The sequence below is a fragment of the Nelumbo nucifera genome, chromosome 7 (assembly GCF_055504915.1).
Source record: "Nelumbo nucifera cultivar China Antique chromosome 7, China Antique-T2T, whole genome shotgun sequence".
In the NCBI taxonomy this organism is placed as follows: domain Eukaryota; kingdom Viridiplantae; phylum Streptophyta; class Magnoliopsida; order Proteales; family Nelumbonaceae; genus Nelumbo; species Nelumbo nucifera.
This window is the reverse complement of record NC_142655.1, coordinates 26151390-26223478: the sequence shown is the minus strand read 5'-3', so window position 1 is coordinate 26223478 and position 72089 is coordinate 26151390. Positions and strand designations below refer to the sequence as shown.

Genomic DNA, 72089 nt, shown 5'->3' with positions numbered 1-72089 from the left:
TTTATTCTCTAACAGGTTGAAAATGGTGAAGATGCTGAGAAGTTGCAATGAGAGGCACACTGAGAACTTGGGCTTTTCCTGTAATATATACACGGTGATAATTAAAGATGTTTGGTTACAAGGGAGACGTGATAGCACTGCCAACGAGAAATTGCCACAGATCTGCATAATAAAATGGCTTCATTACATACTTAAAGAGACTATGACCAGTATGGAAATTCATTATATATACAGGGAAAATTGCACCACATATGGGCAAATTTTGGGCATTAATATCAATTGCAGATATAGAGATACGGGAATATTGTGAGATCAAGAAAATAGTAAAAATATTGCTCATTCCCCATATACTGTATTGAATGAAATCCTATAATGCCTTTCTATACCAAAAATGCCCGTCTCATGTGTTTCCAATTCTAATTCTGAGGTTTATTTAACCTGGTTTTGCTCTCTTTCCATTTTAAGATTGCTTGACCACGATGGAAATCCACCTAGAGAGAGAGAGTTTGGCTCTACGGAAAACAACCTGCTGGTGTATTTGGGAGATTACTGCAGTAACACGTTAGCATGGGCCAAAACAAACAAAAAGATGTAGAAAATATTTAACAACTTTGTGTATTTCCATCAAATATATTCTGATTTCTTGCAATCTCTTCACATGAAAATTCACAAGTAATTTAAATAATAGTTAAATTTTAGGGAAAATCCGTACCCTATACTTTGGGGTTGTGTCAAGTCAGTCCTCGAACTTCAAAACATGTTTCTGCAGTATTTTGAACTTTCAAATTATGTTTAATCCATCGTTAGTTGACCATCAGTCAATACTGTCACGTGACACTGTGTACCTATTATATATAATTTCAAAATGGAAAAAATACCCTTTATGATATTTTTTTGACCATTTTACCCATTTCGTCTTAGCATTAAGGTTTGTTAAGGGACCGAGTACGTTGCGATTGCACACGAGCTGATGGTGTTGATATGTAAATTTTTTGGCCCAAGAACTGAAATGAATAGGGCCCAATATGAGATTGAATAAAAAGTATCTATTGGATCCACTAAGAAAAATAACAAAATTGGGCCCTATGAAGATGTTGGATGGAACCAACGTATGGGCCCTCTAACGTCTTGGCCCAAGGTGTTGGAGCCCAATATGAATTGAAGAAAATAAATAATAAACAAAAGAGGGGGGGAAGAAATGCTAGTTGGATCTTGATTGACTACATTACTCATGAGGTGTTATTACACCTAGCTGCCAAATGGCCTCTTCACAAACGATTTTCCAATGTTCAGCATGACCCCTTAATTAAGGGTGGATTGATTCACTTGCCATTTCAATTTGGAACACCATTTAAATTGAATATTGCCAGATCTCAATGGCATCCAAATTAATGTAATCTAAGAAGAAATGTTACAACCAGTCAATTGAATTTCCTTTTTATATGTAGACCCAATTATGTACTAAGTGGCACTTGGTTTCAAGTATAACTAGGGATTGAAATTAACTTCAATTAAAGGACCTATTTACCTTAACGAGATTAACAATTTGTGGGTCCCATGTCAATCAGCATTAGATGGTGATTAATTGAATTGCAACTATAATTGATGGATTCAAATCAATTCAAATCTTTTGGACCAGTTCATTAACTAATGGTGGAGTTCAAATCAGCCCCCCACAAGATTTCCACCCACAACACATTCCCGCCCTGTATTGAGAACATCTCTTGATGATGATATCATCACTTCTGGTATTATCATTATTAAGAGATATTCCTAATACATGGCGGAGATGTGTTGTGGGACGTTGTGGAGGGCAATCCTGTTGGGAGGGAGGGGGGTTGATTTGATCTCGTAATGGTGAACCTCTATCCGATGGCCCTCTTCTTTGGCTTTTCAACATTTTGTTTTCTTTTTTTTTTCTTTGTTACAAGAAGAAAGAACAAGAAGCTTTGAAGTTGCAACACGCCTGTCACATCAATTAAAATATTTGGTGTTCCCACAATAAAAGAAAAATGGGCCTTTATCAAATTACTGCAATTGGAAAAATCTCTTGCAAGAATTGGTGCAACCAAGAAAGACTTCTACCAAGTTGTTACATAAAAAAAAAAGAAAAGCTTCTACAATCAAGGATATTCCTTTCAATCGTTTTATGTTCGAATCATTGATTGATCGTGATTGGAATATTTTGTTCACACAAGGTTAGTTGTTGCTTGCTTCACCGACTTTGGATTTTGTCCAAGATAAGAGAATTGGAGGGTTTTCTTTGCCAAAGAAAGAAAAAGAGTTGGTACTCCATTTACACTTCTACAAAGAAAAAAAAAACTAAATTTCTTTGAATTTGTCTTCATTATTTTTTGTTCTCCAAATAACACAAAATTTGTATCAATAAATTTCTAGCACGCCTAGTGGGACATCTCTTTCCTCTCATCTCTCAGTTTGGCACATCAATTTTTTGCAAGCGTCTTGGACACATGGCTCCTAAGAAAGTCATTTCTAGTGTCGCTAGCAACAAGAAAAATACAACTTATACTACAAGTTCATCTAGTTCAAGTTCTATGCCAACTTCTAAGTATGAGAGACCAACCACTCATCTCATGACGAGGTCCAAAAATTCACAATTGGTTGCATCTCTTGCTCCCTGTACAACTCTAGGGGTCCCTTCAAAAGGCCGAAACACCAAAATGAAACCTTTAATGCTACCAATGGTGAAGGATGCTACTAAAGAAGGGATAGCTCCGAGAAAAGAGTTGATTTCAACAATTCCACTTGAGCATCCAAGTGGACAAATACCTATGTCAAATGCAGAATTTTGTTCCGGCTCAAGGTCTGACACTTATCCTAACTTCCCTAAGACTAGAGAGTCCGATTATATATAGACACACTCCTACACTTCAGTAGCACCTGTTATGATAGTGAGAACTACTACAATGGAAGAGCAACTTGCTGAAATGGCTGCAACTATCGCTAAGTTAATAAAGATGGTAGAAGAGAAAGACCTCTGAATTGCTTTTCTCATGAATAGAATGGAACGAATGCAAACAATGACATCCATTCAAGGGCCTTCACACCTATCAGGGTTCACCCTACAAGTAAACCCTTCCCGAGAGGAATTGTTAGAACGTACTAACGTACGAGATACCCAATATGCGCCGGTTGCATCCCTCTTAGTACAACAACTCCAAGACATGATAGCTGACACGATATGTGCTTAGTATGGGGATGTTCCACAGTCATCCTCAATGTATACTAAGTCATACACTGAGCACATTGATCATATGCTTATGCCATTAGGGTACCAACCCCCGAAGTTTCAACAATTTGATGGGAAAGGTAACCCTAGGCAACACATTGTGCACTTCGCGGAGACATGCAATAATGCTAGAACTTTCGATGGTTTGATGGTAAAGCAATTTGTATGATCTTTACGAGGAAATTCTTTTGACTGGTACATTGACCTCCCTTCTGGATCAATCGATAGTTGTGATCAATTAGAAAGAGAGTTCTTGGATCGTTTCTATAGTACTTGACGTATTGCAAAAATGCACGAACTCACTACCACAAAAAAGAGAGAAGATGAACTAGTCGTTGACTATATCGACATGTGGAGAAATCTCTACCTTAATTGTTGAGACAAACTCTCAGAACCTTTAGCTATTGATACTTGTATTCAAGGCATGCGTTGGGGTTTGCATTACATCCTCAAGGGAATTCAATCGAGAAATCGGGAGTGAAGGTTCCCACATTTTCGTTATCCACATAACAACTCGACGAGTTCTTTGCCACAGTCATCGCATCTAAAGCGCTACCATTTCAAGCTGCTCAGCTCTTGAATTGGTTTATGTGGAAAAGGCAGATAAAGAAAATTAGATGACACCTAATGGGTATTTCTGTCATTTCACTTGTCTATTAACCAAGGTTCAAAATTTCACAACGTATCGACCCAATGAATCATTCCGTTAAATGTCCAATACATGGAACATATAGAAACCAATTATCTCGTTCCGTTAAATGTCCTAACTTAAATTAATCGATTTTATGTCTTTAAAACGTGTTTAAAACATGTAGTTGAAATGTTATGGGTCTGATTGGGTAGAGTCGGGTTGGGACACCGGAGGATCAGGTTGAATCCGATATATTGACATCCCTAAATGCAAATTAATTACTTTCCCTAACGCCTAATGCACATAATCACATTTGTAAAAGCTAAAGTAGGTCAGAAGAAGCTTCGAACCTTGGTCACACTTTTACAATGCCCATGAGTCTACCTCCACACCGAAATCCATTTTGGTGTTCAAATGTTATCCATTTTCATCCTAAAATAAACTTTTTCTTTTTAGTGGATGTATATTGGGGTGATTATAGGTCAGGTCACGCCTACGTCTTTTACATATAATATTTTATATTAAATAATGTATAATATGCATATGATTTTTTTATGTGTTATATATTTATATAATATAAAATGTTATGGGCCAAGTCTGAACATGAAACCCAACTTCAAACTTGGAATTTCTGAGTTGGGCCGGGCCAAGATAATCACTCCTAGATGTTTGTTAATAAATGCTAAAATTGATTATTAAAATTTATATATTAACAAATAGTAAGACAAATTATTTTGATTTTCTAAAAATCAAGGTATATATGCACACATTTTAGTTTTTCCATCATTTTCAATAGTTACCAATTATGTCTTGATCTTTCATGCTTCCTGTGAACCATTAAAGTAAGGTTTTAATGTCTAAATAACTTATTTATTGTCATATATACCTTGTACTTTATTGTTATTACTATATTTTTTAAGATTTATTTGAGTTTCATAGCGTATCTTAGTTTTTCATTTGTATCTATGTGCATCCAAAGCATATCCTAGTATGTTTCTTAAAATTGCCTTTCCGATACACTTTGCATTTTCAATACTTTAAACCTTGATGTTAACTTAACGGATAGGGACCTATTAAACACAATTTGAAAGGTCAGAGTACTATATTGACACGTTTTGAAGTTTAGGGATTGACTTGACACAACCCCAAAAGTATAGGGTACTGATAAGGAATTTTCCTTAGATTTTATGCCCAAAAAAATTTAAAAAATGCACCACTAAAGAGTAGGGGTTTAAACGGTATTCGAAAATCCAATTTCAAATTTGATATTTGACATAATTGAATCGAATTCAGATAATTTTAATATCTAAATGGTTGAATTCGAATATTCTATTCATAGCGAATAGTTAATCAAATTCGAATTCAGATATGACCTGATTCGTTTCGATAAATATCCAAATTCGACCGATTATTTAATTCTTATATATAATATATAAAAGATTTATATAATTTATATATAATAATTAAGTTATATAAATAATTTATATATTTATATACTTTATATCAATAAAATATTTATTTTGTATTTTTATTAATTATCTAAAATAATTAATTAATCGAATTCGAATCAAATCGAGTATTTGAATATTTAATCGGATTTGAATTCGAATATTAATTTTCAATATCCGTCAGATATCAAATTGAATTCGGATATCAAATTTTCTAATCAAATTAGAATTCAGATATTGCTTTATCCAATTCGAATTCGATCTATTTACACCCATACTAAAGAGTTGATGACATAGTTTAATAGTCCGCTTGATTCACAGTTGGAATCGGAATCTGAATTGGAATGGTATATTCCTCAACCTGTTCGGTTCAGGCAGGAACTAAAAATGGAACTAGAATCAGCTGGAGGGAGAGGGAGTGGCCATTCTATCCAATAAAGAATGCCATTTCACCAAGGATAGGATTGGGATTCCATTCCACCCAGCCAAACAGTTCCAATTTCAGACTCCTATTCCCAGGAACCAAATGGATGATGTTATCAACCCTTCAGCCAACTCCATAAAAGAAAGTCAAAAAAATAATTTTAGTAATATAAAGCATTAATATACCTCGTTCTCCTGTGATATTCTTGTTGAAAACTAAGAATGCTGGATTGATCAATCATTTAATAAGGAGAAACAAGAAGGTAAAACAATAAGATAAAAGAGAAGATGGAACTAGAAGCTGAGAATAGGAAAAAAAAATGAAAGGATTCGAATTCTACAAAAAGGAGAGAAAATAAGAACGGACTAAGGAACTTTTATATTCTGAATAATAGTAGGCGACATTGAGCGTTAAAATACTTTTTTCTTTTAATTTTAAATTGGGAAAATCTATTGATGACCAAATCCTCTTCAATTGCTTTTGGTTTTCTGTTATCTTGGTGCATTTTGAAATACCAAAACAGTGAAGACATTGGGACCGAAGAAAAGAAACCCCAATTAACCCCATATAAAGCTCATTAATCCTCCCTCATATAATCAGAACGTGTCACAGGGATAATCGTTGGGGCCCCGTGCGGCACTCGAAAGGGGCGAGTAAGCCTACGCAACAAAGCAAATACACACAAAAAGGCAACAAGAAGGAACACGGATTAGCGAAAGGCTATTTGTATTGTAATAATCAGTGGCAAGCACAAGCACACAGTACAGTGTCGAGGGGATCTTGTGCTTAACCTTTACACGCTTATGAGCTCACTCGACTACCTACCTCCTCTCAAAGAGTACGTTAAGCTTTTGGGGGAGTGACAATAAGAAACGTCAAAAAGATGAAAAAGCATACTACAATATTACAATATTACCATTGGCAGTCCCCCATACAAAAGTACATGCTTAGCCCACCCATGGCACACACTTGGACGCTGGAGTTGCGGCTGTAGGCACATTGGATGGCACTTGATGGCGCGTCGAAGAGAACACTTGTTACAGTCTCCCCCACTCAATTCAGTCTTCGTCACCGAAAACTAGCTTCTGCTTGAGGCTTCAACTTGTTGTTGGTGAAAGAAGGTCCTTCAACTGCTCCACGAACCGGGTTTCTTCCAAGGCCCAGATAGTAGGTTGGGTAGATTGCGAGTGGATGTTCTCGATGGTGGGAAAACCTATGGCTAGTCCCTAAGTTAAGTCCCTGCTTGGCTGCTTCAAGGTAGGATTTTGACTTGTTCCTGATGGTGGTAGGAAAGTTGGTGGCCAAGGCTAGGTCAAAATGGTATTTTGGATAGTTTGGGTGTGGGTTCCCATGCATTTTTCCCCAAGGGTGACTCACAAGGCTACTATGGGATTTATCTTGAGGGATAATGTGAATGTGGCCCCTAAATGGCTCGGGTGGCACTCGCTCTCCCCGGTGGTTGTGGTAGTAGGTGTGGGCAAAGTTTGACACGGCCTTGGGTCTTCTGTTGGGCCCACCAGTTGTGGGTGTGTGCGGCTTCTGCTGCGAAGGTGGCTTCTGCTGCTGTTGTTGTGGTGGCACTAGCACTGGTGCTGACTTCTTCCCGGAGTTGCTGTGATCACTTCTGGTTGCAATGGTGGTTGTTGTAAGTCTCTTTGCCAACCATGGTGGAGGGTGGTGTTGGAATTGTAAGGCGGAGACGTACTTCTTCTTGGTGCTGGTGGTGGCGATCATGTTAACCATGTAAGGTGACTGCTCGTCCAAGATCATCATGGTGTCGAGGTGAGGCGCCGATGCTGCTTTTGCCTGTATCATGAAGTCCATTCCAAGGACAATATCAAAATCATCTATGTGGACGACAGAGAGGTCAATCTCTCCATCCCAGGTGCCGAGTTGTAGTCTTACTCGGCGGGCCATGCCTTCAGTAGGTTTGGCACCAGTGTTAACTGCTTTGAGCCAGCCAGGCTCTTTGGAAACGGCCAAGTTAAGTCTCTTGGCCTCTGCAATGGATATGAAGTTGTGAGTGGCCCCTGTGTCAACTAGGGCCCTGGTTGGCCTCCCGCCAATGGTTACATCAACATACCTCAGTCCTCTTTTGATTGAGGAGGGCTGTTTGGAGGTAGCCCCTTTCTTCCTCATGGCATTGAAAAGTTGGAGGGCGCCCACTCTTGTCACCGGGGCACTCCGTTCCCCATCACTCTGCTCATCATCACTTAGCTTTGCAATGAGGGCATTCAGCTTTGCTCGCTTTGGGCAATTCCTGATGAAGTGCTCCTCCCCACAAATGTAGCAAATGGGAGGACGACTTGGTCTCCCTTGATATCTATTGTTGTAGTAGCTTTGACTTCCTTGTGGCTGCTTCCCCTTGTGGTGCTCGACTGGTTTGTGGCTGGAGGGTGGCTTCTCTTTCGGAGGACTGAGTTGTCTATCTCCCCCACTCAATTGTGTGGTACGCGGGCTGGCTGGTCTGCTTCCTTCATCATCCGACAATCTCTGTTCACTAAGTTGTTCGGCCACGGCCATGGCAGAGGCAAGGTCCTGAACATTGCGTCGTTGGAGCTCGAGCTCGGCCCAAGGCTTTAGGCCATCCATGAAGTTGAACAATAAGTCATTGTCTGACATATCGATGACTTCTAATGTGAGGGCTGAAAACTCTTTGACATAGTCATGGAGGGAGTCGCCGTGCTTGAGAGTCTTCATCTTGCGACGAGCGAGGTATTCCACATTCTCTGGGTAGAACTGTCTTTTCAGCTCTCTTTTAAAGTCAGCCCAAGTACGGATAACGCACGTACCACGTTCTATATCAACACACCTTCTGCGCCACCACAACATAGCAACATCAGTCAAGTACATAGTAGCAGTACGTACCTGAGTCATTTCATCAGTTACATTGGCGGCGGCAAGGTACTGTTCCATCTACCACAGGAAGTTGTCAAGCTCTCGTGCATTGCGGGTACCCGAATAGGGGGTTGGCTCCCTAATCTTAATGTGAGAGGGAGTATGTGTAAAGGAAGTACTGGTTGGATTAGCGACAACCCTCTTCAGGATTGCACATTCTGGTTTGAGCTCCTCTAATTGAGCTTGGGTGTCGGAGGAGGAATGGGCGGCTGACTTCATTGAGGCCCACTCCGCTCTCATTTCATCTAGTTGGGCCTGGACGGTCATTGATGTGGAGGTGCTTCTTCTCCACGCTACCCACTCGTTCTTCATCTCATCGAGCTGGGCTTGAAAACTATCAAGCCTGTCTTGGACCTGCGAGTTGGAGGAGCTTGCTTCTTGTTGGCGTGCAGTGTTGCAAATTTGCTTGAGCGTGCCATTGATTATGTCTCGGACCTCGTCAACGACTCCACTCAAGCGACCTTCAATCTCGACCAGTGTGTTGTCCATGGCTTCCATGTTTTGATGCAACTCGTCTATCGAGTCTCGCATCTCACCTACAGTGGCTTCACAACGTAGCATGCGCAACTCAACGGAAGCTTGCTTGTTGGAAGATTTCTCACGTTTGCTGGCCATCGGTTCCTTGTCCTTGCCGATGTCATCGGCGGGCGCATCATTGGCCTCATGGACTGTGGAGAGTTCATGCTCGATCTCCTCCACGATGTCCCTTTTGTGCTTCATGCTGTCACTCACGTCGCGGGTCGAATGGCTTAAAAAGAGCTCCTGCTCTGATACCAACTGTCACGGGGATAATCGTTGGGGCCCCGTGTGGCACTCGAAAGGGGCGAGTAAGCCTACGCAACAAAGCAAACACACACAAAAAGGCAACAAGAAGGAACACGGATTAGCGAAAGGCTATTTGTATTGTAATAATCAGTGGCAAGCACAAGCACACAGTACAGTGTCGAGGGGATCTTGTGCTTAACCTTTACACGCTTATGAGCTCACTTGACTACCTACCTCCCCTCAAAGAGTACGTTAAGCTTTTGGGGGAGTGACAATAAGAAACGTCAAAAAGATGAAAAAGCATACTACAATATTACAGTATTGCCATTGGCAGTCCCCCATACAAAAGTACATGCTTAGCCCACCCATGGCACACACTTGGACACTGGAGTTGCGGCTGTAGGCACATTGGATGGCACTTGATGGTGCGTCGAAGAGAACACTTGTTACAGTTTGTTTGCTCATCGAAAAGCATGATCAATCTCTCTCTCTCTCTTTGTAAATAAAATTCAATTGAGTGATGATGGAGGTGCAAGGAATCGAATCCTGTGCCTCTTGCATGCGAAGCAAGCGCTCTACCATATGAGCTACACCCCCTATCTACTTAAGTGTAAGCCTAATTTCCCTTTTATTAATTATTCCTCAGGCTTTTTTACGAGTGACTTGCCTATCACAATTCACAAATAGCCCATTTCTTTGCCATGATACAAGTAGGGGTGTTCAGGGTCTGATTTGGTTCAGTTTAAATCTCAGACAAATTCAGTAAATTATGGTTTAAAAAATTCTCAAACCAAATCAAACCATTTTAGTATATAACCTAAATTAGTTTGGCCTGGTTTCTAATATGGTTTGGGCCATTCTATTGGGCTTAACCCAATTAGAAATCTTAATTAATGTGCAAACTTACATAAATAACAAATCTATATTATATATAAAAGTGTGGATGTAGGGTGAAAGTTTTTTGGACTAAAATTACCCTCTATTTTCTTGTCTAAGAGAGGGTATAAAAGTCATTTTGTTATACTTTTAATGCTAGCTTTAATGGCTACTAAAATGCCATATTTGTGTATTTAGTCCATCTCTAATTGAAGGGTTAAAATGTAACTTCAATTATTACTTTCCACCTCATTTAATCCCCCTCTCATTAACTCCATGGTTTAAAGTATCGATACGATACACCCCGTATCGGGCATATCGTATCATATCATTTGAAAAAGATACACTCCTAAACACCTTCGGAACCCCACCTTTTTTTAATAAAAAAATTATTTTTAGCTTTCCAAAAAACCAAAATTTGAAAAAAAACTAAAAAAAAAGAGTTTCATGTGTTTCTAAGTACCGATACGCATATCGTATCGATACTTTGAACCTTGATTAACTCTTATACTTAAGGAATTAGTTCCCATTTTCTCTTTTTAGATCCTATATTTAAGTTATTTTTTACTAATAATTGCTACTACTTAGATCTATGTCAATATTTTTAACAATATAAACCTATATATTTTAAAACTGACTTAAAAACAAAAACCATTCTTTATCCAAGTGCTCGCTAAGAAATTCAACCATCTAAACTGAATTAATCAACCTATGAAGTCATAGTTAGGTAATACAATTTTTAAAATAGAAATAAATATAGAAACTTACAAAAATGTAGAAAAAATTAGACACATTTATGATATTTTAATTAATCAAATTAAAAAATATGTGTAATAAATAAGAATTATTTTTATTGATGATGAAAATGATATACATAATTTAGAACTGACCAAAAATAAAACTATTTTACTGGTTGGCAAAGATCAATAATTCAACTTTTGGGTCAAATGTGTTAATATTTAATGTCATAAATAAATAAATAATAAAATATAAAAATACAAAAATGAAAATTTTCAAAATAAAATCAAGCACATGTATAATATCATATACTTATCATACTAAATAAAAAGTAAGTGTAGCATATTAGAATTATTTTTACACACAGAAATACAAAAAAAAAATATAAAAAAATCAAACACATCTATAATTCTATATTTACACTACTATTAAAAATATGAATATGATTATAGAACTTTCTTTGAATTAAAATACTCATTTTTGAATTTAGTCCCTATTTGGTTGTGAGGTTTAAATTGTGAATTGAAGTACTACTTTTCACTTCATTCAATTCTCTCTACTTAAATCTTACAATTTTTTTGATAAATAAACAAAAAAAAAGATACACAAAAAAGATAAAAACATTACAAAAAGAAGAGTTTAGCCAAGAAGTAGACTTGTCAATGATACTTGAAACTTCACAATTTGATCCGATTATCACATATTTGGATGAGGTGTTTATGTGATCAGATTTGGACTTGGTAATCTGCATTATCTAGAATTGTCACATGCAAAGCACATGCATACTTACTAGTATAAATTAAATATCAAATTGAAATGTTAACAAGCTTCACTTATTCCTATAATATAAATTGCATTCACTGATTCACACATTCTCAAACATAAACAACTTATTGGCCATCAAATTACAAGTTGAAGATTGAAACAAACGCCAATTATGTGTGCAATGTTAAATGAATATATACATACATATGTATTATATATTAGATACTTTAATAAATATATTATTAATAATTTGATATAATACGGTTTATGATTTGGTCTGACTTCTAAAATTAAAAAAACCAAACCAAATAAAAAAGATTACGGTTTGAGGAATTCTCAAACCAAACCATTTTAATGCCAAACCATACCAAACCGCTAATCATGATTTGGTTCGATGCGGTCTTGACCATATAATGAACACCCCTAGGTACATGGATTTCCATGCACAGGATCAAGGAAAACATTTGTTACCCTTTTATTGAATGTTTTTGTTTTCATTTGTTCATGAAACTATCACATCAACAAAAAAAAAAAAAAACAAATTACATTTTTGAAATTATGTTTTAATTTTGAAAAGAAAAAGTATCTCATGATCAGTTATCAAAATAATAAATTTTTAAAATAGAAAAGGAATTTTATAGACATGATTAATTGAATGTGATACCAAATAACTAGATGAACAAGTATTTAAAACTAGAAATTCAAGAATGCATTTTGGTTTCAAAGTTTCAATTTTGAAAACAAAAAGAAATGTAGTTAAGAACATGTCTTACTATATTTTTGTTTAGAAAACCAATTTGTTTTCAAATCAGATGCTTTGATTTGTTTTTGTGACTCTCAACAAGAAAAACAATTCACATTGGATGACCCTCTTAGTAAATTGAACAACAATATCATCTTCATCCAATGGCTCAAGACCCAATGAAGGCTTACATATATATATGGATGACCTAAAATCACTCCAACCTGACCCAGCTAAATGAAATGGGATATAAACTTGATATGACTTTCCTCGCAAATGGTACTCAACCAACTCTATATGTACAAATGATTCAATACTACAACATTAGTGGATTGGGTCGTGGGCTTGACTTAACCCAAACCCAACCGAAACACACGTGGGTTTACCACTTGATCTGACTCACTGATATCCCTAGCTTCAACTACATATTCTAAGCAGGCCCACCAGGGTATGCCTATAAAGAGGACCTGCATTCTTTTTTTTTTTTATAACAGGGGACCTACATTTAGGTTATGTTTGGTTTGAAGGAAAAGGTAGGGAAAGGAAGGGAAAGACAGGAAAACCTATACAAGGTTTGTAAAGGTTTCCCTACCTTTCCCTGCATTTTCCTTCAAACCAAACATAGACTTAGTGGATTTTCATTATACTTTAAATAAATAATCATAAAACTGTATAATTTATTAATATTGATCATTGAACCTATCAGTTACATTGGGATTGCTGAGAATAACTCAACAAAAATTTACCCATATCAAATGGCAGTGTCACCTTTCTTAGAAAAGTATAGGGACAAAATCATCCAAAGCTGATTAGAACAATTCTGAATAGGTTTATCTAGACCAAATCTACTATCCAACTTACTAGTTTCAAACTTCACTTGGGTTGGTGAGAAAAATTCAGCAAAGGTTAACCAGATCGAATGGCAGTGCTAAGTTAATCACCCATAGAACGTACAAGCTTTTTCATACCTTGAAAGAATTTTAATATGGTCCAATAAAAGCTCTCATATAGTGTTGCATGGACACAGGAACAAGAGCCAGAATCCGATGCCCCTCTAAAGAATACACTACTAAAATAGTTCATATTTTTTGAATTCTCTTGCAAAAGAAAAAAATGTTGCCTTTGTTATCAAACGTTTGGTATGAAAAATGACATTCATTTTATACATTATCTGTTCATTTGTCAAATAATAAAAATGAAATGTCACATAGAAGTGTCCGCAAGTATCCATGGAACTATCCCAGATGGACACGAATCCATTTAGGAGAGTCTGCAATGTCTCATCCCAATGGTACCAAAGAGGCATTCCCTACTTTTCACTTTTCAAAATCCCACTTCTGATATATCAAACAGGTTCATAGAGGCCCAACATGTGCCCATCAATGCACCTCATGGCTGCCACCTGCAAGTCCAAGGGGCCATAAGATTCTGTTACATATCAAACTTGAAATGATGCTTATAAGACGGGGATTATACCTTGCCATGGATCTCATATTTGATTGGACCATCCAGCTCAGCTCCTAATGCAATTAACTTTGTCACTGTGCTGTTAATGTCTGAGACCGTAAAGGATAGAAGTGAAGAGTATCCCTTTTGCACAACATGGTCACTGTGATGCTAGAGTTAGCTACTAAATCAATCACAGCAAAACCACAACTGCAGATAATGAAATCATCACTCTATGAAGTCCGTGTCATACATGTAACATGTTACTGATAAATTCCCAAGAAATCTTCTGCAAAAACTGGGCAGATAAGAGTCCTTATCCATCTCTTAGTGAATTCCCAAGAAAGACGACCCAACTCATGCATATTATAATCAACAAAATAGAAAGATGATTGGTGGTGAGAAGTCCATCAGTCCATCTACCTCTTCCCTTCTCTCTAGTTATGAACTATTTTTAAGAGTCATGTTGAAAACCCTATCTTATCAAATCATGAAGGTAAGATTACCTGCTCAATAGGCTTGCAATGGCTAACAAAAAAAGGTCCAAATTGTTAACAACATATGCAATATTCTAACAATACAACACGTGGTCAGTGCTCTGCAAAAGTATAGAAAATAGAATGCTAAGGTAGTTAAGAGGAATTCATAATTCCTAGTTCTCAAACAGCTTCCTGAGTCCTGTTTCAGGCTGTTTTACCACATATGGCACTGAACCATACATCAGAAAGTATACACTAAAAAACTAGAGTTCCTTAATGAAAATGGTCTAGATATGACAGTTATAGCCATATGAGAATTTTAACCATCACATATTTTTCTTCGAAAAAAACCAGGTAGGTAATGTGGCCAATACCACTATAACATATATAATTCATAGACATTGCAGAGAGCCATTCACCATTGTTTTCCTTATTATATGGATGATCACGATGAACTAATTGAGTTAATAATAAAATAGGGCCAGAAGATAACCTACCATCAAGATGGATATGTTGCACCTTGGCTTCTCTATGGAATATGGGAGGCTACAAATGCAGGGATATTTGAATCAAGGCCCCATTCAGTCCCTTGTAGCACATGAAATCATTAGCAAAGGCCAATGTCAGCATTAAAATAGTTCTGCTTAACATTTTTTTTTAAGGTAAATAAAATTTTTTTATTAAAAACAAAACAGAAAGTACAAGAAAGGTGATCAGCAGTTACCCAAGTCCTCCCCAACCTGACTCCGAACTTTAACACTCCATTGACAACAAACCTAGAAAACAAATTCCCCTCTTCTACCATCAAACCTAATTGAGAAACAAAGACAACCCCAACCCCGATTCCTACCGATCATTAAACCACTGCCACCCCTTGACAAACTATAAAAACCAAGCTTAAAATAGAAAAGATACCATCATAACAAAAGAAACTCAACTCCACCACTTGGTCCTATCAACAACTTGAATGGAAGTCTATCTACTTCTCTTGGAGCATTTCTTCGATTTCTTCACCTTCTTGATAGGAGTCACACCAAATAAGCTCCCTTTCAGCCTGGCGAAAGCTTTCGAAAACTGCACTGATCGAGTATTTTTCTGCTTTCTGAAATGCCCTTTTCTCAATATCTCTAAACTTCTTAGGACTTGCATTGATTCTCTCCAGCTCCAGAACCACATTCTTCTTAAAGATCAGCTCTGCCCTCTTTGATTTTGAGCTCTGACAACCCTTGAACTTTGCCAAGAAAGCACTTTAGACCTTAAAGAATTAAAAGGGCCATTTTCACTGTTGTGGACGCGTTCGTTGGGAAGAAGCACCGCCGGCAGAAGCAGTGATGAGGTGTCCTCATCAGATTATCTAGCTAGTCACAGTTCATCTTATCTATCTTATCTTATCTTATTTGTTCCTTACCTTATCTATTCCAATAAGGATTAGTAGAAGATTAGTAGGAGTCTGATTTATCTTAGGGAGTCTTATCCTTCTTAAGTTAGGAGTCTTATCTGTAAGCAGTCGAATTCAACAAGGAGTCTTCCTACAAGGAGGACTCTACCTCTTGTAATCTCCTATTTAAGGAGCTGCGATTATGGAATAAAGCATTCAATTCAGTCGAGAAAGAAAGTAAGGGAGAGTTAGGGTGATCTCTTGAACAAATCACCCCCTTTAGGTCGCCACGATAGGGTCTGCACGAAAAGGGAGGGGCAAAGGGAAACTAGAGGTTCTCCCCGTGGACCGACCCGTGACGAGATCCTATTCCCGGGCCCATAACTTTTTGGTATCAGAGCCAAACGTCATGGGCGATCTAGAGCAGCTGACGTCCAGGGTCCACGAATTGGAGCACTGGCTCGTGGAGAACAACGCAGAGGTATGTGAAGTCAAGGACGATGTCCAAGAGCTACGATGCTTGCTGGAGTCGTATTTCTCTAACAAGGAGAAGAGCCCCAAAGGAACTGCAACCACCAACAGCCGCCGACCAGATTTGGCGGAATCATCCGGCAAACAACAGATCGTCGCCCCGGCAGCCACTGTTGTCCCCAAGTACAGTAGGCTGGAGTTCCCTTCGTACAACAGCAGCGGAGATCCACTGGGATGGCTATACCGTTGTGAACAATTCTTTTGCAATCAGCATACGAAAGACAAGAGATAAGGTCAGTCTGGCTGCATTCCATCTAACGGAAGAAGCACAACTCTGGTTCTACCGAGTGGAGCAGGAGGAACCCGGGCTTAGCTGGGGCCAATTTAAGTCCTACTGCCTCCTCAGGTTCGGGCCCCCATTGACGAGCAACCCGCTAGGTGAATTGATCAACCTCAAGCAGACAGGCACCGTGGCGGAATACCAGCGCCAATTTTAGACCCTCCTTGCCAGAGCAGCCTCGGTACGACCGGATCAGCAAGTAGACATGTTCACTGTCGGATTAGCTGAACCCCTGAGGGTGGATGTGGAGATGTAACATCCTCCCAACCTGGTCACTGCCATGAACCTAGCTCGCGCCTTCGAACGTAAGCTACAGCTCAGCCGCGAGACCTTCAGTATGGGTCGACCGACGACATCATGGACACCCCCGAAGTCAACTGGGGTGGCCCCTTCTTCGGCAACCAGCAGGGAACAAAAACTTCACCCAAGTATCATTCCCAGGTCGGCATCAAGCACAGGAAGCAGCATGACGACACCCCCCATCAAACGTTTATCCAGAGCCGAGATGGCAGATCGCTGGGCAAGGGGGCAATGCTTCAACTGCGATGAGCTATATTCGGCGAGGCACAGATGCAAGAGGCTATTCTACCTTCTGGTAGATGAACAGGAGGAAGACGAGGATGGATCTGCAGCATTAGAACCCGAGATCTCCCTCCACGCAATCACCGGAATAAAGACCTCCCAAACTATGCAATTGTGGGCGCAGGTGGCAGGGAAACCAGTACGTATCCTCATAGATTCGGGAAGCACGAACAATTTTGTAAGTGAGCAAGTTGCCCTTTAGCTGAAACTACCCATGGGAATCAGACCGCAACTGCAGGTAGCCGTTGCAAACGGAGAGAGGGTTCACAGCCCCGGAATTTGTAAGAACATCCAAATACAGGTTGAATCCGAACCCTTCTCTGCCGATTTATTTGTGCTACCCTTGGATGAATTTGATATAGTACTTGGAGTTAAATGGTTGATCACCCTAGGCCCTATCCTATGGGATTTCAGTGCCCTAACAATGTCAATCCGCCTGAATGGAAAACAAGTTACTTGGCAGGGAACCAGAGTAAAGGCAAAAAAACCGTAGGTACATACACTTCAAGGCGAAACTATGCACACAGCAGATATGGAAAGACTCCTCACCGACTTCTCAAATATATTCCAAGAACCCAAGGAACTTCCACCCGCCCGAGCTTGTGACCATCGGATCCCTTTGATAACGGGTTCAGAGCCGGTCGTCGTCCGGTCGTATCGCTACCCACATCTGCAGAAGGACGAGATAGAGAAGTAGTGTACGGACATGATGAAACAAGGAATCATCTGTCTTAGCCGCTCCCCCTTCTCCTCGCCGGTTTTATTGGTGCCAAAGCAAGACGGAACTTAGAGATTTTGTGTGGACTACAGAGAGCTCAATAACAGAACCGTCAAGGATAAATTCCCTATCCCCGTGGTGGACAAACTGTGGGATGAACTCCATGTAGCTCAATACTTCTCGAAACTGGACTTCAAATCAGGATATTTTCAGGTCCAGATGGCCCCCGAGGATGTGGAGAAAACAACCTTCCGAATGCATCATGGTCACTTTGAATTTCTAGTTATGTTGTTCGGTCTCACCAACGCCCCATCCACATTCCAGTCTCTGATGAACGAGGTATTTCAGTCCCACCTTTGCAAATTCGTCTTATTGTTCTTTGACGACATCCTCGTCTACAGTAAATCAAGGATAGAACGCGTGCATCATCTACAGACTATTCTTGAACTTTTGCACCAACACAAGCTCTTCCTAAAGCGGTCCAAATGTTCTTTTGGAGAGCACCAGGTTCTTTATCTGGGACATATAATTAGTGGGCAAGGTGTCACGGTGGATGATTCCAAAATTCAAGCAATCCAGGAATGGCCCAAACCTCAATCCGCCAAGGCTCTTCGCGAGTTCCTAGGACTGACAGGATACTACCGCAAGTTTGTACAAAATTATGGACTATTGGCTGCCCCATTAACCAATATGCTAAAGAAGAATGCCTTCCAGTGGGATGACGCAGCCGACACCGCCTTTGCAAACTTAAGGGATGCCCTCTCCTCCACATCAGTTCTGCAGTTGCCGAATTTTGACCTAGAATTTACGATCGAATGTGATGCATCTGGTGTAGGTATTGGAGCCGCATTGCAGCAGCAAGGACACCCAATTGCCTTCTTTAGCCGCAAACTGGCGGACCGACATCTAAAATTACCCGCCTACGAGCGCGAATTGATTGCGTTAGCTGAAGCAATGCAACACTGGAGGCCATACTTGTGGGGAAGGTCCTTCGTCGTCAAGACTGATCACTACAACCTCAAGTATCTGTTGGAGCAGCGGCTTACGACTCTGCCTCAACAACATTGGGCTAGCAAACTACTCGGGTTTGATTTCCGGGTAGATTACAAGGCGGGATCCCTAAATCGGGCTGCAGATGCCTTGTCCAGACGTGACGAAGATGCTATGCTCCTTTGTGCGATTTCACGGCCCCGAGTCACCCTGTTATAAGGCATTAGGAGCATGCTGCCCCAATCACCAGAATGGAGGGACTTGTTCAGAAAATACAGTCCGGAACGACTGACTCGAATTGGTCCGTTCACGACGGGTTGGTGCTATACAAAGGACGGATATACCTCCCAGCAGACTCTTCTTTAATTCCCTCCGTCATCTCCAGTATACATAACTCCACCCATGAAGGCATTCAGAAGACATTGCATCGTGTTCGAGCCGATTTCCATTGGCTAGGCATGAAGACTTCTATTCGGGACTTCATCCAGAACTGCTCCACGTGCCAACAGCACAAATGGGAAAACCTGCACCCGGTGAGCCTTCTCCAGCCCCTTTCACTTCCAACACAAATCTGGGCTGATATCTCTATGGATTTCATTGAGGGCCTACCCAAGGTTGGCGGGAAATCTGTTCTATTCGTGGTGGTGGATCTCTTTTCTAAGTATGCCCATTTCATCCCCCTGTCCCATCCGTATAGTGTGGTTTTAGTTGCCCACGTTTTCTTTACGCATATTTTCCGCTTACATGGGCTACTAGAATCCATCGTCAGCGACAGGGACCCAATTTTTACTAGCGCTTTCTGGAAGGAACTGTTTCGGTTGCATGGTACGACCCTAGCTTTTTCTTCCGCCTACCACCCTCAGACAGACAATCAAACAGAGGTCGTGAACCGTACGATCAAGATGTATCTCAGTTGTTATGTGGGAAACCAACAACGCCGGTGGGTTGATTGGCTTCCCTGGGCCGCATATTGTTATAACACGACCTATCATTCTTCCCTTGGCATGACACCCTTCCGGGTCGTCTATGGCCGAGACCCTCCTCGCTTGTTATCCTATGGGCCCGGTTCGACGCGGTTGGATGAGATTGATCGTTCCCTACAAGAACGCGACGCCCTCCTAGCTGAAGTGTCTCTCCGCTTGCAACAAGCACAATCACGCATGAAGAACGCCTATGAGCAGCACCATCGAGAATTAACACTTGAACCAGGACAGTTTGTGTGGTTAAAGCTCCAGCCCTATCGGCAACGCTCCTTGAGCCACAGGGCTCCCCCTAAATTAGCTCCTAAATTTTATGGACCCTTCAAGGTTTTGCGGCTGATCGACACAGTTGCATATCAGCTAGAACTGCCAAAGCACAGCAAACTCCATGATATTGTCCACGTATCCCTGCTCAAGCCATTTATGGGCACTCCTCCTGACCAAGTACCCCCACTACCACCCTTGAAGGACGGTAGACCCATTCCCCAACCTCGAGCTCTTGTTCGATCCAAAGTCAATCGGGGTGTTCTCGAAGTCCTGGTGGAATGGGATAATTTACCATCGACTGAGGCCACATGGATCCCCTTGATTGATCTCCAAGACACATATCCAGATCTCGAGCTTGAGGACAAGCTCGTCACCCAGGAGGGGTGTAATGTTGTGGACGCGTTCGTTGGGAAGTACCACCGCCGGCAGCAGTAGTGATGAGGTGTCCTCATCAGATTATCTAGCTAGTCACAGTTCATCTTATCTTATCTTATCTGTTTCTTACCTTATCTATTCCAATAAGGATTAGTAGAAGATTAGTAGGAGTCTGATTTATCTTAGGGAGTCTTATCCTTCTTAAGTTAGGAGTCTTATTTGTAAGTAGTCGAATTCAACAAGGAGTCTTCCTACAAGCAGGACTCTACCTCTTGTAATCTCCTATTTAAGGAGTTGCGATAATGGAATAAAGCATCCAATTCAGTCGAGAAAGAAAGTAAGGGAGAGTTAGGGTGATCTCTTGAACAAATCACCCCCTTTAGGTCGCCACGATAGGGTCTGCACAAAAAGGGAGGGGCAAGGGGAAACTAGAGGTTCTCCCCATGGACCGACCCGTGACGAGATCCTATTCCCGGGCCCATAACATTCACCCTCAAACTACGATGAAAATACCACTTTAAGGCAAAAACAGAGGACATTAGAAACGTTGTTATAATTCCATTAGACAAATAATAAAATAATAAGACTTGCTGATGTGGCGCTGCTCAAATAAAAAACCTAGAAAATTATAGGTGGGTCCCACTTAAAATTCCTGCTTGTTCACAACTGACGATAAATAAAAACAAAAATTCCCATCGGTCCCACTTAAAATTCTTTCTTCTTCCCTGTTCTCTTCACCGCCATAGCCACTAACTAAACCAGTGGTTGCCCTGTCCAACAAAATGTTCCAACCAACTATCGAGTTTTTGTCCAGAAAGCATGAGCATCAATGAAGTTGAGCAGTCCCGATAGCATGATTTGTCTATTTTCCTCTCCATCGTCGCACCATTAATGGCTCTTCGGCATCGGTATTGATGATTTTTTTCATTTTTGAGAGTCGGTTTGTCATTAGATTGAGCGAGCAATCGATATCTTCAATGAGGATGACTGAACGGTTGCTCAATGCTTGTAGCTCCGAATTATTGGTCATGGTAGCAATCAAGCTTGATTTGCCAGACCCAGTGTGTCCATACAATAGATACCCTCTTATCAAGTGATATAAAAGATTCCAATAGAACAGTTAGCAAACATAGTTCAATTATCATAATTGTAAATCTTGACGTATACTATGGATCCTCTGATTGTATTGTTCTAATCCAACAATTGTAGCTGTAGAGGAGGGTTAACCACAGTTGTACGGGACAAGCCATAATGTTTAAAATCAGGTAATTATGGTCTGGGTTGGCTAGAAAGCTACTCCAACAACTGTATCTATTTACATACATCATCATCATATCACATATGACAAGAAGGACAGGGATGTAAATCCATGATTCTAAATCCTCAATGATAGGGGTGAGAGGTGCTAATGTGTTGGTAGGTTCTGAGTCATGAGCCCACCGAATGCAGAAGCCTCAGGCGTTGCCATTGTCGTTTGTTCTCCCATCAATACCACCTTAGCCTTAGGTTAAACATTTTGATTTCATGAGTAAACACAGACACAGGATAAGTCCTCGCCTTCTCAAGGGCTCCTGGCTTCGTTTGTTTACGTCAACGAGTCAATGTCCAATACAATGGCGGTATCCACGGCCTCAAGTAATTTGTTGTTTCCCTCACCATAAAATTCAATTAAACTTTTAAAATTAATGGGGTTTTAATTTTAGCAGGCAAATGAATATTGACACTTTAAAATTAAGTGTCATGAATGGTGTGATTGGGTGCAATGGCAACGGAGATGCGGTTGGAGGTCTTGGAATGAGTATGAGTGAGGCAACACAAGTTGCATAAGGGTCAATGGCGATAGAGGTTGTTGACATCAACGCCTCAATAGCCATTAAACTCAGGGATCTCAAAGCAAGAACATGGGCTGAAGAAATCTTGTAGGGACTCGTAGAAGAAGTGAAGCAGAGAGAAGAGTTGTGAAGGCAAAACATTTTGAAGGACTGCAAGAAGCCCCAACAACGACCACGACAGTGATAAGATTTCCTTTATAAGTTTCTTTCTTTTTTTCTTTGTGTTCTCTTCTCTCATTGTTTTTTGTCTCCCTCTGTCTCTCTCATCCCTTTCTCTCTTTATCTGCCTTTATAGTGAATAGAAGAAGACAAGATAAAAGGGGTGACCATTCTGTTAGACAGGGAGGCCACTGGTTCGGTTAATGGTTACAACAGTGGAGAGAGAAGGGGAAGAAAGGAGAGTTTTAAGTGGGATATCTGACTAGGTGGGAATTTTAATTGGAGCCCACCTATAATTTTGTAGATTTTTTTGACAACACTTGAACTTTGTCAACCTGTGAACAAGTGGGAATTTTAAGTGGGACCACCTGTAATTAATTTTATTAAACAAAAATAATTATTTTTGTTTTTATTCTTAGTCATTTGTGAACATGTTGGAATTTTAAGTGCAGACCACCTACAATTTCCCAGATTTTTTACTTGAGCAATGCCACATCAGCAAGCCTTATTATTTTATTATTTGTCTAATGGACCCACCATCTCTAATGTCACCTGTTTTTTGGCTTAAAGTGGTCTTTTCATCATAGTTTGGGGGAAAACATGGCCCTTTTAATTCTTTAGGGTCTAAAGTTCTTTTTTGGCAAAGTTCAAGGTTTGTCAGAGCCCAAAATCCCTGCCCTCTCCTCAGTTCCTTCTTATCCACATTTTCTATCAGATGATCGAAGTCCCTTGAGCGCTTCCTCCACCCTTGCATTGAAACCAATTTCCTCGCTTTTTAAAGTATTCTTTCAACTTTTCTCCTCTAATTTCCTAAATGCCTTCCTTGCAATTCCTCTCCCCCTCAAAAGAACAATCCCAATGTGTTTTACTAACCTCCACCTCCTAGTTTGCAACTGTTTGCAAATCAACTGAGCTCTTCGCTAAATGAGTCTCGTCCAGCATCACATTGTCTTCTTGATTTTTTTTCCCATCCTCTTCCAATTCATGTTCATCATTGCCAATAAGAAGACTTTTTCTATATTCTCCTTTCCCACTATAAACTAATAACGCTTGACAGAAGCCAAGCCACCTCCGACATCAGCCATCCTAGCTACTTCTTCCTCTACATTTCTTCATCACTATTAACCACCAACTCGTCTTCTTTAATCCCAGTAGTCCCTCCCAACCCAACCCCATTTTGAACAATCCTAGCATCCACTTCCACACCTGTATCAGGAGCTTCTATTTTGATCACCAAACATCTCTTTCTACGCTCTCCTCTACCAAAATATTCTCCTTCCTTTTAGAATGCAAATCATTCACAGGCCCTAATATTCCATCACAAAACTTAAATTTCTATCAGGGACTCCTTCGATCACTTCATGTTGCTTAGGAAACTGCATCTATAGTTGATATTTGGGTTTCTTTAGATAAAACTTGTCAAGCTCCGTTTGAACCCCCCTTTTCTGTAGATAAACTTTGTCAAGCACCAAATGAAGCCATATCTTGTAAAGCCCTACCCCCCTTTAAATTTAAATTTTGACTCATTCCAATTAACTCAATTTCTATCTTGGCTCAACCCCTTGGCAATTTGAATCCTATTATCTCTAAAACTCGGCAATGAACCATCACCTTCTCAGCCCAAGTTTTGGGCTGAACCCTTGTTTTATTTTCCAAATTAAGGGAGCCTTATGGTCCAACGGAATGCTCGGCCCAGCTTCTAAAATAAAACCCTTTGACTCAGCAGACTTAAAACCTTTTAATTGCTTACTCAAAACTTGTGCAGATTTTTTGAGAACCTCTCTCTTTTCATTTGCCCAACGACACCTGGGCCCTATTGTCTCCAACTCCTCTCCTGAGATTACCATTTTTCCCTTATCCTTGTTCAACACTTCCTTGCAACTCCCCTCTACCTCTTTGAGTCCATCTCCTTTGTGACTGTTCAACTTCTCTGAACACCTCCTCTTGTTTCCATCTATATCGCCCAACGCCATGGCTGTCATTCTGATCCCCAATAATGGGTCTTCACCTTCCATCACAATTCAAAGCTCAAATATTTCACCAGAAAATAAAAGATTGAGATGTGAAGGAATAGGCTACACATCCTCTGTCAAGCACGTCCTCTGCTTAACTTGATTATTAGTGACTAGCAACTGGTTATGAGGCACACTCCATCATCATAATATGCAATTACTTGCTCCTCAACCCAAATCCATAAACTGTTTCAAGTCTGTCACTCTACTTATTTTATAAATTTTGAGATGTCAAATCCAATTAATTAATCTAGACTTGGGTGTTATTAAGAATGCTATCCAATACCCAACAAGCCAAAGATTACATCATTCATACAGTAACCAAGCAATTTACATCCAAATTATTATTTTGATAATAAGAAAAATGTTTTCAATAAAAAGGAAAACAAAGATTACAAGTACAAGGTGAAGAGCCCTCACTCACAACAAAAACATCATAAAACAAGCAAAACCAATAAAGACAAAAGAATAGAATGCATTTCTTAGATAAAAAAAAAAAAACTAAACAGATGGATTTCTTTCTAAATCTTCCATTAACTGCCAAATCATCTGCAAGATCTTTCCTACTGAAATCTTTGAAATCAGACAGATTAAGAGGTCAATCAGCCACCAAGGAGCAAATTTCTGCCATCAGATGTCTTCTTATTTTATACTTCTCCACAAAGATGTGCTTGTTTCTCTCTCTGTCTCTCCAACTGCTCTGGCACACAGAAAATGGGATAATGCTCAAAATTATTTTGGCTTTTTCACTCCTACCTAGCTCTGATCAATTTAAAATATCCTTAAGTTCATCTGGGTTATAACTCCCAAGCAAAATTTGAAAAGCAGCAGAATATAAAAAAGATGTTCCACACTACAGAATATAAGTTTATATCCAATTTATGAACAGACATGAAATATGTGAGGTTGTCAATTTCTAAGTTATTTGAATTTCGAACCTGCCTAATGTAAAAAAGATCTTTCCTATTGCTAATATTGTTTGTTTTTTCTTCCAAAAGTTTACGTTTTAATACTGGTTTGAGAAGGGGATTATTGCTTACAGGATAGTGAACCACTAGAAACATCTGCCGTTTTGAAGTTTCTCCAAGATGTCTTATTTGATCCCATCGAGTCTTAAAAAAAGTATTTGGTCAATCAACCTGGAGGAGTTTTCTCTTGTTCATCCTTTTTAGGCCTCTATTTCAGCCTGTTCCTCTCACTGAATCCTTCCTGGTTAAGGCAATTTGTTTAGGTCCTACACCTCTTAAAGTAAGAAATATGTAGGGAAGTAATGCACCAGAATTCATCATTATAATAACATAGTTGCTATTTCTTTAAAGAAAAAGGCCATGCATCAAAATGTCAACACTTGTGAAATGCTTCAATGGAAAAGGAAAAGTTGGACTGTATCCCCATGTATGTGTTGTTTGCAAATTCAATGATGATGAAACCTACCACCTCTTTTTCTGATGTGATTATGTTAGAGAGATGTGGAAACCTTTTTTACACTTTTCAATACAGCTCAGAAAGACATCCCATGCTCTTATTATCAGTTTTCTCTGCAAAGGAAGAAAAGGTAAATTTATGTAGAGATGTGCTTGGGTAGAAACACCATAGATCATAGAGGAAGAAAGGAATGAGAGAATCTTCTCAACATAACCAGATTGATAGAAGTAATAATAGACATCATTACCAAACAAGTCACTCACTGGCTGATAACAAGTGATGGATTCATATACTTCTCAATTGATAATTTTTTTTTTTTGATAAATGAGAGTAGTTTTATTAATTCAAAAAATAGTAGTACGTTCAGCCTAAGAAGAGGCACGAGGTGTTACCTCTCCCTAGGACTGAGTCATAAACACTAAACAAACACAAGCCTGAAACACAGTTACAAAGTGGCCCAAAACAGATCTCCCCTTGACACCCCTTGCCTGGCCAAAGAATCAGCCATTGCATTTGCTGATCTGCTGACCCACTAAAACCTGACTGACATATTCCTTGTCAGCCATTTAACTTTCTTTAACAGATCCCTGTAGCCCCAACAAGCTGTCTCTGGACTTGTCAACCAGCCCACTACTACCTTGGAATCCCCTTCTACTATCAAATTATTCACTCCAAGTTGACTGGCCATCTGTATACCTTGTACCGCTGCTAATATCTCTGCCCTTACAGAATCACCAACACCCACTGGTCCTGAAAATAAAGACAACATGTTGCTACTTTTGTCTCTCAGAATCCCTCCTATTCCAGATGGCCCTGGGTTACCTTGGCAGCTACCTACCCCACACTCTATATCAGCGGATAATACAAATTTTCTGTTTTATCCAACTCTACACAGAGTTTAAATAAGTCTTGGATCCTCCCTACCCCACACTCCTAAGGGTTGCTGAAACTCAATTTTGATTACTGCACCTTAGGTAACCCAAACCCATCAGGAATAGTCAGAATCCATTAGAATTCTGCAAGAGGATATTCTGGTTTTCTTGATCCCAACTGATTCTGAAGTTCCTGTTTGAGTTAATATTAAGACCTCATAAAAAACCTTGAGACTGATAGCAAACAGTGGATTTCAATTGGCAGACATTGAAGGGGACAGGGGATTTACACTTTTACAGAAAGTTACTGTCTGGTTTCAAGATGGAAGTGAAGTACATTGAACTTCAGGCATTATGTTAGAGAGCTTAGGAATCTGGTATCTAGAATGAAACACCTTGTTCAGAAGTATGCGGAATTCAGCAAATTCTCAAGCAGATAGCATACCTAGAGAAGTGGGGCAAATTGTTTTATATTGGGTGCATCCATGTCTGAACAAAACATCTTTGATGGATGACTAGGTTGCTGTTATTCTGTCTTTGATGTTGTTGTGCATCAGTATTGCAGTTATCATTTCTTTGAAAGGGTTAGATCTAGTTCCCTACATTTTGGAAAACTAGATGACTGTACTTTTATAAAAAAGGACTTGGGTTGAAGAAATAAGAATTTAAGTACTCATAATTTAACAGTGGTATGGAATTAAACAGAATGGGATGGTGAAACAGGATTCATGTAACCGAGCCCATATAGTTGGGATAAAGATTAGATGACGATGAGACAATTGAACTTTTATCAGCTCTAATCACAACACACTTTTGTGCAGTTACTTACAAAAAACTAGAGTTTTATTAGTTCTAAGACAATAAATTTTGGCAGGTATTGGCTTCAAAGTTGCTTTTTCACTGTTAAAAGATCTGAAGACTTGTCAATCAGAATAATAGCTTAAGATGTAATGGAGTAGAGTATATTTTGTGAATAAGTATTCCTTTACATCACTACATGATTACACCAAGAGTGCTATTCTGTTGGGCTTGATTGAGTACAATTACACCATCAAATGGTCCCTTCATGATTACAGATCACTCACCCATACCTTATTTGGATGGATTTCCTAAGCAGAAGCCATCAAAGCTCAGCTTAAAAGAGTCATGAAGGAGAGGATACAAATCCAATAGGGACTATCAACCTGCAGGTAGAAGAAGAAAGCATGTTGGACCAATTCCTATAATACCATATCATCATCAGTGGTAAAAACATCAAAATCAGGCCTTGTTTTCACCCAATGTGCTACTTCCAGTGTTTTTCCTTGTTGTTTAAGATTCTGTCATTTCTTTCTTCCCCCAAATTATAGTAGCTCTTGTACACCTCCACATCACTTTTCCTCTTTTTATGAGGGGGAAAGAATGAAAAATAAGACAAAATCAACTATAAAACTATCTGCAACTCACATTTATGACAATGTGTGAAGAGATCTTAATGTTCCATATCTTGCTTATTCTCAAGTAGCATAGTTAAGAATCAACTTCAACCATGTGCATCACCCAGAGGCTCTTGGTAAACTCTAGTCCTACAAAAGCAGCTCAATACTCTGCTTTTATAGAGTTTAATACTCTGCTTTTATAGAGTTTATACATCCAACACACTAGAGAATATCTGCATTCCTTCATCATCTCTCTAAGTATACCTCCTTTAAATGCTATTGTCCACAGGTAACAAAACCAGGACACATCTCCAACCTCTAAAACTTATTACAACATCCCATTGCATCATGTCTTATGAGACATCAGAATTATATAGTTCCTCTCCACTTCCTTTTGCGGTGCTTCCTGAGCTGAAAAATGAGTTTTCTTCCACTGGTAAAAGAAAAAAAAAAAAAAAGACTGCAGGTATTTCAAGGCTAAAAACCTTTTAGAGTAAGGCATGGATACCAGATCAAGGATCGTGTAAAATCTACATCAGCTTAAGAAAAATCCTAGTTCTTCCTTAGCCATCAGAAGAGTGTCTGAAGTGCCACTAGAGATTGACGGAAAGACATATGAAGTCAAAATGACTAACATGCCATTGGTGCAAGGGAGAAGAAGTTACAACTACCCCATCTCAATTTGCCATTTTTCCTAGAGAAAGAAGCATGAACATACAAGATAACTAATTTATTTTTTTGATAATTACTAATCTATATTATCATACAAGATAACTAATTTTAGCCAATGTAATAAACGGGAATCAACTTATCTAAACTTATTCATTCCAACCTTGTTAAAACAGAATAATCTGACAATAACCAACTACAGTTATCATAAGAAAAAAAATCTTTAACTTGATAATTGTTGTCACTGTTAGTCTGTTACCAATTACTGTGCACCATGTATCAGCTTTTTCTCAAAATAGCAGTATCTTACGAATAAAGCATCTTCCTTTCTAATTATTTTAGAATTGATATTAGTTTTCTACAGACGTCTTTAAATTTCAAATTCAGGAAGAGACATTCTCCTGTGTCCCCTCTTCTTCTGCTCTACTTGAGGGCAAACAAAACACAAAAATCACAAAGCATTGAAACTAAATACAGGATTTCGCTTAGTGTTACTGTTACACTGCATCTACCCCGAAATGAATGGTAGCTATTAAATTATTAAGAAAATGAGACAGTTTTAAGCTATAAGGGATACTAATGTGAGAAAGCGGGCAGAATGCAATAGAGAGGGAGGACGAACCCAGTGGATTGCATGAGTGCGAGTTTCAGAGGACCAGATTGAAGTTCAGCCCATCGAAGCGTGCAGACGTTGATGCTGAAATCCAACCCTTCTGAGTAGAAACGAGCGGCTCGCGGAACGTCTTTGTGCAGTTGAAGAATCCACCTAAACGAAGCCATTAACAGTTACTTTTCCTCTCTGTGGTATGCAGGTATGGTCCGTTCAGCGCGCATCTGCAATGCGTCAACAAGCAGAGGGGCCGGTTTGAGGCCGGTCTACCCCAAACACCCCCTAGAGGGGCATATTGAGAAGGCTCCGATACGATACGTATCGGCTGATATGTATCGTATCATGTGTCAATTGCTTATAATTACCCCTTAACTTTCATTTGCCAGAAAGATCCCCTAAACTTTAACTTTGCGTTAAATACCCCCTGAACTTTCACTTTGCGATAAATATCCCCTCTATTAAAGTTTAGTCAATTAATTTCAAAAAAGATTTACTTTCAGCTTTTAATTTTTTAAATCCCCAAACTACCCTTTTTTATTTATTTGTATGATTTATGATTTGATTAGTGATGAGGGTTGATCTTCCACGCCAGTTATATTCTACCATGGTAGGTCGACTAATGAAGTTTGAACAAACTCCGACCTCATTTAAAATCACATCAACAGATCAAACATGTTAGACACGTCTCAGCCGAGTCTTGAGGTCTATATAAGGATGAGCCTTCACTGTTAGAAGGTACGCTCACTTATAGACACATACTCTTTTGCTTTGATTCCTACTCTGTTTCTATCACCTTTGAGAGCTCGATATTTACATGACCGTCCGAGTTCTTTGCCTGGAAAATCCCCCGGTCCTCTGACATCTTTTGTCTTGCAGATTCAACACTCAACTACATCTGTCGATCTCTGAGTTGTCACTAACAGCAGGGAGCCAATAAATTCCACCATCATCAATTAGTTTTTAAAATATAATATTAAAGACTTCTCAGTTGCTTTGATAGATCTTTGCATATTTCTGACTAGATTCAATATTCAAATGATTTTTTTTTTATAAATATAAATTTAAGGATTTGTTGGTTTTTCTTGGTTTATTAGAGAAAGAAATGGATAATTGTTTATATTTTAAGATGATGATAAACATTCATGTTGGTGAAATGGAACAAGAATTAAAAAAAAAAAAAAAACTTGTTTTTCTATGTCTGTGAAAATGATTTTTGTTATTTTAACTAGTTTTGTTTGGAGAAAATATAGGTGTTTTTGGATCAGTTAGGGTTTAAGAGAAAAGGGTGAGGAAAATAAAATAAGGAAAGTTCATGTGAGTATTTTGGTAATTTAATACATTCTTCATTTGACTTAACGATAGGGGTATTTGTCGCAAAGTGAAAGTTCAAGGGGGTCTTTGTTGTAAAATAAAGTTTAGGGGGGTAATTGTCACTAACCCTGTAGTATGGGGGTCTTTGTGATTTACCCAAAAAGTGGAGTGTCAGGGATGGCAATTTCAAAGGAATTTTCAAGTACCTAACTTGTAGGGGGAGAAAATGGGTAGGTTCTACCTAGAACCGAATGGAATTGACCTTGAACTAACCCTATCCAATCTATTACAAGGTAGGGATTGGTTCTAAATTCTTGGAATCGGCCCCCACCCAAGCAAGTTCAAGGCTCTAGGGGTTTACCCTAACCAAACCAACCATGGTTGGCCTTGGTGGAACTTGCCTTGGAACCGAACTTAATTGCCATGAAATAAACCCCAAAATACTTTTGGGAATGTGAAGATTTGAACCCAAGCACTCATTGTTACAAAGGCCATGGTTTCACTTGACCATTGAATTACTAAAGTTATTTGATCATTTGTTTTCATTTTAATATTTGAATGTGCACAATAAATAATATAAAGAGTAATGCTTACAAAATTTAAATTTAAATTATAAGTTTTGAACCATATAATGATAATTTGCATATTAAGTTACTCAATTTAATCAATAAAAATAATATAAGTTTTAAATTATATATTATATTTATTGAAAATCAAATTTTAAAGAATATGCTTTTTTTTATTATTTTGAAGGGGGAGGGGGGAGTAAAGAAAGAACAAGTTCCACGGATAGACCATGAAACCGACCCCAGAACCGCTAAGGCCAAAGTTGACCTTAGAACCGACCTTCATATGATAGATTCTGATTCCAAAAACCTAGAACCAACCCCTATAGGGTAGGTTCCAGGTTTTGCCATGGAATTGAACCAAACCAACCCATGCTCACCCCTATTGGTTTTGGCCTTAGAATACCAAATACCTAAAACCGATTATATTTAGCATAGGTCTCCACTCCTAATATCTGATAAATATATCTTATATACTTTATAAGAAGTAACCTACATAATAAAAATGGTTAAGGGGAACCTCATGTGCACCCTATTGTATCCCATCCTTTGATCACCTTGTAATGTGTAATAAAAAAAAGTCAAATAGGCAAAAAATTCTTCTCACAATCCTACTAGGAGAGCTAAAAGACACTAATAAGGTTGGAATGGAGGAAAACTTTGTTTATGTAGTTGCTTGGAGAAGAAATTTTAGAGTTGAAGCTAAGACCTTCATTATTGAGGAAATGATGGTGAGAGGAAGTGCTATTCTAAATATTAAGGAGCTAAGAATGGTAACAATTTTGTTGATAGGAGCACTAGCATGGTTTAAAGAGTTCGTGGATGGTGCAATGTACATAAAAAGAAACTAGAATTGAAGGAAAACACTAGAAGTAGGGGACAAGAAGCTTTGCACAAAAGTAAAAAGGAGCATTAAAGGTTGGTATATAGCTTTGATTGAGTTTTCTTGGATAGGGGTCAAAGCAACTAATTTTTATTCCTGAAGGAAGACAAATAAAAGGGTGGAAGGAAATGTTTCATTTGCTTCAAAATTTCTTGCTTATAAAGACAAAAACTAAGAAAGTGAATGGATTAATTCAATAGTTAGCTTTATCAATTGGAATGTCTAAAGAGGATATGGTAAAGGGTAAAAAAGCAAAGGAAGGAAAGGAACAATTGATGATGGTTGGATACATAAGGATGTCAAGATTATCTATCATTCAGAGTAAAGGTGAATGGGAACATCGTTTGGTAGTTTTGGCTAAGAAAGTGGTAAGAGATTGGAAAAAAAAATTAAGGGAGACACCAAGGAAAACCTTAAAATTGAAAGAGAAATTCATGCTAACCCTATTTGGGAAAGAGAGAGTATGTTGGGTCTATACGAGGACATAATGGAGATTCATGTACTAAACTTATAGACCAAAGAAGGAAAATTCTTAGTCTAAAAGTGGTGGTCCTTTGGTTAATGAAATATTGATCATAGAAGATGAAGGCATGATGATTAGAATATCGGGGTTGTCTTTTAATCTCTAGTCAAAGGGTAACATGAGGTTGATAGCGTTCCTATGTGCAGGGGCAGAACCAAGTTATTGGGTGGGGGGTCCTTGGCCCCCCAAACTTTTCCCCACCCTATATCTTTAACTAAGGGTAGTCCATCCCATATACCAATAATCAGGTTGGGCTAATGTTTGGCCCCCCAAAGCATTTTAGAGAAAATGTTATTGGGTAGGCTGAGTCACACTAGTACTGATTTATCTCAATCATGACCTAATTTGATATTTTGAAATCCTAATTCTAACTTTAACAAAATCCATTATTTTTTCTTATGTCAATCCAATTTGTTTACTTATATATTAGAATGACTTATTTACTTATATATTATAAGGTCAGATTGAACAATGTCTCAATTTTAACCTAGCCCAAAATTTAATAGGATTCATTTTTTTAACTTTAACCTTAACAGAAACTTTAAACCAAACTTTCTGGTTGGATTTTAGTTGTAAAATACATACGTGCACTTTAAATTTCCACCTACTCTCCATTCTCCATTCTTCTTCATCTTTCATTCTCTTGACCCCCCTAAGAGACCTATACTTAGCAACTGCCAAGGTGATGGAAGCTAGATATATAGGTATTCCAGGAGGCATAGCTTATTGTGCTTGGCTCATTTCCTCAGTCAATGCTATGCTTTGGAGAGAGGGGCAAAGAGAAGAAGATGATGAACATGGAAAGGTGTATTCTACATGGCAGCTTAGGAGTAGGGAGTTTAAATTATTTAAGTTGTTGCACTAGCAAGGAATAAGGAAAATCACGAAGACCATAAGACACTAAGGGTCCGTTTGGTTTATAGGAATAGGGGTCTGAAATTAGAATCGGAATATCCAATTGTTTGGTTGGGCAAAATGGGAGTCACATTCCCATTCCTGCTGGAATGCTATTCCCCCATTTGAGGGAATGGCCATTCCCTACCCCTTCTTTGGAAATGGAATCCCATTCCTGCTGATTTTAATTCTCATTCTCATTCCTGTCCTAACCAAACAAAGTATGGGAATGAATCATTCTGATTCCGATTCCAATTTCGACTGTGAATCAATGGACCCTAAGTTTTTTCCACTCAAATGGAAACTTTTCAAAACTGGGTCTTGAGAAAATGTGGTGAAATCTTTTGCCCAAGTGGTGACTTATCAACCAATAATTTTTAGAGGTAGGTGGTAATGTGGGGGACAAGTTAAGTAAAGGCAAGGAAAAGTATTTAGATAAACCCGTTGCGTTTACTTCGGGTGAATCAAAGGGTAGAACTCAAAGGGGTGAAGTGGTTGTGGGTAAAGGAGTATCGCATGGGCCCGAAGGAGATGAACCAATGGTTGGGCCTACATTGTTAGGTGCACCAGTTGGTCAACAACATTTGGGCCTAGGGTGAGTGTAAGTAGAGAGCAACAACAGTTGGTTTGTCTTAATGAGAAACATGTAAAATGAATAGGCTTGTAGAAGTTGGGCCTAGAATAACCAAATATTTAAATATCATTGAGAGGTCATGTGATTATTGAAAGAATCACGTGATCAAGGAAACTACTAGGCCTCTAATAGATAGAACTATTGGTCCATCTTCTTCCAATGTGAGAAAAGCATTGAAACTAAGTCTAAATCAACCCCAATAGGCATCGGCCAAAGGGTAGGGAATGTGAGGAGGTTGTGAAAGGTTGGGAAAGTTTCTCTGATGATAGTGATTTAGATTCAAGTGGGAACTCGAGCATAGGGAATGCGGATTTAAACAAGAAGGGAAGGGAGTAAGAGATGGACAATGTTGACACAAAGCAATTGTTTGTAAATAAAGGTCAACATGAAAGAATAAACTCTCAAGTTAATAGTAGTTTGTCTTTGGGTTTTAAGACTAAACTCACTACAAGAGTAATTGATGGAGGACATTCCCAATATACCACTAAGTGTTGGTTCCAATCTAGAGGAGATATATAGAAGGGTGATTGTATTGTAGAAAATGAACCAATCTAGATGTTAGAGGAGGATGAACTAGCAAGGAGGAAGCAAGCTAATCTTTTCGTCAACTGGAGTAAAGAGACTTTTAATCTTAAACCTTGGCAACAAGAAGCCAAAATTGAAAGGGGTGCTACTTCTCTTTTTGCAAATGCCTCTACCTAAAACCCTTTTGCTTTAGGTAATCCTTTGATTTCAATTTTGGGTACTGATGTTTTCCAAGTGCCTATTGTAGATTTCGTAGGTTCTTGGTTGCTACCACCAAAACTTGTATCTTGTGATGAGAAAGAAAAGAAGAAATTGATTGGGTTATAAAGTCAAATAGAAGGTGTTGAATGAATAAAGACAAAAAGTGTAGGGATTTGGCACATGGTGTGTGGTTTCTTGAAAAGTAAAATCAAAAGGAGTTAGATAAAAAAGAGATTAATTGTGAAAAGAAGGAAGGGGAAGTAGAAGGTGGCAAGGGACGTACAGGTTGAAAATGATGGGCATCCTATAGATAAAGATGAAACCTTAGCAAACTTTGCAATTAAGGTGGGCATTCAAATTAAAGAAGTAAAGAAGATAAAGGTCTTTGAGGTGAATGAAGGTGAGAGAAATAAGGCAAGGAAGAAGAGATTGAAGTGTGCTATTGACAATGAAGATCACAAATTAGGATGTGAGAGATTTGGGTAGTTCAAGGAAAAGGGGGGTGTCATCAAAGATTTGTTTAGGAAAGAAATGCCTGGCATTATTATGATTCAAGAGTCAAAGTAGATTCAGATAGGAGATGGACTAAAAGTTTGTGGAGATCTAGGGATGTTAGTTGGTCTTTAGCTTTTTCTTGGAGTGCTTTAGGGGGGCATTATTACTCTGTGGAACATAGAAGTAGTGGATTGTGTAGAGGAACTAATAGGAAGTTTATAATGTCTTTAAAATTTAAGAATGTGGGGGATGGATACATGTGGGTGTTAATAATGTTTATGGGCCTAACTCCTATTAGGGAAAGAAATGAGTTTTCGAAGGAGTTGTTGGCAATGAAGTCTTTGGGAGGGTTCCTGGTGTGGTGTTTGGGTGGGAATTTTAATATTATTAGGTACTCGAAGAAACCAATTAACAAAACCACCAAATAACTAATAGTATGAGGAACTTTAATATATTCATTGAGTTGTGAGTTAAGGGGGAATCTTTGCTTCAAACTAGCATTATATGGTCTAACTATGAAGCAAATCCAACGTGTTCCAAATTGGATAGATTTTTGTTTTTTTGTTTTTTTTTTTAATTGGGAATCCCATTGGAAGGGATTGATAGCTAAAGCCATGCCTAAGATAAAAAGGGTTGGTGGGAGGTTCAATACCACTCAGATTTGAGAATATGTGGCTAACTCACCCATAATCCTTCAAAACATTATAATGGTATTAACGTGTATCATACCATACACATTGATTTTTAAACCCACCATACCACCAAACATTAAATACTAATAATTAAAACTTTTTAAAGGATTTAAATATTAAAAACCTTCATTACATATTTGTTTGTAAAGCATCATATTGAAAAAATAAAAGAGTATCCCCTAAAAACATGCTTGATACTTAGATTTCCTTCTCACAAAATTGGTCCTCTCGCCCACTTCATGGTCCTTGCATCCATGCATTAGGAACATCTCCTCATGAATAAAAATGTACAAGTACGGAGATGTGAGATGCATTGGAAAAATCCAAACCCACTCCCTAGTGGTCTACAAATGGACTTCAAGTAAAGTCTTGCGCTTTATCACTATTCTACAAGATGGTGATATGCAACTAGAGTCTATTGTGTAGAGTGTGGGTAGGAAATCTTAAAGTGCATTTTCTTGAGAAATTTATGGTTTGTTCACCTTAAAAAATTTTATTGTTTTTCTAAATGTGTTGTCCCAAACCCTCACCTATGCTATAATATCTCCCTTGTATTGTAATGGATTTTCCCAGCTATACAAACCTATAAAAATTTATGATGTGGAGGATATATGACTTTGACCCCCATGGGGGTGGGGTGCTATACTATAACGGTTGATAAGGCAAGCATAGTCTATCTACATTTGGTGGGTTGTGTTGAGTGGTATTTTGTAAATTTTCTTAGTATGATTTTTGGGAAATTTGATGTTATCTTCTAGGAGATGCTCAAAAGCTTATGTCCTCTTTGAGGAGGGGTGGTCGACCTCCTCGGGTGCCTACCCTAGGCAATCCCAAGACCAACGCACCCTTGTATTGTGTCCATAGTTAATGGTTACAAGGCTACCAAGGTTCCTCATGGACACAAACATGTTCATGGGGACAGTGCATGGACCAGCATTGCGCACCATGCATGAAAAAGAGGCTTTGCATGTGGGTTGGCCATAACCATATCTCTTCACCTTGCCAACCCCATGTCTAAACTAATTGAACTATCCCATGTCCCAACACTTAGGTGTATTCAAGGCCCAGTGGTTGCCTAACACAAACATCAACATAGTACTCCTTTGGCACGTAAGCAACACCTTCCATGGATTAACAAGAGCTAGACAAAAGCCCTAGCCATGGGCAATGAGATCATGATCCAATTCCATTAACCTTGGTGGAACCACCAACATGCCTATACTTGGCCCTTACATAAAAAAAAAAAAATACTTGTCCTGACCACACAGACTTGGATGCCACATGGGGTTCTTCTGTTGTAGAAACCTTGTGACAATATGATACCATATGGTAGACCCAATTAACAGGGTTAGTGGTGGCAAGGATGCATATGTAGGCTCACTAGCATTCACTATGCAGAGAACATGCCCTGAACCCACATCAAACGGAGGGATGTCACATGCCAAAGTGACCAACCGATCTAGTGGGACTTCAACCTATTCATTAAGCATAAGAGTGCAGAGTTCAGTGGACAAACAAAAGAATAAAGAATAGAATTTAAAAAAAAAAAAGAAAATAAGACTATTCCACCAAAAAAACAAATCATCCTCTATTAATATGGTCATAGCCATAGAGTCCCATCTCCTCTTACCAACAATAAAGCAAAGGGTAAATTACAGATAGGTACCCTGTATTTTGGGGGTAGTGATAGATAGATACCTGAACTTTTAATTGCAACACTTGAGTATCATGAACTCTCAAAAATAGACACTTGAGTTCATCTGTTAGTATTCCGTCATTTAAACATTTCATAATCTCAAAAATTTCTCATGTATTTTTGAGATCATTTTATACAGTAAAATCATTACCAAAGAACGCTGTCATCAAAAAATTTGAATCTATTATTTATTGTCCATTTGAGAACGTCATCATGGGGAGACGTTTGATTACTTGAGAATGATCATAGAAATTTCTCATGTATTTTTGAGATCATTTTATAGAGTAAAATCATTACCAAAGAATGCCGTCATCAAAAAATTTGAATCTATTATTTATTGTCCATTTGAGAACGTCATCATGGGGAGACGTTCGATTACTTGAGAATGATCATAGAAATTTCTCATGTATTTTTGAGATCATTTTATAGAGTAAAATCATTACCAAAGAACGCTGTCATCAAAAAATTTGAATCTATTATTTATTGTCCATTTGAGAACGTCATCATGGGGAGACGTTCGATTACTTGAGAATGATCATAGAAATTTCTCATGTATTTTTGAGATTATTTTATAGAGTAAAATCATTACCAAAGAACGCCGTCATCAAAAAATTTGAATCTATTATTTATTGTCCATTTGAGAACGTCATCATGGGGAGACGTTCGATTACTTGAGAATGATCATAGAAATACATGAAAAGGGTATTTTTGACATTATGTAATGTTTAACTGATGAAATACTAATGAATGGGCCCAATCTCTATTTATGAGAGTTCATAGTAGTCAAGGATTGCAATTGAAAGTGAATGGACCCAATGTCTATTTTTGAGAGTTTAGGAGTAATCAAGTATTGCAATTAAAAGTTCATGTACCAATCTTTCACTACCCCAAAGTATAGGGTACCTATGTCTAATTTACCCTAAAGCAAATAAATCAAATCCCACCCAATTTTCTTATTTTCACCATATCAATGAAAATAAATTCGCACGAGTGAATCCACTTGTACCTATGTAATTGAGATTAATAAATAAATACCTTTGCTGCAGGCAGGGTTTAGCCCTCTGTTGTTGCTGCGAATACCGACGGGGAGGTGCTTATACGAGAGTCTGGATTCAATGGACCCTTAAGTTCACGGGGCACATGAACCCTCCAGTAGGAGGCGTGCACGTCGACTCCTTTGAACCAATCTTAACATAATGGGTGTTTAACGTTAACTTCTATTCACCCAGTTGAACCGGACGCTAAATGACAAAAAATGGAAAAAATGATTTGAACTCTCCCTCCCATTCTCCCATATCCGAGCCTAACCCTGGTCAGTGAGAAGACCACCGACGATTTTCCTACGCAAACGACATCATATGCGATATTGGTGGGACTCTATTGATCTTGAATATTGCGACGATTTACTGCCCTTGAGGAAGAGTTTAGAGAAACTCAAGAAGAATGTTCTGAAGGGAGCAGAGGAACTTTCTCTCAAGGCTATTGGTGTAGATATCGCTTCTACTTCTTCTTCTTCTATCGGTTACGACAACAATGATGAGCACAGTAGCCAGAAAATCGAGGCATTGCACGAAAATCCCAAGCATCTACCACTGCATCTTGATGGCGGTGGCGTCACTCATCAGACTATCACAGATGTGATAAAAGACGACATCAAGGCTCATCCATCAAATCCTCTACTTATCTTCTCCTTCGGCTATCAGAACCGGGGCTGCTCAAAAAGAAAACTTCACAAGCTTTCAGATCCTTTTGCTGCAACTAAAACATGGTTAGTTTTGCCTGTTCTTCTATGGAAGTCGGCCTTGTGGCAGAAACCGATTGGGGGTTCAAGTTAGGCCAGCTCGTCTCCGGGGAAGGCTTCGAATGAGGTTCGACTGGCTACGCCACATTCAAAGATGTTAGGGGTTTTAAATTACTCTTCTCCTTTGATCTTCTTTCCTTTTGTTGAATAATGTTTAAGATTAGGGTTTTGACTTTTGAGGAGCACCCTGGTGCCAGTGAGAATGGAGGTAAAGCACTTCATTCCTCCATATCTGCTCTAAAGACAAGGAGGCGACATTGTGAGAGCACGAACCCATCAGAGCGAATCTGTACTTTGTATGAACCATGAACTTGATTGGGACAGCGGTTGAGGTTGCCAGTGGGATTTTTCATTGCTTCTGGGTTGGGCACGTTCACGACAGTTCACCAATTTACGGGAATGCCTTTTGTTTTTACTCAAAATAAATCAGAAGAGGTGTAAATCGGGTTGAGCCATCTATGGCCCGGCTTGACATGGCATGACAACACGCAGGCCGTGCCAGGCCCAGCACTATGGTCAGTGTTGTGATGGGCCTGGCGTTTGAAGCCCATGGGCCGGCACGGTATGGCCCAGCCTGTGGCATGACCCGTTGCATAATCCGAGAACTAGCCATTTGGGACCCCCCCCCAAATGGCTAGTTTCAACTTTTTTTGGGGTTTTTTACATAAATACCCCTTAACAACTATAAGGGGGGGAGAAAAAATAACACAAATGCCCCCAATAGCTATATAACAACTAGTTTATGGGGGCATTTTGGGTAATAACTTTACAATGACCAAAATACTCCTCCCAACAACTAAAAACAACTAGTTGTTATGGTATTTTTGGTAATTGAATTATTTTCAATTCCTATAAATTGCCCTATCCTCTACCATTCTCATCACACCAATTGAACAATTCTCTTAATCTTTTTTTCTCTCCCTCTCATACATTCTCTGCAATTTGAGTGAAATCTAATAGTCTGATTGGCTGATTGTCTGATTCTCCAATTTTCAACTTTATTGAAGTTTCAACAAGAAGAAGGCTTGCTCAACCAGTTCAAGTATCTCAAGTTAGCAATTTGGGAGGCTTGGACATTGAAAGGCTTTAATCGTTGAAATCAAGTTGGGATTCTGAACCAACAATCCGGGTCAATCCATTTTAATTAATTTTTATTTTTTTAGAATTATAAAAAAAAAATGGTTGGATCTTCCCAAAAGTAATTCCCCAACATGTTCACTATTGACGATATTCAGTCGAATCATGATAGTGTTAGCACCGATGCTATTGATATTGATGGAACTTTCACCCTTGGTACTGATACCGGGGGAAAGAAAAAAAGGACCTCTAAGTTGAGTGGTTTGGAAAATATTTAAAGTAGAGGATGTTGATGGGAAGGGAAAAATAGCACTTTGCTAGAAATGTAGAAAAGACTTTAGCTATTGTAGCAAGGGTGGTGCTGGCCATTTGAGCAGACATATGCTCACACATGAGAAAGAAGAAGAAGAAGGGAGAGAAACAACACAAACACAAATTGAGAGTGGGTTTTGGTACATTTAAATATTCACAACAAAAAATGAGACAAGAATTAGCAAAATACATTGTACATGCAGAACAACTATTTTTGTTAGCTAAAGATACTAAATTTGAAAAATGGTTACGTAATTCTATAAATCCATAATATAAAAAAGTTTCTAGAAATCCTATTAGATTAGATGCTTTAAAATTTTTTCATTCATATAAACAAAATTTAATTTATTTGTAATCAAATCTTAATTCTAAAGTTACAATTACTTATGATGTTTGGACTTCTAAATTTAACATAAGTTGTATTTGTATTATTCATCATTTTATTGATGAAAATTGACTTTTAAATGAAAGAATTTTAAGTTTTACTAGGCTTGAATGGGTGATTACTATAAGCATTTTAAATACTTTACATGCTTATGGAATTGAGAATAAATTATTTTCTATTAGTTTTGATAATGCTAGTAATAATGATTCTGCAATAAATATTTTAAAATCTAAATTAAAACCATGTTTAAATGATAAATTATTTCATATCAGAATTGCATGTCACATCTTAAATTTATGTATTTAGGATGCTTTAAATATTATTTATACTCATAATTCTAAAATTAGAAATTGTATTATATATATTAAAAGTTCTAGGGCAAGAAAACAAGAATTTAAATATTTATGTCAAAATTATGGTTTAAAATATAAACACTTTATGTTAGATGTTAAACATATATGGAATTCTACTTATGCTATGTTAGAAAGTTGTATTTCTCATAAATAAATTCTTACTGATTTTTATAATGCAAAAATGCCTAATGATATTATATTTGAGGAAGACTAGAAAATGGCAATTTGTATAAGAGATTTTTTAAAACATTTTTATAATGCAATTAATGAATTATTGGGTATTTATTATCTAGCTAGTTGTAATTTACTTTATCAATTGATGGTGATTAGTTATTGTTTTTTAAAATATAGAAATAATCCACAATTTAAATGTATTGTTGAAATAGTGGAAAATAAATTCAAAAAATATTGGGAGAACATTTCTCCTCTTTATTTCTTAGCTACAATATTAGATCTTAGGATAAGGAAAGATGATTTAGATATTTTACCTTGAAACATATTGTAAAAATATGTATATTGAAATTGGAAATAAAAAAGAAGAAATTAATAATTTATTATTTCAAATGTACAGTTTATATGAATCTGAAGCAATAGGAAATAATCCTACAACTTGTACATCTTCTACTTCCGAACTTGAGCCCAGTAGTAGAAGAGATAAACTTTTTTATTTAATAAGTAGAAGTCAGAAATCTGCTACTTCTACAACAAGTTCATTTACTAAACTTAATTTTTATTTACAAGCAAATTTTTCTACTTTAAGTGAAGGAATAAATAATTTTGATATTTTAGCCTGGAGTGAACATTCAAAAAGTTATCTAGTTCTCGCCACCATGATACGTGATCTACTAACCCCTTCGGTGTCTATAGTTCCATCGGAGTCTTGTTTTAATGCAGGTATCAAGGTGTTGGACGACAAGAGAAACTACATGAACGATGAAAACATAGACATGTGCATTTGTTTTAAGGATTAATTGGATGCTGAAGATAGATGACAAGACAAATGAGGGCATGACACTACACCCGATATTTCACTTGAAGCAAATGATGAAAGTCATGAACAATAGTTGACTAATTGGGTAGAATTTTTATTTTTTTCAAATTATTGTAAATTTTGTTTTAATTTTATTTAATTTATTTGCTATTTTTTTAACAATGTAATTTTGTATTTTTAATTTGTAACTATATTGTATTTTTTATATTTTATTAATTCATTCCATTTTCATATTTCATTCATCCAAGTATGAAGTATCCAACCATTGTATGCTTTGTAATTTGTATCATTCAAATTTAAAAAAAAATAAAATTCCTATTTTTCTTTCAATTTGTTATTCCAGCATCCTTATTTGGTTAATTATTTTTTTTATTTGTGTTAGATTTCTCATTTCTTAATTTTTCAAATAATTCCCAAAACTCAAAGGAAAGTTAAATATTTTAGTTTTACACTTTTTGTACTTAAAAAAGAAATAAAATTTTCAAAAAGAAAACAAAAAAAAAGTTTAAAAATCAGTCTTGCCTGGTTCAGCCCAGGCCCAAAGGCCCGCCCTGTGGCCCAATCTGGCACAGCCCAAGCCCACGGCCTGGCCTGCAGCCCAGCTTGACCCGGCCCAGGCCGGTGACATGGCACAGCAGGGGCTTGGGCCATGGGCCATATCAGGCCGACCCCCAAACTTTTCACCAGGGAGGTCAGCATGGCCCATGATGGCCCACGGGCCATGTTATGCCAGCCCGGCACGGCCTACTTTACACTTCTACCCCAACAGCCTAAGTTTTTCCCACTGAATCCCCCTTCCGGCCTCGTGAAATATCTTCTCCAACAAACATCAAAACTGAAATAATCGACAACGGTGAATGAAACGAACTCGAATTCTGCTGGCCATGCTTCCAGTAAACGTGGCGAGCAATGTATTGTGATGAGCAGATCCGAACACGAAGTCTCTAATGAAACACCAGTTTTTTCCATAACAGAGAAAAACTGCAATTATAAAAATCAACAACAGCAATCGGGATCTCCTACCCACAGAACCTGATTCAAGGCGAAGTAGGAGATAGGTTTGAGAGCAAATTTAGGATGGAAATGTCAAATCATTTTTTACCTATCTTACCTTCTGAAGGATGTACGACTGGTGATAGTTCGTACCAGTCATCAGTGATGAGGAAAAACAAAGATAACTTCAGAGACAAGTTATCGAGGGTGCAGTCTTCAAACTATTCAACAATAGTGAGTGAACCATATTTCACCGAAGTACGGAAACCCAGAAATGTCTTCTTGAATATTTTCCAATATGCTTCTGGAACTTCTTCTACAGAATCCAAGAAAGATCATAACAATTTGACTAGGTCCATTCTGCCATGATAGAAGTGGTAACAGTCAAAGTTCTCAGGCACAAAAGAAATTGTAAGTTTAGGTGGTGGAAATGCAAATATTAGAGTTCTCACTTCTTTGACGGGAACTTCAGAAATCTGTGAAGATGTTAAAATAATAAAAACTCTTCTTTGGTTTCTTATAGATCCCACACCTCCCTTCTTGACTCTAATGTACATAAACTGCACCGTCTACAAATAACACCTAGACTTCTAGTTCAGCAAATACCATATGCCATGCAAGTAAAAACAGCCCCTTTTGCTCACTTGGTAGCTAGCACAAAAAAGAATTTTAATTCCCTTCCTGCCTTGACTACCCATAATCTAAATGAACACTCCACCCATGTCATTTCCATTTTCACTTAAAGGGAAACAGATTTAGAAGGCTAAAAGTCCATTATTGCCCAATTCTGCTCGGGTATTGAATAGCACAAGTATGGAATCTGGGAACTTTGGAATTTCCAGCTCCTGTTTTGCCCCCAACTCCAAATCCACCCTGATCTAAACACAGCCAAGTAACTATTTAGGGTAAACTAGAGTTTCTTTTATGGTTTGAAGGAAAAAGTAGGGAAATGTCTTGTAAAGGTTTCCTTACCTTTTCCTTCAAACCAAACATAACCCTAGTGAATAACCAACCTAGTAGGTAATTCACCAAAGAAAAAACTTAGTGGGTGCAACAACACTGAGGTTTCCAAACTTGTTTGAAACTTTAAGGAGGATTTGGGGAAGCTGTTGAAAATATCCTAGAATTCTGTTCGATCAAACAAGTTTGTATCAACTCTGTTCAGAATTTCTTGTATTCTCTACTGCAATGAAAATTCTTTCCTCTTCAACTATTACTCTTCTTTTATGAAGAGACAACGCATGAATCTTGGGACGCATGGGCTTCTCCAATAAAGACAAAATTAAAACTGAGATATCATATATCACCTAACATCCCAAATTTGCAAACAAGATGACATTAGATTGGACTAAAACCTAGGATTCAAGGTAATTTTTCAGTACTGTAAGTCGCATGAAACAGCCCAACTGATTCCATCCGCAAGAGACTAGTCAACCTACTTCTATACATTAAATGAAACTTGAAATACATAATGAGTACCGATTACAGTGAAGCTTATTACCAAAAATGAAGGTGTCTCAGGTCTCACAAGAGTCTAAACATAAACTAATTGTGAAACTGCTGCTTTACTTGCACAGAAAAGGTAATTGATGCTAGGTAAATGGAGTCAAATATTTGCCATTTCATGTTAGACACATGGTTTTTACAACCAGACCGGACCGAACGGTCGGACTGGAAAAACTGAGAAATCCCGTTTCACCCCAGAACCGTCTTTTTGGCCAAAAGCCGTTGATTTGGCCACCAAACCGCTGACCTGGGCAGTTAAACCATTCAAACCGTTCGAACCATCTAGCAGTTTTTGGCCATTTTTTTATTTCTTTTGTCAGAACGGACCATCTGTTCGGTTCAAACAGTCAGACCGTTTGACCTGGGAACCGGACCCCTGAACAGTTCGTTGTCCGGTTCGGTTTTAAAAACCTTGGTTAGACACGAAACAAGAGGAATATAAAGTCCACAGAAGAGTTGAAAAATAAAAGGTTCACCCGTAAGAATTGCAAAACCCATAAATCAAGCAAGGGAGAAGTTAGAGTTTTGAAGAATCAAAGCATAGCATGTAGTCATGTACTGTGGAGCCTATTAGTGGTTATTCAAATTCCATTGCACTTTCATTTCCACTTGATGTGTCACACATGATAGAGCCATATATTTCTCATATACAGAGGGAGACCCCCAAATTACAGAAGAAAAAAGATACCAGATAAATAGAAGCATAACTACATCATTCAAGTTTTAAGAGTACTTTGGTTACTATACACAATGACAATAATCTGGAATTCAGCTGATCTGATTATACCATTCAACTTAAGAGGAACCTTTGGAAGCTTTTAAGCGAGAGTGCTGCCCCTCTAACCTTGCTTCAAGTAGCTTTGCTTTCAAGGTATTCTCCTTCAAGCCTCGTGGCCATTTTGAAGAAGACTCAGATGTCTCAAGATTCGGGGATGTCAATCTAGACATCCATTGTTGTACTGGACTAGCATGACCCCTCCATGCAGATCGACTGTGAGATTCTTCCCTGCAACCATTCTCAGATTGAATTTTCCCTCCCCCCATCAGTGGCTGACTTCTAATCAAGTTATCAATCACATGGTTTGAGTCAGATCCGTGAATTCCATCTGGTTTACTCTTCCTTTCTTGACTGCCATCTTCTGTAGCCTCACAAATTTCTGATTTCCGGGAAATACTTATTTCAACGGGGTTTGCATCTTCTCCACCCACCTTTCCTGCCTCCCTATCCTTAAGGGAGGTCTTGTTTCCATTACATGACTCTGCCCAAGCCATTTGTTCTTCAAACTGAACTTGCAAACTTGATGGTTTGCGACCCTTGATCCTCTCATGGGACCAAAACTTCTTTTTAGCCGGATCAAATTTTGCTGTTTCATCAAAATGATCTGCTCCAGCTTCTTCTGCATTTGGTTTAGAGTGCGCATTGTTTTGTTTGTTACTAAAACTCTTGTTTAGTTCAAAGCAATGTGAATCACTACCCACAGAATCTTCCTCATCACCTGCATCTTGAAGTGGACTGGTAGCCTCGTTAAAGTAAATAGACTCAAGGGAATGGCGACGCACGGAACATTTTTTATCTTTTGAGAATGAGATGTCATTACTCTTGGAACTTCCAGATCGTTTAGCCTGAAGGAAGGTCTCTATCTCAAAGCTTAACTTATCCACTATTGTGTTCTTTTCAACAAAATCAGACCGAGATTCAGCAAGTTTCATCTGCATTCGTTCATCAAGCCATGCCTCAGAGATATGAAGTATCAACCGATCATGTTCTTCCCTACCACCATGATCCTTCTCAAACTTATGTTTCAAGGCTCGCACCTCTTGATCATAATCTCCTATTCCCCTTGCAAATTCATCACATAGGTCTTCCAATAGTGTCCTAGCTTTCCTCTCTCTTTCTAGTTCTTTCAGAGCTTTTGAGAAGCCAGATTTCACCTCAGATAACTCACGAGCTAACTTCCGGTGCAGGCTCTCTGACCGCTTTCTCAACTTCCTTTCATCTTCTAGCTCGTCCCTCACCGACTGAACTGCAGCCTTGATTCGGTCCTGCTCCTTGCTCTTTCTAATTAGTTTTTCCTCTGTTACTTGCTTTATTAGATCATCCATTTCATATCGGTCTGCTTGTTGCTCTTGTAGCAACTCTTTGATCCGAGCCCGGGAATGGTCCAGCTCAATTTTCAGTGCTTTCACTAATGAGATATTGGATGCATGCTGTTCTTCCAGGCTCCAGATCCGGTTCAATACTTTTAGCAACTCCGTAGATGTTTTAAGGCTATAACCTGTTTCCCCAATCCTTCCCTTAATGTCCAAAGAACTAGTAGGAGTGATAGCAGGATTATAAGCTGCTACCTATGAGGAAAAAGGCATGTTAAGTTACATGTCTAGTATAAATGCAGAGAAATTCCTAACCATAATAAGCTGGATAAATAAATTGCAGTACAATTGATAGGCTAACTCTGGACATATGTGAGATAATATTTGGTTTGGTAACAATACTTGTGAAATGAAATGCACAGACTTAAATCTTGGCAGAAATCCTACAAGACAAGAAAAGTTTGAATTGACATTTTCCATCATATTGTCAAAGGCCATTTATTGATAAAAAATGGTGGAACCCTAGCATACAACTACAATACAAAAGAAGCAAGTGAATAGATTGATCAAACAAGAGCAACAACAATAGGCGAGTCAATAAAGAAACACAATACTGCTATAAGCTTTGGAATCCCAAGAATTAAGAAATGATGTAACATGCCCCTTTAAGTTATGCTAGAATGGATGACCAACAGAACTACAAGGTCCAGTTATGCTGATCACTGTGTCAACTGAGCCAAAATTGTTTGCATGAAGAGTTGTTTCTTCAATATGCTCCAAGACTGGAATGGGAGTCATTGTCCAAAGAATATGGCACTATGCATCTAACACCTTAAATGACCAATGATGATGCATTCAAGTAGGATTTTAGCTGTCATCTGGAGGATATGGAAGAAATTTAAAACCTGATGCCTATCTTTAGGGCTGTACACAGGTAGGTTTGGTTCAGTTGTATATAATTTACCCAACTGAGCTGACATCGTTGGGTTCATATTCTCATCAACTGAAACCAGATGAGATAACCTGAAAACCAACCTAAACATACAGTTCTTGGCTTGGCGGTTTCTCAGTTGGTCAATGCAATTACCTATAGCGTATTGGTTTTAAATAAATGAATACTGCCAGCTATAACTCCCTGTCTAGTGCCTAGATGGCTAGATGCACTTGTATGGTTACAGCTCTATTATTCACTGATTCCAACTTTTTTCTCTTTAACTTTTGAACTTTAAAATCCATCGAGAGAGGTTAAAGGTTAGAACCTAAAAAAGTAAAAAGCGCAACATTTAATGTCTGGACCATACATTTAATGCTCCAGATTGATAAGATGTTTTGCATTGCTAGTTCTTTTAATAGGTCAGTTAACAGACATTGTTTGAATTTCTTACTTTAAAGGCGGGTCGGTTCGGTTTTGTCAGTTTGCACACTTATAAACTGAACTTATCCAACTATTTGGCTTTTGTCTTTTCTTTAACCGAAACTGATCATTAATATTTGAAAACTGGCCAAATCGGTTCAAATCAGATTGGTTTGGTCAGTTTGATTCATTTCATGAACAACCTTACCTATCTTGCTCAGTAAGCCGCAATGAAGGAGAAAATTATTACAGATTCTCAATTCTCCCAATGTTTTAAATGCGCAAAGCGCAAAAGTGCAAAAAAATAATAAAAAATAAAAAATAATATTAATTAACAATATAAACTTAAATTTTAAAATAAATGTTAAAAAAAACAACTATCTCAAATTAAAATGCATAAACATAACATGTAAAACATATTCGAAATGAAAATTTAAAAATAAAATCAAGCATAATATATAAAATATATTCAAGCACGTGAAGCTTTCAATCTCTTTCTTTTTTTTTTTTTACAGAAGTATTAATTACAAAGGAGGAGATAAACTTTCTCATCTCCCCAACTGAGGCTTGAGCTCCCAAGAATAGAAGTTAAAATAACAACTGAGCCCAGAACATAGACTCCCTCGCCACCCCTTGCTTAGCTAACCCATCAGCAAACGAGTTAGCTAATCTCTTCACCCAACTGATCTTGATTTCCATGTCTTTAACCAGCCATATAAACTTTCTCCTTTCATTGTTGTAATTCCATAATCCAGTACTGTTTTTATTCAGCCACCCTGCAACCACCTCCGAATCCCCTTCAATTACAAGTCTTTTTATATTCCATCTCCTTTGCTCTTTGGACACCTTCCATAACTGCATAAATTTCGGCTCTAAGAGAATCACCCACCCCAATTGGACCTGAGCACAGGGCTGAAACACTCCCATTTCCTTAACACTTCTCTCTACTTCGGAGAAAATCCTAGAGTTTCTTTCTTCCCATAGAGACCAGCATACCGCAGCCCTTAGGCGTCTCCACATAGTCCTACCCCTTTTCAGATGCCACCTGAAAAAAGAAGAAAAAAGGCTCTACAGGTTCGATGGAGGGGTCCAATTACACGCAAAAAGGGAAGAAGCCCATTCCCAAATAGTCTTTGCAAACTGGCATGACACCAATAGGTGAAAAACAGTCTCCCCATCAACTTTACAAAGAAAGCACTTGTGAGGGGATAAACATGTCTTGGGTCTCTTCTTTTGGATCATATCACTAGTGTTGATTCTTTCCAGAAATGCTTCCCAACAAAAGCTACCAACCCTAGGAGGAATTTGTCTGCACCAAATCTCTTTGATAGGGAAAGGAAGGCCCAAGGGACTGGTTGGCTGAGTTAAAACATTGAAGAAAGAAGCACAAGAGAAAGAGCTAGTGGGGGTGAGGGTCCAAATTCTACTGTCTTCCTTTGTGGGGGTCCAAGAAAATATTTTCAAGAAGACCTAGGAGACTCGGGATGCTGTTTAGGTCTGTATCTCTAACAGCCCTCCTCAATCCCAAATTCCACCCAGTCCCGGAGTTGGAAGAAGATAGGATAATGAAGGAAGAAACTGGCTCATTTTTCAAGTCAGAAAGGGCATACAAGGATGGAAACTGATCCTTCAGAGGGGCATTCTCCACCCAGGTCTGTTCCCAAAATTTTATAAGATTGCCTGAATTTAAGTCATACCTAATAAGAGGGGAGAAAACCGGTAACAAGTCATGGATAGCTTTCCAAGGTGATGCACTTGTAGTCCTTGCCCGAATTCCAGAATTCCATCAGTTTTCCTCCAACCCATGAATGCTTGCCACTATTTTAGCCCATAGTTTCTCCTTCTCTAAAGAGAACCTCCACCATAACCATTTCCCCAAAAGAGCCGCATTCCTTTTCTTGATATGCCCAAGCCCCAATCCACCCAAGTTTTTGCTCCTAGTCACCACCTCCCAACTCACCTTGTGGTCCCTCTTCTCCTCTCCTAGCTCCCATAAAAAGTCTCTCATCATCTTTTCCAATCTATTAGACACCTTAGCTGGGATTTTGAACAATGACAGGAAGTAAATGGGTAAATTGGCTAAGGTAGCCCTAATTAGTGTAATCCTCCACCAAGGGAAAGAAAATTCTTTTTTCCAGGAGACAAGTCTCTTCTCAAATCTTTCCAACACTGTATTCCAAAAATTCTCTTTCTTTGGGTTGTCTCCCAAGGGCAATCCTAGATAATTCAAGGGCCAGCTTGAAACTTCACAACCCAATAACTCTGCACACTCCCTGACCTCTCCCTCCCTCATATTCACTCCCACTACACAACTTTTCTCAAAATTCACCTTGAGATTGAACATTTTTTCAAAGAGTTGTATCACCAATTTCATGTTCCTAATCCACCTTAGGTTTCCTCCTTCACAGAACAAAATCGTGTCATCTACAAACTGTAAGTGGGTAAGGGGGGTCTCCTCCCTTCCTAGTCTCCATCCTCTTAAAAGATCCTTTGAATCCGCTCTATGAATCAGTCTCCCTAAAACATCTGCAACTAATGTGAATAAGAAGGGAGAGAGTGGGTCCCCTTGTCTTATTCCCCTTATGGCTGGAAAGAAATCTATCATTGTCCCATTTACCAGCATAGAATAATGACAATTCTAAACACGCCATGATCCATTTGCACCAGCTTACCCCAAACCCAAAATTGATCATAACTTTCTTCAAGAAAAACCAATCCACCAAATAATAAGCCTTTTCCAGGTCCAACTTGCAAATCACTCTATTATTTCTAATCTTTTTGAAATTCTCCACACTCTCATTGACAATTAGAATCTTATCAGTAATTTGTCTTCCACTCACAAAAGCTTCTTGATTTGGTGCAATGATAGATGACAAGACTTGCTTTAACCTCAATGGCATCACCTTTGCAATTATCTTATACAAGCTATTTACCAAACTGATTCGTCTGAAGTCCTTTGAATGGGAGGCATCTTTCTTTTTTGGGACCAATGCTAGGAAGGTGGAATTCAATCTCTTATTTTTTACCCAATCCATTATTTCAAATAGCTAATGTGATGTTAAACATTTTGCAATCCTAATTTTACAAGCTGCCTTTGTACCAAGCCCCTTGAGGCAAGACCAAATAAGTCCATGTTTGGGTCTTACATTCTTAATCCCTACAAAAAAAAAATGATTTTGTAATTATAATTGTCATTTAAAAATATCTTTTATTAAGATGAATGAATGAACAACATTAACAAATAGGTGGTTCTTGGAGCTTTGATGAACGAATGAAACAATTGCCTAGGGTGATTTTATAATTTTCTTTACATGATCTTCCTCCAAGTTTCTATGATGTAAGGAAGATGGCAAAGTGTGTAGGTTGAAGAAATGAATCTATGGGCTGAAACAGTTGGGTGTGGTTTGACAGGTCCAGAGGGGCTGTATTGATAATTGGCTACTTACAATCACAGCTGGACTACAAATTATTTATTAAGAGAAGAGATTCTTATAGTAGGAGTTTGAAATAAAAGACCTAGGAGATCTGTGTTATTTTCTAGGTATTGATTTATTGAAGTAGCTTGATCCGAACATGGGATTTTCATATCCCAAAGAAGTATATTTTCACACAGGAACAACTTAAAGAGAAAGGGTTTCATTTTGGCAAGCAGATTTGTTTTGTGAGCCAGAGGCTCCAAGTATTGTGCACTTGTAGGTTGATTGTGGCTTCACAAGTTTTATTTGGGGACTGGGGTTTCTTTTCCAAGTGGTTCAAATGGAACAGTGGTTACAAGAGGAAGTATATTCTCACACAAGAACAACTTAAAGAGAAGGGATTTCATTTTGGCAAGCAGATTTGTTCTTTGTGAGTCAGAGGCTCCAAGTATTGTGCACTTGTTGGTTGATTGTGGCTTCACAAGTTTTATGGGGACTGGGGTTTCTTTTTCCAATTGGTTCAAATGGAACAGTGTCACCTCAGCTCCCTAAAGACAGTGTTGACCAATGGCCACATATAGGAAGAAGGAAAGCAAAGATTTTCTGGAGCTGCGTGTGCCATTTGTGATTTGTTGGGAAGTTTGGAAAGAAAGGAACAAACATATTTTTTATGGCAAGCAGATGTGTTCTTTGTGAGTCTGAGGCTCAAAGTATTGTGCACTTGTTGGTTGGTTGTGGCTTCACAAGTTTTATCTGGGGACTGGGGTTTCTTTTTCCAATTGGTTCAAATGGAACAGTGGTCACCTTAGGTCCTAAAGACATTTTGACCAATGGCCACACATCAGAGGAGGAAAGAAAGCAAAGGTTTTCTGGAATTGCATGTCATTTGTGGTTTGTTGGGAAGTTTGGAAAGAAAGGAACAAACATATTTTTTATGGCAAACAGAAGTCTAAAGAAAAATTGTGTGCATAATTGGTGCAAGGATAGTGGATTGGGTCCTGTTTCTTCCAGAGTTTCAAGGAATCAAGAAAGAAAAGTTTGGAAAAGATTTTTAGGAAAGTTTATATCTGTAACAGCTTATGTTTTTTGTATGAAGTTTGGATCAGTTTTCTGTTTGTTCCTTTCTTTGTCTTGAGTGATGCCTCATAACTCACCTTTGGCCCCATTCAAAGTTGGTTTAATTTTGCACTGATAAATTTACTTTCTTGCCAAACGAATTTTAGTTGTAATGGGTGTAAACATGAATTGCTAGATTGGAATCTACCATTTTTTGCATTGACCAACTTTGAATGCAAAGTTTGAATCCATTTTTTGATGCAAACTTGGATCTCAATTTGGATGCAAACATGCCTTGAAATTTGTGAAAGCTGTCACTTTTAGAACATAAATGCATTCTTACTAAACACCAGCAAAACTGAACCAGAGTGCATATATGCACTGAACCAGAATTTGTACTCTTCCCAAATAGAGCCTTTATAAAATACTCCCATTGACTAGAATTGTAGTTTTGTGCTACTGGAGGTGAACCTCTTGAGGATGCTACAGGCTACCAAAGACTGGTGGGCACATTAAGAGGTGAACCTCTTAAGAAGCATCCAAGCCTAGGGATATTATATGTTAAATCATGGACATATGAAGATGGAGGTGTATAATGATGCAGACCAGGTAGGTTCATTAGATGATAGGAGGACAACTTCCGGTTTTTGCACTTTTGTTGGTGGGAACTTGGTGTCTTGGAGTAAGAAGAAGTTTGTTGTGACATGTTCTAGGGAAGAGGCTCAATATAGAGCCATGACACATGGTGTCTCTGAATGGTGTTGATATGGAGAAGCCACTTAGGCTTTATTGTGACTGTTAGAGTCAACAGTACAAGGGTGTTTTGGTCCTTCGTCTATCTAATTGAGAGAATGAATACTCTGTTTTATTCAAGTTTAAGTTATGTGTGCCATCCTTAATGAGGGACAATACTGTCTTTTGTAATTCAACTTGTACAATATAAATACAAAGTGGGTCGACTGGGAGGAGTTACTTTTCTTCTTCTTCTTCTTCTTCTTCTTCTTCTTCTTCTAACCTAGAACTAATCTATGGCTAATCGATCTGTTCACAGTGACAATCAGGTCGCCATCAACATTGCCCATAACCCAATCCAATATGACAGAACCAAACACATAGAGGTAGATAGGCACTTTATCAGGGAAAGAGTGACATCTGGTGAAGTGTGTCTACCTTATATTGCCTTTAAAATGCAGCTTGAAGAAGAAAGAGAAGAAAATTGAAGAAACCACCAAAAGTATGAGCTGGCGGTGCTACTATTGCTAACATATACTTAGGGCGACAGTTTACAATAAAAAAGAATAAAGTGGGTCGGCTGGGAGGAGTGGCTTTTCGTCTCCTCTTTCTCTCTTTCTTCTTCTTCTTCTTCGTACCTAGAACTAATCTAGGGTTAATCGATCTATTCACATGGTATCAGAGCGAATATAACAAGTTCAGATCTGCCCAGTTTTTTTTATTTATTTTTTTTTTCAGATCTGCCCAGTTTTTATCACCATTTTCTCTAGGGTTTTTGCAGATTTCTCAAGAATACCTTGGAGATTAAGGGAAAGGCTGCAAAGGAGTAACCGTTTTTCTCTTTAGGAAGCCTTCATGCCTCTGGTTTGTGGTGCGGTGGCTGTTTGTGGTGATTGGTAGGAAGCTCTCTATTTGATGGTATGAAGAGAGCAGGTTCGGGTGGTGTAGTGTTCAGTCGAGTACAGGTCAGGTTTGTAGTGTGCAGTACAGGTGTTCGATTTGATGGCTGATTGATTACAGCTCTAGTATTAGGTGTGTGATGTGCATTTGAAGAAATTTGTGGTGCTGAAAATGGAGGATAACAAAGTGAATTAGGGTTTTCTGGTGTGATATACAAGTGAGTAAAGAAAGAAAAAAAATCAGATATGGGAGATAGTAGTGAACACAAGTCTAGTGTTATGGTTCCCCCTAATTACCTAAATGTTAAGATAACCTCTATTAAATTAAATGGTGAGAACTATGTGCCATGGGTAAATCTATAGAAGTATTTTTAAGAGCCAAGAAAAAGGTGAAACATGTGAGACAGGAGAAACCCTCTTCTGATTCTCTAGGGTTTAGTGATTAAGAACAAGAGGATGCTCAATTATAACCTGGTTGTGGAATAGCATGGAACCTAAAATTAGTGTAAATTTTATATTCCTTGATACTGCTAAGGAAATCTGGGACCATGCGAAGAAACTCTATTATGGCCAAGATAATACCACTAGAGTGTATCAACTTTACCAAGACAATACCCATTAGAGGGACATATTGTTAATTACTATTATGATTTACATGGTCCACCCAACACTTGGGCCAATCATGTTGTGACTAGTGGCAGTGGTACAGTTAGTGAAAACCAATAGACTAATCAGACCCCCTCCATATCTACTAGTGCTTCTAGGAAGGAAATGGTCAATGTAGCACATGAGGTATATGAGAAGTTCCTTTAGACATCCTCTCAGCAGAATACGGCTACTCTTGCCCATTCAGGTATGGCTTGCTTGGCTTCCAAACCCTCACACTGGATCATTATCTCTGGAGCCTCGGATCATATGTCTGGGACTCCAGATATATTTTCTTTGTTTTCCCCATCTTCTACATCCCAAAGAATTACTCTTGTTAATAGTTCTACCTCTCCCATCTATGGTGTTGGTGATGTTGATCTGACCTCCTTATCCTTATCCTCTGTTTTATATGTACCTAAGTTCCCCTTTAATCTTATGTCTGTTAGTAGACTAACCAAGTCACTTAATTGTTCTATAACATTCTATCCCTCTTCTTGTGTGTTTCAAGATCTCAAGACGGGGATGAAGATTGGTAGAGGGCATGAAGCAGGTGGATTGTATTATCTTGATGGTGGTGGCCACCAATAGCCTTTCAGTCATCTCTTACTCCTCTCCAAATGGCACTACAGACTTGGTCATCCATCTCTCAAGGCTCTGAAGTTGTTGGTTTTGTCCTTAAGTCATCTTCCATATTTGGATTATGAGTCATGTCAGCTTGGGAAACACTATAGAGTCTCTTTTAGTCCAAGAGTTGATAGTCGTGTCTTGAGTCCTTTTTCTTTAGTTCATTCAGATGTTTGGGGTACAAATAAAGTAGTGACATTGCTCTATCTTATGAAAGATCGAAGTGAATTGTTCTCTATTTTCCAAAAAGTTTATGCTGAAATACGTACCCAATTTGGAGTTCATATTCAAATTCTTCGCTCAGATAATGCAAAAGAATACACCTCAACACCATTTCAGGAATACTTAGAGCACCATGGGATAATTCATCAAACTTCTTGCTCCATACCCCACAACAGAATGGAGTGGCTGAATGGAAAAATTGACACTTACTTGAAACCACTCAGTCCATTATGCTTGATATGAATGTCCCAAAGCGTTTTTGAAGTGATGTTGTTCTGATATCATGTTTCCTCATTAATCGGATGCCCATGTCCATCCTTGGAAGTCAATCACCTTTCTTAGTCTTGTTCCCTACTCTTTCTCTGTTCCCTCATCCTAGAGTCTTTGGTTGTGTTTGCTTTATTCAGAATTTAGGACCTAGTTTAAACAAGTTAGATGCACGTTCTACCAAATGCATTTTCCTTGGATATTCCCAGACCCAAAAAGGGTATAAGTGTTATAACCCTAGCTCTCATCGGTCCTTTGTGTGTTCAGATGTCCTTTCTTTGAGTCAGTTCTATTTTTCTTGAGTACTGAGGTTCCTTCTCCTACTCTTGTGGTTCCACTTCCTATTCCGATTGCGGATCCACTTCTCGTGGTTCCTGTTCCATTCCCACCTTCTCCAGTGCAGGTTAATACTAAGAGGCCACCAATCAGACAAGTGTATACTCACAGAAGAGCACCAGCCCCTCCTAAAGTTCAGTCCTCGTTGACAGATCTTGTGGTTGCACCTCCTCCTTCTGGCCTTGATCTTCCTATTGCATTGTAGAAAGGTAAATGCAGTTGTACATCTCATCCTAATTCTCATTACGTTTCAGTTGCTCACCTTTCTGCTTCCCATCGCCATTTTATATCCTTGCTATCCTCTTTCTAGTCCCAAGACTATTCAGAAAGCCCTTACCTCTCCAAGGTGGTGACAAGCAATGGAAGAGGAATTGTCTGCTTTACATCACAACCGCACATGAGAACTTACTACTCTCCTTCCCGGTAAGCATGTTGTTGGGTGTAAGTGGGTCTACACAATGAAGTATCTTTCAGATAACAATATGGAACGATTAAAGGCCAAATTAGTGGCCAATGGTTATTCTCAGTTATATGGTGTTGACTATACGGAGACATTCTCTCCTATGGCTAAAATTGGTTCCATTCGGGTATTAATTTCATTAGCAGTAATGTATGATTGACCTCTCTTGCAACTAGACATCAATAATGCCTTCTTGCATGGTGATCTGATTAAGGAAGTATATATGGAGCAACCACCAGGGTTTGTTGCTCAGGGAGAGGATGGTAAAGTTTGTAGACTTAAAAAGACAATCTATGGGACAATCTCCATGTGTGTGGTTTGGTAGATTCAGTGAAGTAGTGAAGAACTTTGGGATGAAACAATGTCAAGTAGATCATTCTGTGTTCAGTCATGACTCAAAAGATGGAAAAATCTTGCTAATGGTATGTGGATGATATTGTCATAACTAGCAGTGACAACAATAGGATTGACAGATTGAAAAACTTCCTATGGGATCACTTTCACACGAAGGATCTTGGTAAGCTGAAATACTTCTTGGGAATAGAAGTTGCAAGGTCAAGGCATGGAATTAACTTGTGTCAAAGGAAATAAGTCATTGACTTACTTGAAGAAACAAGGTTGTTAGGTGACAAACCAGTCAAAACACCTATGAAATCGAATGCTAAGTTGAGTATTGATGCAGGTGAAAAGTTTGATGATCTTGGAAGGTACAGGGGGTTGGTTTGAAAATTGTACTATCTAACTATCACACGGCCAGATATATCATTTGTTGTAAGTATGGTGAGTCGGTTTATGCAACATCCTCGAGTTCCACATTGGGAAGCAGTTCTAAGAATAGTAAGATATTTGAAGGGTGCTCCAGGCCGTGGTTTGTTATACAAAAGTGGAGGAACTCTTGAGATAGAAGGGTATACAGATGTTGATTGGGCCGGATCTGTGTCAGACAAAAGGTAAACTACACAATATTGTACCTTCCTTGGTGGCAATCTAGTAACTTGGAAGAGCAAGAAACAAACAGTGGTAGCAAGGAGCAATGCAGAGGTTGAGTACAGGGCTATGGCTCATACTACATGTGTACTAGTATGGCTGAAGAATTTGTTACAAGAAATGGGGTTCTCAATTGACAGACCCATGAGGTTATACTGTAATAATTAAGTTGTTGTACACATTTCTTTTAATCCAGTCTTCCATGAGAGAACAAAGCATATTGAAGTCGACTGCCACTTTGTAAGAGAAAAAGTGATCGATGGAGTGATAACTACAGCTCATGTAAGTTCAGGAAACCAGTGGGCAGATCTATTTACAAAGGGGCTGTCTCGGGGCAGAGTAGATTACATATGTGACAAGCTGGGACTATATGACATATATTCTCTAGCTTGAGGGGGAGTGTTAGAGTTGATAGTACAAGGGTATTTTGGTCCTTTGTCTATCTAATTGAGAGAGTGAATGGTCTGTTTTATTCAAGTTTAAGTTCTGTGTCCCATCCTTAATGAGGGACAATACTATCTTTTGTAATTCTGCTTATACAATATAAATACAAAGTGGGTCGACTGGGAGGAGTTACTTTTCTTCTTCTTCTTCTTCTTCTTCTTCTTCTTCTTCTTCTTCTTCTTCTTCTTCTAACCTAGAACTAATCTAGGGCTAATTGATCTGTTCACAGTGACAATCAGGTCGCCATCAACATTGCCCATAACCCAATCCAATATGACAGAACCAAACACATAGAGGTAGATAGGCACTTTATCAGGGAAAGAGTGACATCTGGTGAAGTGTGTCTACCTTATATTGCCTTTAAAATGCAGCTTGAAGAAGAAAGAGAAGAAAATTGAAGAAACCACCAAAAGTATGAGTTGGCGGTGCTACTATTGCTAACATATACTTAGGGCGACAGTTTACAATAAAAAAGAATAAAGAAAGGACTAAAACACCCCTGCAGCACACTACCAGAATTACAACAAATATCTACACCCAACTTGAGGGGGAGTGTTGAGATTTATGGGCTGTTATTGTTTTTACATTATTTATTGGACTGCTATTGTGTTTATATTATTTATTGGGTAGTAGGCCTGGGTGCTATCTCTTATTAGGCCCAATTAGTTGTTTAATAACTTAATTATAGGTTGTTACAGACCAGGACCACATCACTTAAGAAATTATGGTGGCAGGGGTATTTTAGGCACTTTATTGTAATTGTGTCTACTATATAATGAAATCTAGGGGTGAGCAAACGGTTTATTTGGTTAAAAACTGAATTGAATAAACCAAAATTTTTAAAACCGAAATTTTAAATGGAAAACTGAAACCGAAACCAAAATAACCAAAACCAAAATTCAACATTATATATATTATATATCATATATGCATTATATATTAAAAAACATATATTATAGTACAATATATATAATAAATTATGTATTTCAATATATAATATAATACAACCGAATAATGCTCACCCCTAACTCATTTTTTGACTCCCTTTCAATTTTTCTTCTCTCTCTGGTTTCTCTCTTCATCCTAGTACTATTCTTTCATTGTTTTTTTGCTATCTTTCAAGTATACAGATTGCAAGATTTTGTTGCTCTATTAAAAAAATAAAGAGCAAAAGAATAAGAAAAAAATTACTAGACTACTGCACCTAGCATGCTTAATAGACAGCATAGTCCAACAAAATATTACAACTTGAGAATCTCCCCAGCTCTCATCTCCTAGTGAAGCAGTCGATTTAATACTTGTAACAGAGATATTAGTTTAGACAGAATGGAACTTGCAATGCCTATAGGACCTATATGGCTATATGTACTACCAAAATCTTGCTTTCATGATTCCATGAGACTCAAGAACTGGATTTTTTTTTTTTTTTTGGTTCTTGATCAGCAAGAATTGGAACATTTTGGTAGTTTTGTTCAAGGCTTTCCCTGCATTTTCCACCTTTTTTATTTAACTTGAGTTTTCTTGACTAGATGGTGTAGCTGTACTAAGGTATTCTTAACGTAGTAATGCATAGGAGTCAAAGGTGTAAGTTTTGGATAACATTGAATCATATTTCCTAATTTTATCCAGTATTGCACTTTGTAGAAGGCACTCTTAGAATTGCCATTCATCAATAATAACTGCCATCTACTTGCCAAGGATGAATTAACTAGCATTTCATTATCAAGAACTCACTTTAGATGGCTTAATTATCTTTTATCAGTTTTTCTATAAGTATGAAAAAATTATCAATTTTAAACCAAATGGTTGCACATTTTCTAACACAAGGATCTTCCAAGTCTATCATTAGTGATCCCAATAGGAGAAAATGAAATAGAAGAAAAATAAAAAGTTATAGCTCACTCATTCTTGCCGCACTGCAATTTAGATAGTTACCTAAGAAAATTAAGTTATTTATAGGGGATGTGCCACAAGATGATGAGTTGGCAATCACCCTAGGCTGTTGGAGAGATAATTTACCATCGAAGTTTGTGGGTATTCCACTCAGGGGTGTCAATTGGACTGGATTTGGTCTAATCCAGTCCAGTCCAATGTGAGTCCACTACAAATGGACCTGGTCCAATCCAGTCCAATGAATATTTTGGACCATTTTGGACCGGTCCAGAGACTGTCCAATCTGTTCAAATTCAATTAGTCTTATTGGTCCGTCCAAATGGATTTTGATTTGGACGGAGTCCAACCCAAAACCGGTCCATTGACACCCCTAATTCCACTCAGAGCTAAATATAAACCAAAGGACCCGTAGACCCCAGTAATAGAAAGATTCATTAGAAGGCTAGCTGGGTGGAAAAGACAAAATCTCTCTAAGAGTGGTAAGGTCATTCTGATAAATAGTGTGCTCTCTAACCAGCCACTTTATTATTTTTCATTTTATTGAGCCCCTCCTTCAATTCTGCAATCTCTAGAAAAAAAAATCTGAAGAGATTTCTATGGGATGGTTTGGATGGTGAGAAGCACCTGTCTTGTGACTTGGAACCAAATTTGCTTAGGCTCAGATTTCTTATGGTAATGGGATCAGCATATGGAAAGGCATATCTAAGCTGAATTAGATGTTATGGAGTAATGCCATTTTTAAATCAGGGAAGGTGATCAGATTGCCTTTGGAGTGATACATGGCTTCAGAATCAACCTCTCAAGGAAACCTTCCCTTCCTTACATCTGCTGGCTCAACTCTCAAGACAAAGAAGCCTCAAGAAAAGACTACTATGAAATGCTGGTGACCAAGTGGTCTGAGGCCCTCAACTGAGGCAAAACTTAAATGACTGGGAAACCTAGGACTTCTCCAGATTGTTAAGTATGCTGCAGCAGGTTCAAATTGACTCTTCAAGGCAGGATAGTATGTGGTGGCCTTTAGAAGGCTTGGGCAGGTTTTCAGTCAGATATTTCTTCAAATCTTTAGGTGTCTAACTCAGCTGAATCTGTCTCATGGTCTTGGATCTGGAAGGCTGGATGGTCTCTGAAAGTGAAAATTTTTCTGTGGACTGCAATTCTTTACAGAATTCTGCTTATCAAAAAAATTTCTTAACAGAATTCCTACCACAGGCCACCTTGTTTCCAGGGTCTCGCAACTGTTAATCAGTGAATCTTCTGCCAAGCTGAAGTTGAAGATGCTGCTCATCTCTTGATTTGGTGCTCAGTGTCGTATCATTTTTGATGTCATTTCCTGCAGCTGTTCAAAGTAGTTTTGGTTATGCCAGGTGATCTGTACTCTATGATTGCTGCTTGACCATCAAAGGTTTTCAGTAGAAGAGGAAGGAGGTTATGACAGATGCTCCCTGGGACTTTATGGTGGACCATTTGGTTGGAGTGTAACAGCAGGATCTTAAATCAGGTGGGGTAGAACCTGAGCGATTAATTGGAAAAAATTGCAAGGTGTTTGGTGAAATGGGCAGGTGTACAGAAGGAATTCAAAGCACAATTAAAGAGGAAAGGATCCTTTTTGTGAATTGTGTAAATGAATGAATAGTGGATACAGTCATATCACAGTACATACATTTTGTATAGGCGTATGTATGTATTTCTCCATATGTATGCTTACCATTGCATGCCATCCTTTTTTTATCAGTAATAAGGAAATTCCATTAGAGAATTAAAACAAAGTAGTACAAGGCTCAAAGAGAGGTGCAAGGTGCACCCTCCCAAACTAAAAACAAATTACAAACAGACCAGAACAACTGATCCCTGGTAAAAAGACATTATTTCTACATTGCATGCCATCCTTCCTATTATTCTTTTTTACTAAAAAGACAATATTTATAAAAGTAAACAACATTCAGGGATGTTTACCTCCATTGAACTATTATAACTTGCAGGAGATAGAGGCTGTAAGGCATGGCCATTCCTCTCAATTGACTGATGGTGCTGCATTAGTGATGCTGCAACACGCCTCCTCAAACTACTAGCACTTGCTGGCTGTATGAAAAATGAGCTAAAAATTAGTTATATGAACCTTTTTATCTTCTTGGATGATGCATAGCCTTAACACACACACACACACACACACACTAAATGAACACACACACACACACTAAATGAATGATTCCAAGGAGGATGGTAAACTGGGCATGTTTGGATTCCAACCCAAGTCCAGCAATGGCAACCCATATCCTACCTAGGCCTAGCCCAACAACATCCCTAAAACGACATTGATTTGGGCCATGCTGACTGCTGACTTGGGTTTAGTCAAGTATTTTTTTTTTCCATTTTTAAAGATTTATGGTAATTCTGATTCCTAATCACTTGGAGTAAGGCCAACTATAACTATTGTAAAAATAGCTGTTTTGTTTTAAAATTTATTATCAGAAGAGTAAAGTTCCCTGAATAAGATGCATCCTTGTCTTTTAATATCATGAAGTTTGAACAAGGCCAAGTGTAATTATTTCTGAACCTTGGGGCATTGAGGTAACTACCTCCCTTAAATGAGGCAGACAGTGATTCCCTATAATGTCTTACATAATATATATCTCTGCCTTTATTCGCCCAAGGCCTGAAAATGCCAAGCTGGTCTTAAGATTGATTTGGTTCAGTTGGGGTTGAAGCCTATGCAACCAAGAATTTGTTCTTTTATCCTTCAAAATATATGCTGTAGATTAGAATGATAAGGTGATATTGCTATTTGGGCATCAGTGAGCAGTGTTCACTAATGTGAGGATCAGACTTGTTGAGGAAAGAACTCTGCCCCATCATATACATTTGTCCGTAATAAAACCAGACTAAGTTTTAACTCTAGCCAACCTGAACAACTTGAGAAATCACAAACATTTGATATGCCACTGCAGGATCGAATACCAAAATGAAGGATAAAAAGATTAAGGGTTGCCTCTTCTAAAATAGAAGCTAAATTTTTTATTTTTCCAATTGCATAAAAGAAGACTATTACAGATCTAGTCCTCTACTTTTCCTATGAACAGTGAGTTCTAGTATGATCAACTATGCATCAAGGTCAGTACCAGAGCCTGTCTTGACAGAAATTCACTAAGATGAATAAAGAATCAGTTCCTGAAAACGTCAAAAGGATCATAAAAGAACAAAATAAGAAAACCACGTGGAATTAAAATCCTCCCTAAAATGAAACATAAAATTAACTTGTATACTTCTCTGTGGAACGTAACAGCTTTTAATGTCAAACCAACAATGACAGAAACAACAATTAAAAAACAATAAATTAATAGATGAACTATATAAACCCTAGGAAGTGATTGTCAGAGACCAATGGGTGGAGCTAAAAAGAAGAAAATCCAAATGGACCCACGAGGGGACTAATAATAAAAAATAACTGAGCAAAATATCAAGAAACCTTCTTGTTCATTGAACAAAATACGGGGAAGTCATAAAACCAACAAGCTCTAACGACATGCAATTGAAGGAAAAAGATACCAGGATACCGTCAAGAAGAAGGCATAGAAAAATTCTTCCATTTTGTTTCCAGCACAAAAGGGGCAAACCCCGAAAACCCAAATAAACCCATCAACCAAAGATCCCGAAAATAAATTAAAAAGAACAGAAAATTTAGAAGAAAAGTAAAAGAACAATAGTGGTTATCAGAGCAACCCAGAACATCGAAGCGGATGAATGAGATAGTGGTGTACCTGGTCAGGAGGGCTGTGAGAAGGATCGGCCAAACGCAAAGGAAGCTCAAGACCCTTGCCCTTGTGTTGGCGAAGCCTTACACCTCCCTTGCTCATTTTAGCAAGCGGGAGGTGCTGTTGAATATCCCAGAGGTTAGCGGCAAGCTTTCTAGCAGAGACAGTGGGGGGCAACGTGAGGGGGTCTTTAATGGTGTTATCCTGTATATCTCCAAGTTTCCATGTGGGTACTGGAGTACAGGGGCCCCCTCTTTTCCCTACCAAAATCCCGCGTTTCAACTTTATCCCCAAAAATTCCTGCTTTTCTGCTGCCACCTCTCCACCTTTTTCCACTCTTTCCATCTTTCTTCAAACTTGAAACTGCTGCTTCTTCACTCTCACCATCTCTCTCTCTCTCTCTCCTATTACTATTATTTTTTTATTGTTTTTCTTCCACTGCTAATGTATCGTTCTGTTCTTCGAATCTTCTTCTACTGTCACTGAAAATTTCTACTATTTGCTCCTCCTCTCTCCTTTCCTTCGAAAAAAAAAGCTAAATTAACAGTAGGAATATAGAACCGGTATTATTGGATGTGCTCTTTTTATCTCTTAATAAATGGGTCACAACTCATAAGTAGGTTAATTAGCTAATGACAGTTTTATTATTGGGGAATTGTAATAACTAACGTGTGGCTCACTCTACCGACCGTACGGTCTACGAAATGTTGGGGATGGATGGACTGGAGTCACTGGAGTCTGGACTCTGGAGACCCAAAAGCTCAGATTCAGATTTCAGAATTGAACACTGGGGTCAGGTTCAGGGAGAATTGGAGCCAAGATGTCCCGGGCTGGTCTCTCAAACCTTTTGAAACGAATGATTTTAGTTTTACTGAACCATGTATGGCGGGCAAACCCTGGCCATTTCAACACTCATGAGTGACGCAAAGTACCCGCCAATAATCAAGGAAATGTCGTGTCCCCACTCCTTTGGGCTGGGACTGGATCAAATCTATTCAAATCCGAAAGGGTCTCTTGTGATCATTTGGACCACTGGGTCTCTCTCTTCAATCCAGTTTGCTAAGGCACACTTCTCATTGTGGTCCATGGTCTAGGGCCTTTCCTAAGTGCCTGTGGTAGACTGGTAGCTATTAGCTACTAGTGGTAAGGCAAGTAAATCTAGCTTCAGACGAAAAACCTTTATCAAAACTCGTGAATGTATCTGGGCGTGGGCTTCAGAACAGAAACACAAACTGTATCAATTAGGGTTAATGGTGCACGCTGATTCCCAACACAGACATCAAAAATAGAATAAAAAGAAGGGAAGAAGAAAGAGAGAAAATCCATTGTGGTTTACAAAAAAATGGTGCAAGTGTAACTACTATATGAAGGCCCACCCAACAGTATGGTCATTGGTCAATCAATCAATTAAAGAGAAGAGTAAGTTGGTCAACAGTGTGGTACACATAATGTGCAACCTCTTTTATTATTCACCTTGATTTCATAACAACTCTTCTTATTTATTCAACCAATTTCTTAACGATTGTTTGAGATGGATTTAATTCAACCAATCTGGATCTCCTTCCAGTAGAATTGGTCCTCACACTCACCTTACATCATTTATCCATTTGAAACATCTAATAAAACATACAAGTACAGATATGTTCAAGATGTAAAACCATCGGGGCTGTGAAGTGGGTGTGAGGACCAAGTCTGTAATGAGGAAATTCTTACTCTACCAATATGTGTATATATATACGGAAAAGAAAAGGGAAGGAAGCACATTACTAAATTAGGTTTTCAGTCCAGTTGAAAATTGGACCATTACGTTGGGTTTTTCATCATATTGGTCTAAGGAAGGACACAAACATTTAACATTAATTTTCTTTTTCCAAAAGCACACTCAGAAAGCTAGCATTAATCATGGAACTTCATTACAGATGAGCAGCCCTATTCATTTCTCTACTTACATGGATTATACATCCTAATTTATTCAATGGAGGAAGACTAAAAAACAGATGGAGGGTCTGCATTTGGTTCTTTCTCTTTCTTTGGTTCAAAGGGTGGATGGCCATCAAAGTTTCGCCATAAAATAAATAGGCTGTTTAGCCCATATGAATAAAAACATACAAGTACAGTACAGAGATATTCAAGACGTGAAACCATCGAGGTTGTAAGGTGGGTGTGAGGACCAATTCTGTAATGAGGAGATTCTTACCCTACCAACATGTGTATATATACAGAAAAAAAAAAGGAAGGAAGCACATTACTAAATTAGGTTTTGGTCCAGTTGAAAATTGGACCATTACAGTTGGGTTTTTCATCAGATTGGTCTAAGGAAGGACACAGACATTTAGCATAATTTGAAGCATCCCAATTTATTCAATGGAGGAGGACTAAAAAACGGATCGAGGGGCTGCATTTGGTCCTTTCTCTTTCTTTGGTTCAAGGGTGGATACCCATCAAAGTTTTACCATAAAATAAATAATCTGCTTAATCCAGCTATAGTGGGTTGAAATTCATATTAGATGGGTGGGTTGGACTTTAATCCTCTACACTCACCAGCAAATTAAAAACATTTAGAAATAGGTAGAGGGCTTGGGCCTAGTTTTTAACACATTTGAATGGGCCTAGCCCTAAACAGTTTAAATTATTCATACGCCGAACCCAAATCCCGGCCCATAATCAGGTCTACAAATGGCTAAGAGAGTTGTGTTTGACTGATCTAGCCTAAAAATGTTAACAAACCTCAAAAGCCCAATTCATGTAGGGTTGGATAGGACATTAACATGCATGGATGTTACTTTTTGTCTCTCAATGTATATATATATAATATTTTATTTTCTTTTTATTTTATTTCCTTTTGAGTCTGTGATGCAATCATGGCTCCATCTTCTATATTAGTGGATTGCTATAAATATTACTTAACAATAGTATATGAGAACTTACACGGAATCAAGCTCATAATATATCATTATTTTATTCCTCTTAATTTAAAGAATAGTGAATAGATGAGATCCTTTGAGGACTTTGGTTGCTCAAGAATTTTTGTCGGATGATTGTGATGTGAGGCATGGTTTTCAAAATCGGACCGGACCGGATGGTTGCATCGAAAAAATCAGGACGGTCAGGTGATTGGTTTCAGTTTTCCCTAAAATCATTGATTTTGGTCAGTAAACCGTTGACCCGGGCAATTAATCATTCGAACCGTTTAAACGGTTTTGACCGTTTTTTTATTTTTTTTAGAACGGGCTGATCATTCGGTTCAAATGATCGGATCATTCGACCTGGTAACCGAACCCCTGACCGGTTCGGTTTTTAAAAACCATGATGTGAGGTGCAGTTTATTTTAGATCTGGCAAAGAGTCGATTCAACTCTAGAACCCAATTTGACCCAATCCAAAAAAATGCGGGCGAGGTCCCCTATTTAGCAACCCGAATTAGAAGTCAAATAGACCCAACCCCAAGATGGCCTGACCTGACCCAAAAAGAAATCAGGTTGGGTAAGTCAGGCTACGGGTCATTGCTGGGTCATCCATTTTATACCAACATTTTCAAATTGGTGTTGATACGAAGGATTGAACCATTCAAACCATTTGAACCGGATGATTAAACCTATCTTTTTGGTAAAAACCTTGATTTGGTCAAAGGCTAGTTAACTCATATGGTTGAACCATTGACCCGTTTAGTCCATGGAAAACCCCAACTTGGCCAACCTAGGGTTAGGGGCTAGCCTTTACTGACCAACATAGAGGCTAATCCGACCCATCCATCCCGGCCCAAACTGATTGTGGATGTATTTGTTTTATGGGAAAATTCCACTTTAGTACTCTGAACTTTGGGGGTAGTGTCAAGTTAGTACCTGAACTTAAATGTGTCACTACAACACCTAAGCTTTCAAAAAGTGTCAAGTTGGTCCCTGTCATTAACCGACGGCCAGTTATCTATTGAAAATGTCAAAACTACCTTTCAAAATAAGACACTGTTCATTGTCTTCTACCTCGAGACTGAATCAATTGAGGTGTTTGAGACTCTAGACTAATGAAGTCATTGTCTTCTACCTTTAGATCCGAAACACATTCTTATTTGGTTATTTCTTTGCCTTTAGTTATTGTTTCCATCTATCATATTTTATGTTTTTTTCTCTCTTTTTCTTTGAAGATAACTAGTTTAGTCTCAAGGTAGAAGACAATGAACAATATCTTCTTTTGAAGGGTAGTTTCAACATATAACTAATGATTGATTAATAACAGGGACCAACTTAACACTTTTCTGAAAATTTAAGGGTCTGTTTGTTTCATAGTCGAAATCAGAATCGGAATCGGAATGATCCATTCCCATAGTCTGTTTGGTTCAGACAAGAATGAGAATGTGAATTAAAATCAGTAGGAATGAGATTTCATTCCCAAGAGAGGAGTAGGGAATGGCCATTCCCTCAAATGAGAGAATGCCATTCCAGCAAGAATAGGAATAGGATTCCAATTCTGTCCAATCAAGCAATTGAAATCAGAATAGTCCATTCCAATTCCGATTCCAAACCTCTATTCCTACAAACCAAACGGACCCTGCAGTAATTTTCAAACAACTAAACTTTTGATCCTACCCTCAAAGTAAAGTGCAATTTTCCCTTATTTTATTAGAACATGATTTCGATTTCTTTTCCAAAAACAACACAGTATCGTATCTGGACCGTCAAAACCTTTCTGCCATTTCTTTGATTGAATGGTTGATCTAATGGGATCAGACACATTATCTGATCCTTCTGATCAATCTTTACTTTTGCTTGAGTGTCAAATTAGAGATTCTAGTGTACGGGAACATGGTCACACCTGCGACGTCGCTATCATGCATTGAAGTCAAGTATACAATATTGTTGAGATGCCAAAGTGAATCCTGGTGATGGGCTCATCCAACCGTCCGATTTATCGCTAGTGAGTCTTATCTGCAGGTAGAGTGGCAAACCCAAACCGTCCATCTGAGTGGGGGAACCTTTGGATTGCAGAATGAGTAATAGTACGTGGCAACGTTGTTGACTCTCTCACTCAATACTGGATCATTCCAAATTGTGAACCCATCACGTTTATATCTCATGGGCTTCCACACTGAAAAAGTTGTACAATGTGGGCCTGTAACGAGACATGAATGCCCAAGCCCTGTTTTAATTGCGACATTATGTTTGTTCTATTGGATTCGTTCAAGGACATTGTAGTGTTTCAAATCAACAGTAGTCTTGACAAGTCCACATCGTGTCAATTAGAGTATGTATTGTTTTGTACACATTTCGTGATAATCGTTTATTAAAATATTAGTATATCATCGTTAAATCAGTATTTTTTTATTATATTTATCTAATTATATTGATATTCATAAAAGTGGATTTTGATTTATGTATACATCAACAGATAATCGTTGAAGGTTTATTTTAACGTTTCCCTCAATAATTAAACATTTATTCACTGTTCCGCTGATGTAATACTTAATGGTATCTAATTGTCAATAAATGATTTATTAAGTATTTTTCTCAATTTTGAAGACAAATCAAATACAAATATTTATTTAATAATCAGAAGCTATACCAAAGACATTCCAAATTGGAGTAGGCACAATACTTCAAGGTAGCCAGTAAAATTTTTATTAATTAAAAAAGATAAAAAAGAATACAAGGGATGACATAGCCCGCCATGCCATAGTCCAATATAAATTCATACTTCCTAACCCACTCAACCTGCTCAGAAGCAAAAGAAACTAAGACAGCATTTGGTTTTGTTTTCCAAGATTTTGAAGGTTTTTGTTGGGGAGTTGGGTGTGGAATCTCTAGTTCTTCCTCCCTTCTAGTGGCTAAAGCAAAAGTTTTGTTTGTGGTTGTTTTATTTGCTATGATTGTGAACTTCAATTTGGATAATATTTTATTTGAATCCGACAATTCTCAGTTAATCTCCTAAAGAAAGCTCAAAAATAAAGTTATCTTGACCGGAGAAAACAACTCTTAGAGCTTCAAAAAGAGATAAGGCTTCAGCTAAAACGGAGGATGATGCTGAACAATAACCACCTCCAACCTAATAAACAACACCATTGCAATCACAAGCCAAAAAAAACAAAGAAGCTTCACAATGCTTGAGGCAATGTCAAAATGTCTCTATTATCAACCCGTTTAGATCATTAATGATTAAGTAAGGATTAGGATCAACATTTTCAAAGTAAAAAGTAGGGAAATTCGTAATTAGTATTATGTACTTTGGGCCTAGTGCCACTTCGTTTCCCGAACTTTAAAACGTGACAATTCAGTACTTGAACTTTTAAAACATGCCAATCTAGTACCTACTATTAATAAGTCTCTTAACCAACCACTAAGTGGCATTTGAAAAGGCAAAAATGCCCTTCAAGTGTCATCTAATTCTCTTTATCAACCATCCAAACATTGATAAAAAAATGAACAGTCACAAATCCTTGCCTCTTCTATTTAAGAAAGTTGGAGTCACTAGAATGTCCATTCGGATGTGACCCCAACTTTATTGAATAGAAGAGACAAGGATTTGAGATTATTCATTTTTTATCAATGTTTAGATGGTTCATAAAGAGAATTAGATGACACTCAAAAGGAATTTGTGTCTTTTTAAATGCCACTTAACGGCTGGTTAACGGTAGGTACTAGATTGGAACATTTTGAAAGTTCAGATGCTGAATTGTCACATTTTAAAGTTTGGGGATTAAAGTATCACTAGGCCCAAAGTACATGGTACCAATCGGGAATTTTCTCTAAAAAAATATTCCTATCCTTCCAAATCAACCATTAAGATAAAGCCATTTTAGCGGTTGTTAATGAATGGAATTTTCCATAGATGGAGATGGACTACAATAATTTACCAAAATCAACACTTGGGTCAACCAAATCAACCTTTAAACCCAATCTAGAACCAAATCAAGTACACCTTGATTTGTTGCAAATTAAGAACTAGAGCATGAATGGAGAATTTAGAACCATTTCCACATCTCAAGCGTGAAGAATATTGGCAAATTTTCCTCTCAAATAAGTTTTTTTCTTTCACCGCTAAGCCATTAACACAGCACCTCCAAAGGAAAATTTTATTTTTTGGCTAAATGGGAAGATGCCAGATAAGGTTCCAAGATTCTTAGGAAGGGAAGATCTATTTGTAGAGAAAGGAGAAGGATAAAAGGCTTTAAGACAAGAAGGTAGGCAATCTTAACTAAGAACCTACCTGACTGGGTAGGAGTCCAAACAAGTTTGTCTTCCCACTCATTTGAAGCCAATTTGATGTTGTAGATAGGGGTGCAAGTCGGCTGGGTTGGGCCTGGTTTATTGTCAACCTAGGCCCAACCCTAAAATTTGGGCTTAAGGCCTGACCCTGGCCCGAGCCTGAGGTCAAGCTCAATTTTCCTAACTCGAGCCTAGCCTGCCCTATAATTTGATGCACTCGGGTTTGGCTCGGGCCCTGGCCGGGCTCGGGTTGGTCAATGAACCCACTTTAAAATTATACATATATGAATGTGTTTATGCACATATATATATATATTT

At 38.3% G+C, this 72089-nt stretch overlaps 3 protein-coding genes across 3 annotated transcripts in view; all 3 read right to left on the bottom strand.

The window, feature by feature from the left end:
• LOC148790311 (glucan endo-1,3-beta-glucosidase-like) overlaps nt 1-355 on the bottom strand; it is a 2696-nt gene extending 2341 nt beyond the window's left edge. Inside the window, exon 1 of the mRNA XM_088892438.1 lies at nt 1-355. This exon is cut by the window's left edge and continues 46 nt beyond it. The gene's annotated coding sequence lies outside the window, so the exon portion shown is untranslated.
• Nucleotides 356-13599: 13244 nt separating this feature from the next.
• On the bottom strand, nt 13600-29842 carry LOC104593433 (uncharacterized). The gene is made up of 3 exons (XM_010253263.3): nt 29573-29842; nt 14014-14146; nt 13600-13939 (listed from the first exon to the last, which is right to left on the bottom strand). Exons 1-3 carry the CDS (start codon nt 29728-29730, stop codon nt 13883-13885), a joined length of 348 nt encoding a protein of 115 aa, XP_010251565.1. The 5' UTR covers nt 29731-29842; the 3' UTR covers nt 13600-13882.
• Nucleotides 29843-45974: 16132 nt separating this feature from the next.
• LOC104593434 (uncharacterized protein At5g41620-like) lies at nt 45975-65145 on the bottom strand. The gene is made up of 3 exons (XM_010253264.3): nt 64583-65145; nt 62781-62906; nt 45975-47744 (listed from the first exon to the last, which is right to left on the bottom strand). The coding sequence occupies exons 1-3, from the start codon at nt 64919-64921 to the stop codon at nt 46194-46196; spliced, it is 2016 nt and encodes a 671-aa protein (XP_010251566.1). The 5' UTR covers nt 64922-65145; the 3' UTR covers nt 45975-46193.
• Between the last annotated feature and the right edge of the window lie 6944 nt (nt 65146-72089).

Bases quoted from the DNA above. Each gene is read 5' to 3' on its own strand.
- LOC104593433 (XM_010253263.3), bottom strand. From the start codon at position 29,730: ATGGCTTCGTTTAGGTGGATTCTTCAACTGCACAAAGACGTTCCGCGA. The intron at 14,147-29,572 runs GTTCGTCCTCCC...CTAGCATCACAG, and splicing joins GCACTCATGCAATCCACTGG to TGACCATGTTGTGCAAAAGG. The intron at 13,940-14,013 runs GTATAATCCCCG...TTGGACTTGCAG, and splicing joins AATATGAGATCCATGGCAAG to GTGGCAGCCATGAGGTGCAT.
- LOC104593434 (XM_010253264.3), bottom strand. From the start codon at position 64,921: ATGGAAAGAGTGGAAAAAGGTGGAGAGGTGGCAGCAGAAAAGCAGGAA. The intron at 62,907-64,582 runs GTACACCACTAT...TTTTTCATACAG, and splicing joins CTCACAGCCCTCCTGACCAG to CCAGCAAGTGCTAGTAGTTT. The intron at 47,745-62,780 runs GTAAACATCCCT...TTTTCCTCATAG, and splicing joins GTTATAATAGTTCAATGGAG to GTAGCAGCTTATAATCCTGC.